At 32.6% G+C, this 71,555-nt stretch overlaps 6 protein-coding genes and 1 long non-coding RNA gene across 10 annotated transcripts; 4 read left to right on the top strand and 3 right to left on the bottom strand.

The window, feature by feature from the left end:
- Positions 1–8,737: 8,737 nt before the first annotated feature.
- LOC110729322 (uncharacterized protein At4g29660-like) lies at positions 8,738–11,584 on the bottom strand. Its single transcript, XM_021909053.1, has 3 exons — positions 11,365–11,584; positions 10,335–10,524; positions 8,738–9,126 (listed from the first exon to the last, which is right to left on the bottom strand). Exons 2-3 carry the CDS (start codon positions 10,515–10,517, stop codon positions 9,004–9,006), a joined length of 306 nt encoding a protein of 101 aa, XP_021764745.1. The 5' UTR covers positions 10,518–10,524; positions 11,365–11,584; the 3' UTR covers positions 8,738–9,003.
- Positions 11,585–12,051: 467 nt separating this feature from the next.
- On the top strand, positions 12,052–13,636 carry LOC110729323. Its single transcript, XR_002512879.1, has 2 exons — positions 12,052–13,273; positions 13,513–13,636. It is a non-coding gene; the product is annotated as an uncharacterized LOC110729323 (long non-coding RNA).
- A 1,159-nt stretch (positions 13,637–14,795) lies between these two features.
- Positions 14,796–30,847, top strand: LOC110729324 (pentatricopeptide repeat-containing protein At1g77360, mitochondrial-like). 4 transcript variants are annotated; one of them, XM_021909055.1, is made up of 9 exons: positions 14,796–15,123; positions 16,532–18,095; positions 20,069–20,213; positions 20,324–20,507; positions 20,645–20,720; positions 20,844–20,941; positions 24,559–24,627; positions 29,902–30,443; positions 30,594–30,847. In XM_021909055.1, the coding sequence occupies exon 2, from the start codon at positions 16,560–16,562 to the stop codon at positions 18,003–18,005; it is 1,446 nt and encodes a 481-aa protein (XP_021764747.1). In that variant the 5' UTR covers positions 14,796–15,123; positions 16,532–16,559; the 3' UTR covers positions 18,006–18,095; positions 20,069–20,213; positions 20,324–20,507; positions 20,645–20,720; positions 20,844–20,941; positions 24,559–24,627; positions 29,902–30,443; positions 30,594–30,847. The 4 variants fall into 4 exon arrangements, with proteins under 4 accessions (XP_021764747.1, XP_021764748.1, XP_021764746.1 ...); XM_021909056.1 differs by lacking the exon at positions 24,559–24,627 and having other exon boundaries at positions 29,902–30,209; positions 30,360–30,443; XM_021909054.1 differs by lacking the exon at positions 24,559–24,627.
- Positions 30,848–33,821: 2,974 nt separating this feature from the next.
- On the bottom strand, positions 33,822–39,207 carry LOC110729326 (probable purple acid phosphatase 20). The gene is made up of 5 exons (XM_021909058.1): positions 38,492–39,207; positions 36,647–36,938; positions 35,377–35,954; positions 34,807–34,895; positions 33,822–34,177 (listed from the first exon to the last, which is right to left on the bottom strand). The coding sequence occupies exons 1-5, from the start codon at positions 38,666–38,668 to the stop codon at positions 33,991–33,993; spliced, it is 1,323 nt and encodes a 440-aa protein (XP_021764750.1). The 5' UTR covers positions 38,669–39,207; the 3' UTR covers positions 33,822–33,990.
- A 584-nt stretch (positions 39,208–39,791) lies between these two features.
- Positions 39,792–44,406, bottom strand: LOC110729327 (probable purple acid phosphatase 20). The gene is made up of 5 exons (XM_021909059.1): positions 44,111–44,406; positions 42,035–42,326; positions 41,358–41,935; positions 40,976–41,064; positions 39,792–40,504 (listed from the first exon to the last, which is right to left on the bottom strand). Exons 1-5 carry the CDS (start codon positions 44,258–44,260, stop codon positions 40,321–40,323), a joined length of 1,293 nt encoding a protein of 430 aa, XP_021764751.1. The 5' UTR covers positions 44,261–44,406; the 3' UTR covers positions 39,792–40,320.
- A 2,540-nt stretch (positions 44,407–46,946) lies between these two features.
- LOC110729328 (purple acid phosphatase 22-like) lies at positions 46,947–52,595 on the top strand. Its single transcript, XM_021909061.1, has 5 exons — positions 46,947–47,284; positions 47,535–47,829; positions 50,702–51,267; positions 51,423–51,511; positions 51,691–52,595. The coding sequence occupies exons 1-5, from the start codon at positions 47,108–47,110 to the stop codon at positions 51,905–51,907; spliced, it is 1,344 nt and encodes a 447-aa protein (XP_021764753.1). The 5' UTR covers positions 46,947–47,107; the 3' UTR covers positions 51,908–52,595.
- Positions 52,596–61,525: 8,930 nt separating this feature from the next.
- On the top strand, positions 61,526–65,950 carry LOC110729329 (purple acid phosphatase 22-like). Its single transcript, XM_021909062.1, has 5 exons — positions 61,526–61,758; positions 63,801–64,092; positions 64,366–64,940; positions 65,075–65,157; positions 65,467–65,950. The coding sequence occupies exons 1-5, from the start codon at positions 61,627–61,629 to the stop codon at positions 65,705–65,707; spliced, it is 1,323 nt and encodes a 440-aa protein (XP_021764754.1). The 5' UTR covers positions 61,526–61,626; the 3' UTR covers positions 65,708–65,950.
- Positions 65,951–71,555: the final 5,605 nt, after the last annotated feature.

Genomic DNA, 71,555 nt, shown 5'->3' on the forward strand with positions numbered 1-71,555 from the left:
TTTCTTTAAATGTTTGAAATCATAATCATTTATTACGTGTCCTCAAAATCATTCATTTCGTGTCCAATTCATGAAAACGTCCAAACCAGTCTATTTTGGTCCATGATCTCAGTCCAATTATTGCTTAGTTGGATCTTGAAAAGAGCTTTCCAACGATATATTATAAGCCCAAATCTAACTTAAAACGAATAATTTATGGCTAAAATGCTAAACCGAGCCCGAACCAAGTCTTACCTACGACCCAATGATCATGTGAAGGGTCCATTTACCTTAATCTCATTCCTAAACCTGTTAGGATTTATTATGAGCTTCTAGAATCCTTTAGAAGGTTCTAACCTATCTTGTTTTCGAAAAATAAAGATTTAAGAATTTTGCATCGAATAAAACATCTGCTTGTCAATGATCCTAATCTCGGTCAAAATAGAATACGTACGGGTATTTGGTTAACCCAATCCGATTGGGAATTGAACTCCGTACGTACTCTATCTTTTAAAAACTATCGCTGAGCGACAGCACCATCGCGCCGCGACAAACCTGTCGCACCACGATGAGACCTGTTTTACTTTGATTTGAATTCTGACTGTTTTCTGATCGTTTCGACTCTCTTTTTTCCTATAAATAGAGGTCGTATCACCCCGTTTTCAATCACCAACAATCATCATCAATACCCTTTCTAATATTCTCTCTCTCTTAATTCTTCATATTCTTAGCCTAGCCTAAACATACCCCTAAACACATCCTTGATACTTTCCTCGATCAAATACCATACTTCCTTCATGAGATTCAAATACTCCTAGCCATCCTCAACGTTGCCTTCGACCTTGACGGGATAGGTTGATAGTTCTGAGGGTTTGGTCCCAAATCTCTATTTCAATTATTATTTGATTTATTTACTTTGTTGATTTAGTCTTTCTTAAAGTTACTAAAGTGTTTATTGCTTTAATAGCAAGAAAGTCGAGGCATCAAAGTGAGTAGATCTACTATCCTTAATTTTAGAGTAGAAATCATGTTTAGGATATTATTTTAATTTCTAGTATCATGTTAGGATGCCTTTATGATTTCTAAGCTAGTATCATGTTTAGGATGCTTTTTATGATTTCTAGTATCATGTTTAGGTTAATGCTTTGATTATGATTTTTATTAGTGACATGCTAGAATTTGTTATTTATCCGTTTAGTATCATGCCTAGGATCTTACTAATGATATTATATTGATGATATTACGATGATGATTGTTGTGTCAATAATATGTTGCTTGATTATTCATGATTGATTGTTATTGCTTGATCACGCCCCATTTTGCAGGTTTAAGGGGAATTTGTACTTGAAATCATGCCTAATAAGATAATTAATAACTTGATTTTAGGCTAATGTGATTTTAATTCAAGTGATAACCAATATTAAATTTGATTGTGTATTAATAATCAACCAACATAGATTAAACAGGTTTAAAGCTAACTTAATGTATGTATGTTGATCGAAAAGCGCACATAAATATTATAAGAATTAAGTAGAGGCTGATTTAGGGTGGGTTCAATCTCTTTTAGGTTGGATTCGTACCATCATCCCCGAATATCCAGTCATGGTTTCGAACCACTGTGGAGTTAGCGATCTCCATGATCGTGAATGGGGTGTAACCTTCGCACCTGTGAATGGTTTACAAGTTCCTAAAACTTGTTGGCGACTCTTCTATTTCTAGCTTCCTTCCCTTGGAGCGCCACCATGCCTAAAAGCATGAACACAGTGGGACTCAAAAGGTTGAGTTTGAAAATTCTCCACAGGTCTACATATTTTATTCCATGCTATTAGAGGGCTCCCATTCTTATCTTTTTGTTGTCTCCAAAAAAAGTTTCCATGCAGAGAGTCTAGATTTTTAGCGACCTCTGCAGGAAGGAGAGAGGAGGAGCAGAGATAAGAGGGGAGTGCTTCTAAATTGCATGCTTTGAATTAACGTGTGGTGGCCTGCTTTAGAAAGATAGCCTGCTTCCCATTGTTGTATTCTGCTTTTAGTAGTATCAATTATTTTTTTAAAATCCTTTTTTAAAAGGTAATAAGAGCTAAAAAAATACTCCTAAATATCTTCTAAAGTTCCAAGTGAGGAATTTGGGGTCATGTTAAATGCGCTGCGAGGCAATGGTATTTGTTATTCTTCATGTATTTGCTTTTGTATTTGTTTTAGATAGATACTTGGCATGTTCTATTCACGTGTTTCTTTTATTTGAAATTATCAGTTCTTATTAGATTTTTTTTTCTTGAATTTATTTTTATCGATTTATTACAATAGTGTATTCAATTTATCTGATTTTTTAATTATATGAACTTATCTTACGTTATTAAAACTTATTTAAACTTAATAAAGGTTAATAGGGACGGGTTTAATAAATACAAATTAGTTGATGTAAGGTCAAATCAGTTAAATTAAGATAAGATAAGTAAAAATTGAGCAAGTAGACATAACGCATCATAATTAGTTTCATGCAAATAAGTTAAAAGATAGATATCTTTAATTAGGGGTGTGTTTAGACGTTCAATTTAAACTGAACTTCAGAAAAAATGACCAAGTGTAAATATTAAGAGAGGCATTGGCGTTGATAGAACTCGAATAAGTAAAGGGCGGAAAAATGTAAAGTACTAGTAGTAAGTTTCATAATAATGATAATTAGTTTAGTGGCAAATTGTAAGGGAGTTAATTATAATCATCAGAATAATTTATGGATCTAATGTCTAATTGTCTATATATGTGTGTTACATCATTAAAACTACAATATTGATGGCTAATTTTACCTTTGTTTTTCAAAAATGGCCTTGCCTTTACGAGACATGAAATGACATGTTTGTTAATTATGATCCATACTACATTCCAAATACTGTGCAATAATCCCTATCTGCTACTCTTATTTTTTCAAAAAAAAAAAATGAAGGAAGAAAATATCACTGGAACACCCACACGCGCGACTACACGAGTATGGGTTGGAATATATAGTTTAGCTTTAAACTAAAGATGTACTAATAACCTTTAGCTCTTTTTTTTTTTTTTTTTTTTTAAAAGGTAAGAAAAATAAATATTAGAAAACTCTTCTCACAAGAGTAATTCGCAATGTATCAAACAAAAAAAATAGTAAATAAACTAGAGTTATTATAAACATCAATATTCATACTACTGGATACTAAAAGACCCACATTAGATATCCAATCCGCTACGCGATTTGCCTCTCGGTAGATGTGTTGGTGTGTTAGGTACTTCAATTCAAAATCGAGAAAGAGGAGAACGAGTGTCTTTGATAACATGTTCGATTTGCCAAGGGTCAACCCAGGCCAGCCATTTGCCTTTTATTAACTTGATGACTAAAAAATTATTATCACCTTCATTTTGAAAGTTTTGAATGACGCATTGAATAGCTAGCAATCTAGTATACTCCTATCTTGTAATTAGTTATATAGCTAAGCCTTGATTATATGAAGTACCCATTTATACGATGAATTCACTTAAAAACGGAGTACTGTAAAACGCTCCATGAAATATTATACGTAGTAGATAGAATGACAAAAATTCTTGTTTATTGGAGTAAATTTAATTTGATAAGGTCATATTAATGATATCACATAATTCCCAATGTCTGCATGGCTAATGATGAGAGAAATCCATTGTAGTAGTAGTGCAATTGATAGCCTATACACGTGAATTTAGGCTTCCAATTGAGTACATTTTTTGGAAGTTTAACTTTACGGAGCACCGTGTTTACATTTCTATTTGCCAAACCAGAAGTGCCCCATTTTATGACCTTTTTGTTCCCAATTTGATTTTCGGAGAAAATCATACAAAACCAAACACCCCCCCCCCCCCAAATAGTATTGGTACTCTATTCGTTCATGAAAGAAGGTTACGTCAGTCAATTTAAACATTTTTCTTTTATAGTTATAATATGTTTCAATTAATTTTTAGATTAAAATAATTATTTTGTTATACATTTCCCTCTTACATACATATTTTTCATACACATATCCCCATTATCAAAATATTTGCATATTCCCATTACGACTATTCAAATTTACAACAACATTTACCTACTCCCAATGCAAATATTCTTATTTTTAAAGTTTATTTAATGTCTTAATTAATTCTTGATATATGTGAAATCTAATCATTGTTTTCCACTATCTTATTTTCTTTATTACTAGTGTAAAATCACCAAACTTAACCTTCTTTAATTTTGGGAATGGAGGGAGCAGCTGGATGCTAAAAATTTAAGTGTGTTTTTATTCCTCTATGCGATGATGTTGAATTATAAAGGATTTTTTTTTTTATGGATATTAAGAAAAATACTTTTAGAGTAAAATCACCAAACGTAACATGGATGTTAAGAAAAATACTTTGGGAGTAATTATTAACTTGCTTACATTGAATCTATTGAGAAATTTAAGTATTGAATGAATTATAATACAAGATTGAGTGATGTCAATCCAAAAGTTATGCACGATTAAATGATTTAGTGCTTGCTTCAAAAATAAATAAATAAATAAATAAATAAACAAATAAATAAATGATTTAGTGCTTTATTTTTGTAATTAATTAATCATATGTGTAATTTAATTAGTTAATGGAAAATATGAATTTTTATCATTTAATAAGAAATAATTATTTTTTAGAATCCTAGTTGGCATGGAATGTATGTCTCATAAATTTGTTTTTATTTATTAATAAAATTTAGAGATTAATTGATTTGAAATATATAAAGTTTTACGTAAGCTTGTACTTATGTATTATTGACTTTGTTAAGGTTTAAACTCGTGTTGCTTGTGTTTCTTGACTAAGACTCAACTACTCAAGATTCTAAACTTTTCAACTATGATTGAAAATTATATCCCTCCGCATCAAAGGAGTAACTAAAGACGAAACATTCTCTTTTTGAATTTTTATTGAATAATAAGTAGGAGTATATTACAGTTGTTTTTATTAGAGGATCATCTCAACCAAAAACTTAAGGTGATAGTTGAAGTCCAATATCGTTTTATATACTCTATCACGCCCCCTTATATGAGAGTACGTCGGGCTTGAAATGTGGATGCAGCTTGGCCCCCCATACCGAGCGCGAAATAAATTCCACTTAAAATGAGAAGTGGTTGAGTGGATGAGATTTAAACCAGTGACTTTTTTTATCACGCTGGCTCTTGATACCATATTAGAGGACTATATCAACTAAAAGCTTAAATTAATGGTTAAGATCAGTTTCTATACTCTATTATATTTAATTATAAGGAAGCCTTAATTGGGAAATGCAACAAAAAATATTTAGTTGATGGATACAAAATTTTAATAAATTAAAATTAATTTCAATGAAATAAAAATAATGATGGGCATCTTTGAAGACACTTACTCCACCCGCCGCTTTTAATTTTTACATTTAGAATCTTTTTGTTGTGAGAGAAAAATGGTCTGAGCGTAAAAAAAAAAAAAAAAAAAAAAAAAAAAAAAAAAAAAAAAAAAAAAAAAAAAAAAAAAAAAAAAAAAAAAAAAAAAAAAAAAAAAAAAAAAAAAAAAAAAAAAAAAAAAAAAAAAAAAAAAGAGTGGCGGAGGAAGTAGCTTTTATTATTTTGTTGTTTTACTATTGTTGTACAATACACTACTACAAAAAATTTCCAATTATACTTACTCTAATCCTTTTTGTTCTTCTCATTTTCAATTAGAAAGGTTTAAAAAGTTATCTCCATTTAGAATACTTCCATGTATAATAAAATGCTTCCCTTCAATTTTCCCTTTCATATAGTTTTCCAATAATTAATAAACTTCCACATGCATGATTTCAATTTTAATCATTATTCTCTCTTCTCAAACACCAAATTAAATACCTTGTCCCCCCCCTTTTTTTTTATATATATATTTGGAAAAATTGAACTATTTAATTAAAACTATAATTTCTAGTAGTACTTTATTTGTTTATCACTCATCAACATTCACTTTTCTTAATAATTAAATACCTTGTCCCCCTTAGGCAACATATAACATTACTCTTATTTTAATATGGTTATTATCTCTACGTTTCTACTTTAAACTTCTTAAAATAACGTGTTAGTGTATATATAATTTATTTATATTGTTTAAAAACGTATAATTTATTTATTTTTTATTTTAATTGTTATACTCGTTCCATATATCAACTACAAGTGCGGTATAGATTAGTCTCATGCACTGCACAATTTAAATAAACTATTCAGAAAATACATAGTTAAAATTTCATTCTTTAAAGTGTTATAAGTTTATAACTTCATTCATTTTTTGCTGCTTTGGTTTATGCAACTACAACTGCGGTATAGATTAGTCTCATGTACTGTACAATTTAAATAAACTATTCAGAAAATACATAGTTAAAATTTCATTCTTTAAAGTGTTATAAGTTTATAACTTCATTCATTTTTTGCTGCTTTGGTTTATGCAACTACAACTGCGGTATATATTAGTCTCATGCACTGCACAATTTAAATAAACTATTTAGAAAATACATAGTTAAAATTTCATTCTTTAAAGTGTTATAAGTTTATAACTTCATTCACTTTTTGCTGCTATGGTTTATGCTTTTCAGATCGATACCTATTACGGAGTACCTTTGTGTTCGAACACTAAGTGTGATAAGATGAAAGGCGGAAAAGGCGAACGGCCTGAGGAAAACATCAGAATTGAAGTTTCCATGAGTTAATCAAATAGAATCACAAACAACATCATATCCCCCATGGATCACTAGCAGTATCACCGAGCTAAGCCGAGTTGAATTTAGCTTCTTCTCCATATTTCACAGCTAAGAAACTATTGGAATGGTTAGGAAGTACTTGTATCTTTCAAGACTTCTCTGGTGTTACAACTTACAATTACAACAATACCAACTTACTCTATGTTTTTGTTTGAACGTTTGTATAAAATAAAATGCAATGAAGTTTGTATAAAATTCTCTGTTTTTTTCCCCTTTTTCTATAAGTATTGCATGAATGGTCAGCTCCCATCATGCCCAAAGTTAGTTGCACAAAAACTACTACGTATTTCAATGTTCTGACTAATCTAAGACACTCCCAAGTGTATAAAAATAAGAGAGATTCCTAATTTAATGGTCTAAACCCAAGTCAATTACATATACTTTATAATGTTTAAAAAATTGGTATAAAAGCATTGCAATGTGGAAATCATATCAAATCTATATGTTGGCATGCATAGAGATTAGAGAGTAAAATCAAGTCTTCGGAACTACTTTTAGCAGATTATCTAAAAACCAAAAAAAACCGTGATAAGAAAATTCAATTAGGTTTAACAATGGCTACGTACCCAAATTCAATATTATATCCAAAATAAATTAAAATATGTATAGATATTCAATTATGTTTAATAAATTAAGATATCTTTCAAAAAAAAAAGGAAATTAACATAAAGATGAATATAACACAATATTTTACTTGATAGTATACGCCTCTTTATATTTGTAGGGGGAAAAAAATGAAGTTTGAATAATAGCAATCTTTTATTCTATTTAAAACTTTCCAAAAAAAATCTATTAAAAAAAATATCAGTCTTTTATTTTAAATCAATGATCATATATTTATCCACTTCATTAACTAAGTTTAAAAAAAAAGTGTATAAAATAACAGAACTTAAAAAAAAAAAAAAAAAAAAAAACCTGCATCTTTCTAAAAAAGACGAGGATCAAGGATAGATTTTCAAATCCTAGTAGAATTATAATTTCTCCATTATATATAAAAGGATAGATTTCCAAATCCTATTAGAATTATAATTTCTTCAAGGAAATTACACCATTATTATAAATAAAATTTCTCCTATCTTTCGAATTACAGTACATCAATTCAAACTCTTCTTTTTTCTATTAGTTTAGCACTTTAGCTTCTTCATAATTTCATCAAAACCTTCAAGAATTTTGTTTTTATTCTTGATCATGAAAAAAAGCAAAGAAACAGAGAGTAACAACATTGGAGAAAGTTAAATTCTGATGAATCAATCATGGAGAAACAAAGGGTTCAACATTTGATAAACAATTACACCTTCTATGACTCTGTGGAAACGGAAAATACCATAAAATCTACTCTTTTAGACCAAAATTGTGAGGTTAATGGTGAAAAATACGTCGATTTATCTTCGTTGAAGGAAAATACAAATTCAAGAGAAAAGCAAGAAAGATGGTTATCAAATTGATTTCATTGATTGGGATGATAAATATGAATTTAAGATGACTTTAAGAATATGGTCAAGTGAAAGTTGTGTGCTCATTCGAAATTACAAAAGCAAAGTTGTCAACCGGAGAGGACTTAAACTAGGATATAAAATTGGACTTCATTGGGATGGAATTGACGAGAAAATGTACTTTATTGTGTTGAAGAGAAAAATAAATGATAACCCTAATATATTAAAATTAGATCCTCCAAAGAAAAAAGAGGGGATGGAAGAAGAGTAATTGAATTAGACAAAATATTTTCATATTGCACACCTGAAGCAATGAAGCATTATTTGCAAGAAAGATACGAAAAGAATATATGTAGTTGTCAGTTTGTACTTAATTTTTCGGTTAATATTTCATTTTGATTTTGTTTAAGCAAGCATATCATGAGCGCACAGGAAAAAACGAGTGATCAATTATGCATTTGTATAATAGGCTTGAGATAACATATGATCGTTAAACATCATTTATCGTCACATCGTTATAAACTTTTTATGAGATGTTTGTTTTTATGTATGACTCCAAAAATTGAATACTCGTAATTAATTGATGCACATCAAATATATGAAATTCATTCCAAAAAGAGTGATCACACATTGTAGATATGGTACTTTGTACCTTTTTATGTACAACAATATAAATACGTCGAAGATGCTGTCACCCATCTAAGGCTACTTTGTAAAACACAAAGATAAAAGAAAACTGAGGAGGGTTGAGAAGGTAAAAGTTAAGCTCAGACATGCAATCTTGCTCCAAGAATATAGAGTTATGATATCTCAACTTTCGTTCTTATTTTACTTGGGTTTGTCACTGGGGTAGACTGGAACCTCCCCTCTGTATACCTTCCATGGACCACCATAAAACATAGGTTTCATCAGAGGTACTGTCTCTCCTGGATGGTCTTCCCAATATTTTTCCTGCTCGAAGTCAGCAATGAATGTAAAGAACCGAGAAAGCCTTGGGCCTGACTCCACTGCCTCATAGAGCACAGGCCAAGGGGCTAGTCACTTACTACTTATCAGATAAAAAGCTCAGCTGTAACTAGTAATGAGCATAACATAAAACTTTCAATAGCATAACATAAGCTATGCAGCACAGTAGCACACAATTTAATAAATCAGGTTTCCCCAAATGCCAAATTGCCAACCATATTTTCCAACCTTATAGCAAGAAACAAGTACACAACCGAAAAAGGTTTTCTGTTTTCATAGACAAAGTTCACACCAAATTCTAAAAAGGGTTAGATAATTGGATAAAAGGGGAGTAAACTTTACCGAAATGGTGATCAGAATTCAGGGCGGGGGAGCTCTTCAATGTCCATTAGTGAAATTCTAATACAAGGGGCGGACAGTAAAAAGACTTGTGTGATTACACTTCACTCTTCAATAATAACTAAATGTCACATGGCTAAAAACACTCTATTTTCCCCTAAATACCAAATTATTCCTTAGAAGATTTGCTAGCCTAGGCTGTTCACACTCAGCTGTACAAAGCTTTTAGGAATCTATCTTAAACATGGGCAATCTCTCAGTGTTAACTTACTTAGAATATGGAATAATGGATAAACTAACAGGAAAGTCCTTCATAATTATCTTAGATATATTGAGAGGAAAAAAAAAATCTGAGCATTTATTTGTGCACTGGAAAAGCTGTGTCTTATAGCCACAATGAAAACTACATTCCTTGCTCACAGTAAAATTGCACTACTTTCACTAGGAGCCAGATAAAAAGTCAAATCAATATTGCATTATCGACAAAAGATCATATAACAGCAAGTGATAGGAGCCCAAATCTGTTCGTGTCAAGAAGTTCAAAAGGACTGGAGAATTCCTTGAAATTGTGGGAGTAGGTGGCCTAAATGGCAATTCTTGATCTAAGTGGGACATAATTCACTTTTATCAAAAAAAATAATATATATTCACTTAAATTCTAAATCAGTCGTAAGGAAGCAAGCATAGAATAAAACCAAGATAATCCCATGAACGATTTCACCGCACATAATGATTGCCTTAAATTCTTATACATGAAAATATCCAGAAAATGTAGGACTATGTTTTTTTTTTTTTGGGGGGGTTGGAGGGGGGGGGGGGGGAGGGTGGTGTCCATAGAAGATCAAGTAACTTACTTTATAGAGTTGCTCCGTGATTGCTGCTCCAATAACTCCACTGTAGAAAGCAGCAACATAAAGAGTGACAAGAGGCGTAAATGATTTAGGCCGTCTGTAAGGTTCAATCATATCCCACAAAATTGTTCTTTCCCATTTGGTGTACACATAATCTGCATACTTCTTCCATAGATAGCTGGTCATATTGTCACTGAGCAAGAATGAGAGAAAAAATAAGAATACCATCAAAAATCTCAGCAAGTTATTCTACAACTAGTCTATAATAGTATGAGAAAGATAAGAAGGGAATGAAAAGGAAGAGAAAGTGAGAGAGAAGGGGGATATGACTTGGGGCAGAGGGAAGGGGAGGGATCCATATTCCTTCCCTTCAAATAAACCAAATATTATTTACATCTTTGGTAACGATCAAGTACCTTTAAGTCAGTGGCGGAGCCGGAATTTTCAACTTGGGGGGACAAAAAGCTTTAACTTGACAAAAAGCTTAAAAAAAAAACTCAAACACGCAGATTGGTTAATACCTAATATTAAAATTTGACTCATTTTCATAGAGTTTCGGTCTTTTAAACAAGAATTGTCGAAAATCGGGTTGTTTACTAGTTGCCTTGGATTTGTTTGAATTAGGTGAATCTTTTGACATTTCCTAATTAAATTGAAAAATATATATCAATTTCCACAATCCACAATTCCACATCATTACATAATAATGAAACCTAAAATTCTAAATTTCTAATTCAACTATACATTTCAATAAATTCACAAAAACAGGAGAAAATAATGCAATCAAAAGTTCACAAAATTAACTATACATTTCAATATTTCTATAAATTCACAAAAACAGAAGAAAAAAACAAGTAATAAACCAATTAACCAACAGATTTCAATAAGACAATAAACCAACACATTTCAAAATTTCAATAGTTAAATACTTCAAATATTCAATACCCAGAATAATTGAATAAAAGTATAAACTATAAAACAATTAAACAAGTAATAAACTAATAATTCAGAGATTATTTTCAGATTTAAATACCGTGAATTGGGTCTAGCGATTTAGCGAAGTGAGCGAAGTCGAATGGAGAGCAGCGAGTCCAGCGACGAGCCGACGAACGGACGAAGCAGTGAATCACGAAGCAGCGATGGCGGCGACTCGACGGACGGAGGGACGGAGTGCCGGGAGTGGAGCCGACGAGCGAGAGCGGCGGACTGGCAGAGGATTTTCGAACATCGAAGAGAGAGGAAAGAGGAAAGTTAAGGTTCACTTTTCCCTTTAATTATTCCTAATTTATATATTATTGTAGTCTCCCAATATACTCTAGCACACATGATGATGTAACTAACATCATCTTACATATAACCATTACACCAAATATAGCTTGACAAAAACCCATACACACCCTTAACACTAATATCAGATCAATAACCCACGATAAACATAATGATAAAAACGAAATTTATATGCTATTTATATCATTAGAACAACTATGGATGTCATAATTTCAGATCAGATGTGTATGTCGAGATTGATCTATATAACATCATAAATTATCTCAAATTAATTCACATAAACCACCGTTTTTTAATAGCAACTTATATATGCTAATTTACACAACGAATTTTCCAGCCAACAAATTATATAATTAAAAGTATTGAAAAAAAATTTACATCCTGTATGCTTAGATAACAGAGTATAAGAGACAAATTAAAGGAAATAATTTAGAGATACATGCAAATAGTTAAACAGATTAGAAAAAAAGAATCAGATAGTTAACTCAAGGATTCAATAAAACATCAAACTTGAGTAATTTGACTAAAAATCAAACGAAACTACAGTAGAAAAGGGGGAAAATTGATGAACCAGATTGAAATATAAGGCCCAAAATTAAAATCAAACAAAGAAAAAACTTCAGATTTTAACAAATTAACAAGTCCTTTAATATATTAAATTGAAACTAAAACCTAAACTACAATTTTGTTATTCAAAAGAGATATAATAACATACCAAATATTGAATATATCCTTCGTTGGCTTCTAAAACTTAATCCCGCCGCGTCATATATTATTAACGACGATTTTGTTTTTTTTTTTTTTTTATTTCTAGATTATTAACGACAGAAATTTAACATTATTTTATCATTGTGTAGACAATAGTCCAGAACTCACGAGAAACATTTTTAGTCCTCGTTATAAGTATGCTTTTAACAATGAATTTTTGATATGGTCGTTATTGAGTCGTTGTTAATTACTTAAATTTTAGTAGTGAAATATGATTAGGAGATATATTAGGATTAGGATTCTCAATATTCGTTCTATCTGATATGATTATTAATTTCCTATCTTATCTTTGTACGATTTTTCACCCTATAAATATAGGTACATATCAATAATAGTTAATGAATAATGACGAGAGATTCACTAGTAGAAAAAAGTAAGTGGGAAGCTCCAAATGGAAAACGGTTGTTAAAATTCGCTTCCAAAATTCCACAAAAACCCACCCAAAAAAAAAAAAAAACAAAACTGAAACATACAAATGAGGAGCGGTTTTGGGTTAAACCGCTCCCAAATATTGTAATTGAAAGCGGGTTGATGTTTAAACCACTCCCCATTCCTAAAAAATAATACGGGCCTTTCTCTCTCCTCCTCTTCACTCACACGTTCTCATCTCTCTCCTCTCATCTCCTTCTCACGCATCTCTCCTTTCTCTCTCCTCCTCTCCATTCTCATCTCCTTCTCACGCATCTCTCCATTATTCTCATCTCCTTCTCACCGAGCAACAACACCGACAGCAAACCCACCGAGCAGCCCCCACCACAGCAAACCATCGAGCATCACCGACTCACCGAGCAAGCACCACCGAGCAACAACGCAGCACCAACAACAACACCGACGAGGCGATACCCACCGAGAACCACCGGCGTTTTTCAGGTCTAATTTTAATTTAGGTAAGAATTTAGATCTAGTTTTTTTTTTTTCAAATTTCATCTTTTATATGCATTTAAGAACTGTTAGGTTATGTTAGATTGCTTTGAATTGGTTAGATTTATGGTTTATTTGCATTTTCTGAGTTGAAATTTGGTTAGGGTTTGTAAATTTATTGACGTGTTAATGAATTTGTTTCAATTTATTTGCATAATGAGTAAACTTTTTGATCTAATTTTTTTTTAATGGTTGTCCATTGCAGTGGCGGTGGCTAGAAATGCAGTGCTGTGGTGGCTTCAGTAGTTTTAATTTATTTATTTTTTTTAATTAAAATGTAATATTACAACTAATTATTAATGGAAATATACATTTTTATACATATGTTTCATTTTTGTGTATCGATTTCTGTGAATTTTTTTCTTCTTCTATATTTTAAAGCCATAATGGGGAGCAGGCATTAAACCGCTTCCCATTCTTTTCAAATGGGAAGCGGTTTGCCATTTTAAATGGGAAGTTTTGAACCGCTTGCCATTTACTGTTTTCTACTAGTAATTTGTTTGGGAATTAACCCTTTGAGCGTTGCTCGTTTGATTGTTAATAAAAAACATCACTTGTTGCGACTTGTGATCACTTCTAGTTGCGACTAGGAAGATACCCTCTATCTTGCGAAAATTAGAGTACTATCCTTTTTATTTTCGTGTAGTTTCTTTAGTTCTTGTTAAAATCTGAAGATCCAATGTTATTATAGCTTGCGAGCCTTGTGAGAGTCTTGAGAGATCCACATCACCAAATAAATCTTACATATAACTAATACAAGCTTTGGTGTGTGTAGGGTTGACAATTAGGTTGGGTTGGGTTGGATTCATGTTCGAGTCAGCTCTAATCGAGTTGATTATCCTCTATCCACCCTGACTTGTTTAAGTTTCTAGGTTTAATTTTTTAATCCTAACCTGATCAATTTAATTTCTTGTACGATCGGGTTCAAATTAACCCGTTTAATCAATATTTTAATTTTTTTTTTAATGAAAACTATGTATGGGTCAACTTGAACCCATTTGGCTTATTCTTTCGAATTGACTTGAACCCATAGAGCAGTATGGATTCGAAAAGAAACACATTAACTAAGTTGCTGCCACTGCGTGTATAAATATAGAGAGAGGAAGAAAGAATGAAAAAAATGGGTAGTTGGATTGTGATTAATTTTCTAAGAGTAGTTAGGATAAGATTATTTATATAAGGGTAATTGGATGGGGTGTATATGAGTCAAATGGTAATAATTTGGTTGCCCTTAATTCGAGTTATTAAATTTGGGTTTGGTTTAACTCAACCTTATTTAATATTTTAAGTTACATAGGTCATTTCCGAGTTGAAATTTTAAACCTTAACCTAACCCATTTAATTTTTTCAGGCCGAGTTCATGTCAACCCATGTCGAGTTGGAAAACTCAATCCAAATCCATTATTTTTAGGTCGTGTCAGTTTTTGTTAGGTGTAGGTATATGAAAACGGTATTTGAAAAAATGAAAGGAAACTCTTTCTTTGTAATAGAGATTTATTTCTAATTTCAATCTCTTGTAGGGTTCGTCACGAGGTCACACACTCACACCCCATCAAAAATCCATAATTGGATGACTCTATTGACCTGCCCTATTTATTAATAAGACGGATCTAACCCATTTATAACTAGGGCGGGTCGGGGCTTGTAATGGGGCTCCAAGGCTTCCAAGTCTCCAACCCATTGAATTGCTGTATCCCCCATTAAAAAAAAAAAAAAAAAAAAAAAACACTCCTATCTCTCTGTTCGTTCTCCATTGAAGCGCACTTGACGTTCTCCATTGAAATAGCTGTATCCCTCCATTGAAGCAGCTTCTGAGGTAAATTTTTGTTTCATTTTGTAATCATCATATCAATTTTTCAATCTAGGGTTTGATTTAATTTAATTGTCAGTGTACTAAGTTTAGTGTTCGAAAATCTGAACTATTTTGGTTGTAAATTTGTAAAAACTAAGATTATGAAAGATCATAACCAGCGATTATGTTGTTAGAAATAAAATTTATGAGCCTAATTGATAATGGAATCAAATATCCCTATTTATTTGATAACTGAATCAAATTTAGTTGCTAAAAGTATTGCAGAACCCTTTAATGTTAGAATTGAACTATGAAATTAGACCTCACTGCTCTATATTTCTTTCCATTCTTTATTTTTCGAAATTTAAATTTGGCAAATTCAATCTTTATTATTATTTTTTTAATCTGATTTTAGGAATTAGTTGGCACCTCTGAACTCCTTCTGGAATTTGCCATGGCTAAACTTGCAAATGATGAAATTGCTTGCTTGGGTTATTAAATTATTAGATGTTGAATTAGATTTCCAAATGTAGGTTTCATGGTTGAATTTGTTTATAATATTTTTGAACTTTAGCTTGTTATTTACTCTTCTTAACTGTTATTTAGGTATGTATTATAAAGTGGGTTAGCCAGTAGCATGTTATTATAGTGTCGATTAAAAAGGTCAATTAGATGATTGTGCACAAATTAATATGAAAAGATGATAGCATGATAAATCCAAAATGGAAAAGGTTTGAAAACAATTAAGAGAAAACATGATTTTCTCATAAAGTTGGAGGAAATTTAGTGAAGGGAATATGATGAACTACAACAGACCACCTGTGACCCTCCCTTACACGAGGTTGCGATGCTAGCACTAGCCGCAACCAGGGTACCAGGCAAACCAGGACATAGGAGGCTAAGCAAGCACTTGGTAGTTGGTTGAGCTTGAGCAGCTCTTTCGTCATATTTGGAAGAAGACGAGTAATAGTAATTAATTCCTTTTACTAGGTCGCATTTTAGGGGTTGGTGAACTTGATCAATTGAGGAAAAAAAGAGTAGAGACTAGAGAGGGGGTATCCAGAAATTTGTAAGCTTGGGCAGTTGAAGAGTGGTGGCCTAAAGTCATGTTTCAGACCCTTTTTGTATTTTCATTGATTAAAGATCCAATCTTTCCCTCTAATTTTGCAACTTATCACTTTCCATTACAAGGAACTCAAATACACTGCAGAATAATGTTTACCTGATTGAGAGGTATATGATTTATAAATAGCAAGTTCTAGCTTAGCTGATGTTAAATCTATACTAGTTAAAGAAGAGATAGCAGTTGAATCAATTGGTCGTGTAATGTTGATATATTAGCAATGCATTGTTTCTTATATATATATATATATAAATAGAATCTACCCTCAGATATTTAGCTTGTTCTTATGTAAATTTTTTAATGCTTAAGGTGATCGAGTTTGAAGTGATAAAAGGAGATGGTTAGGGCTCACTATCATTACAAGAATTTGTCTTCAGTCTGGAGTGTTGTTACTAGAATGTACACATCTGATGCAGCCGTCAAAGATTTATCTGATGCCCCATTTAAAAAAATATGTAGAATCATGATGTCATCTCCTAAAGTAGGACTGGATGTCAGGCTTGATCATAGCGGAGTTGAGGCTTCACCAGAGATGGTTGAGGATGTTCTGAAGAGATTTGGAAATGCAGGTATGATATCATATTGTTTTTTTGAATGGGCAGGAAAGCAACATTATTACACACATACTGTTGAAGCTTATCACATTATGATTGGGTCTTTGGCTAAAATAAGGCAGTTTGAGATTATGTGGGATCTTGTGAACACTATGAGGAAAAAGGGGATGCTAAGTGTTGAGACGTTTTGCATTATCATGAGAAAGTATGCTAGGATGCAGAAGGTGGATGAGGCACTCTATACATTCAATGTTATGGAAAAATATGGTATTACTCCAAACTTAGCTGCATTTAATGGGCTTCTAAGTGCTTTATGCAAGTCTAAGAATGTAAGGAAGGCCCAAGAGATCTTTGATAAAATGCATGAACAATTTGTTCCTGACTCGAAAACTTATAGCATACTGCTTTCTGGTTGGGGAAGAGAACCAAATCTCCCCAAGGCAAGGGAGACTTTCAGACAAATGATTAATGTAGGTTGCGATCCTGATATTGTGACATATGGTATAATGGTTGACGTCCTTTGTAAATCAGGGAGAACTGATGAAGCTGTAGAAACTCTTAGGAGCATGGATGCTAATGGTTGTAAGCCAACATCTTTTCTTTATAGTATTTTAATTCATACTTATGGTATAGAGAATCGAATTGAAGACGCCATAGATACATTTATGGATATGGCCGAAAATGGTGTGGAGGCTGATGTGGGAGTGTACAATGCCCTAATTAGTGCATTTTGTAAAGTAAATAAATTGAAAAATGTATTTCGGGTCTTAATAGAGATGAATGGTAAAGGGGTTGTACCTAATGCTAGGACTTGCAATATAATATTAAACAGTTTGATTGGTCAGGGGAAGACTAATGAGGCTTTCAAGGTGTTTAGAAAGATGATTAAGATGTGTGAGCCTGACACAGACACATATACAATGATGATAAAGATGTTTTTTGAGAGAGATCAGTTGGAGCAGGCTCTGAAGGTATGGAAGTACATGATGTCAAAAAGGTTTGTTCCAAGCATGCATACCTATTCAGTTCTTATTAATGGGTTGTGTGAAAAGGGCCAGGTCAGTGATGCATGTGTATATATGGAAGAGATGATTGAAAAGGGGATTCAACCTCCAGTTTTGACCTTTCGCAAGCTGAGGCTGTTGCTTATAAAAGAAAGGAGGCAAGATGTCCTGAAGTTTCTTCAGGAGAAGATGAATCTTTTGATCAAGGAACCTTTGTGTGATTGAAAGGCTATGAAGACCATGTTCATAAAGTAATATATAGACTGATTCAGAAGCAATGAATCACCCTTACTCTATTGCCCTTTGGAATTTCAGGTTAGTTGATTACAAGTCCCGGTCATTGCTTTCTTTCCTATGATTGCAACAATTTAAGAAAGTACAACATGTGTTATATTGAAGTCACTAGGTAAAGTAATAGTTTTGAAATTTTGATGTTCGGAATTTACTGCATATAAATCGTATTGCACATTGCTGTGGCATCTTTATATGACATTGGAATGAATGTAGAGCCAAAAGTGCTGACGTGTTCCTATTCCATCCTCTCCATCTACTTAAGTTGATTATTTGTAATTTTGCATACAGAAACATTGTTTTCTTACCAGAGATCCCCCATTAAAGTTAAAAATAAATAAACTAATTCTTAATCCTACAAAAAACAATTGCTGGTTGCTCATTTTGATTGGCTAATGGGTTGTTTTGTAGTTTAAAAAAATTCGTTGAGATTATTAAGATCTACCTTCACATTTGTGCTTTACCAAGGACATTGATGCTATGTTAAACTGTTACAGTCTGGTAATTCCATTGTTTTTAAAATTTTAATCATTAGTTAGCTGTTGATGAGATTGCAAACAGTGTGATGATACCTTGTATGGTCACTACACTAGAAGAAAAAACGTCATTTGAAGCACACTATTTGCAGCAAACCTCTGTATAGAACGCTGCAAAATATCATTAGTCAACGTGGGTCAAAGATTTTATGTATTAATAGCAGCGCTTTATAACTAAAAACGCTGCAAATAGTTTGGGAATTTTTTTTTTAGACTTATTTGAAGCGCTCTAAGTTAAAGCAAGATGCAAAAAAAAAAAAAAAAAAAAAAAAAAAAAAAAAAAAAAAAAAAGAAAAGAAAATTGCAATGTTCCTTGCTCTTGAATGCTGCAAAAAAAATGTATTAGCAACATTTTTAATTGTAGGCGCTGCAAATAATTTAGAAAATAAAAAAATACGAGTAACCAGCTAGCCATTCTTCTTTTACTCCATACTTCATTTTTTTTCATTAGATTGATAAAAACGAGAAACCTCTTTATGTTCTTCACCATCTCCTTCATTTTCTTTGGCGTCCACCTTCTCCGTCGACCTCTTCCTCCTGTACCAATTTTAGAAGATCAAGGGTTTTCTCTCTCCTCTTTCTCTTACTATGTGGCCGTCCACCTCCTCCAAGGTGAGATCGTTCTGGTTCTCCATTGAAGCGGCTTTTGAGCTTTCTTTGAAGATGACTCGTTGCTCTTCTCTCCATTTCCCTATGATATGCTTTCTTCTCTATGACTTTCTAGTTTCTATAGTCAATTAATTTGTGAATTGTGATTAACAAGAGTTAGATACTAGGCTTTATGTTTCAAATTTGATCTATCATAAAACGATTGATTATTGAAAAATTCATCTAGGGTTTGATGTATTCAGTTCTTGGTATTTCCTTATCACGCTGAATTATACTATGTGATTTCTTTTTTTATTGAAAAATTCATCTAGGGTTTGATTTATTCATTTTGGTTCAATTAATTAGATTTCTGGTTATTTTCCAACGAGAAATTCATGAATCTGAGTATTTTTTCAGTAATTGAACATCAATATTTTGGTTTTATTATATTTTTTAAAGGATATACAAGTTCAAACTCTTCTAGTGCTTGTTCTAGTAGACAGAAAATTTATGTAACGCTGTGAACACAACTGGTAGTGGCTTCCAACTTGAATTGATTTTACAAGGCTGATTGTTGTTTGTAGTGGTCTGAGCAACCCAACTGGTAGTTGATAGCTTACCTCTGGCAGACAAATAGCTGCTAAGTCATTGTTTCAAGTGACGATCAACATGTCAATTGCCAAATGAAAAACCTTCTGATGAACTTTGGGGAGGGAGGTTGCTTATATCTTAACATATAGGTTCATTAGTTTTAGTGTTATCACTATATCGTATGTCCTGAAATTATCGAATGTCATTTTTCCTAGGCTATTATTACCGTCCATGGTAAATTGGTAATCACAAGCCATTAACATTGCTGTTTTTGTACTGTAGAGATGAGCTGGGTTGTTTTGTTGCTGATAGACGGTGTCTTACTAGTCTTAAGATGGAAGGATGCTCTAATCTAGGATCGGTCATTATTTCTTCAAGTTGTCTTTCTGCACTCTGGCTTTCTGATCTTCATTCTCTATCTTAGACGGTAATTACTCCCTCCTTTTTATTATAACTCTCAAATATCTGAACTAATATTATTAAATCTTTTTGTCAACCCTTTTTTTTTTAGTGCTTACTTGGGTCTCATCACTGCAGAATATCAACTGCCCTAAATTGAGGAGATTTCTTTGAATTTTTCTCATCAAGATAATGATAGTTTTGATGTCACTACCCTGATGGACAACTTGGGAAAATTCTGCCCAAGGTTGCAGAACTTTCATGTTACATCGCCTAGATTATCTCATGCTACTGTTCTTGCTCTCTCAGCAGCTAGTTTGAGGTAGGTGCAAATATACAGATTTTTTTAATTCTTGTTAAAAAAAAAGGAATGGCTGTACACCTTTTGTTCTAGTATACAACTGAATATAATAATGAGGCTTGACGAATTCTATTGGTTGCCATTTTCCTTTTGTTCAGGGGACTGAGGATGCTCTCATTAGTGTCGGGCTATTGCTTACAGCTTTTCAAAGCTAGAGCTGCTTGACTTGAGTGGGTAATGCCTCATCTTCATATTTCATTGCTTAGTCAAATTTGTCATTCATCAGCAAGATTAGGCTTTGTTTCTAGTTTACTTGGTTTACCTCAGGAATCTTAGATTGTTTTGTTGTTGATGTAGGTCTAGCATCACTGATCGTGGCATTGGAATGATATGTGACGTGTTCTCCCGAACTTTATCAAGATTATTGCTAGTGCTTTGCCCTGATATCACTTCAAGTAAATTTCTATTCCTTGTTTAGACTTAATGCTACCTTGGTTTTTTTTTGTTGGTTTCAGTTACACATTATCTGTTTGATTCTGAAAGCACACTACTTTCTGCCTATAGTTGTAGGGATTGGAAGGGAGTCCCTACGACACCCACAATGTCACACACAAGACAATTAACCAACAATTCAATCCAATCAATCCAAATTCTCACACAACCAAAATAGCACAACCAAATCAGCAATAGAGCAGTAGCAAAACAACAACAATACCAACAATACTAGGAAGAAACGATAACAATCAACACACACAAGGATTATACATGGAAAACCCCTTCGATGTGAAGGATAAAAATCACGGGATTGTTTAAGGAGTCCACCTTAGCTTTCTTTATTGATAAATTGAGGGAAAAATTATCCCAAATTAGTTTACAAAGGATTCACAACCCACCAACAACAACAAACAATAAGAGATTGAAATTAGAGAGTCAAAAGAGTAGAATTCATCCAAAAAAAGCAGTTCTGTCCAGAGACGTTTCCGACCAAACCATAGCTCAAACTCCAAAATGAAGCCCTTGATGTCAGGAATAAGCTATCCAAATTTGAGCACGATCCAACGGTGGAATTTCCGGCAACGACCAAATTTGTAAGAGCTACCCAGAAAAATCCGAAATTGGAAGCTCTCTTGAAAACCCTCACTTAGTTCTCAATATGTGCATGTGTATGCTCAACCCTTAGCTGCTTAATTGGTGACTTGTTTACCACAAGATATCGCCTCAAAAGCTTCCAAATGAAGCCACAAAAATAAGCCTCAAAGAAGACTTATAAAACTTTAGTAAAATGACTTGAAATTGACCAAATTATTGGACCCAAAGTGAGACTCATTTTACTACCACATGGCCTGAACCCATAACTAATCTCCCCCTCTAGCCAACTGGGAAGACGAGTAGACGACTATGCTTCAATGATCACTTGAAGCTCAATCCCGCAAGCTTACCACAAACTTCAAGCTTGCTTCCGGGAACCATCTTTGTCAACATATTTGCACCATTCTTATCGGTGTGGACTTTTTCTGTTTCATCTTCTCCTCGATCACATTTCTCAACCAATGATATCGAACATAAATATGCTTGGTACGAGCGTGATACATAGAATTTTTGCTCCAATCCATAGTACTTTGATTATCGCAAAGTACCGCATACTCACTTTGCTTCAAACCCAACTCTTAAAGAAACCAAAGCATCTCTTTACTTGCTTCCACAAGTGCTATTTCTGCCTCTCGACAAGGCCACACACTTTTGTAACTTGTACCCTGTGGTAGACTTTCTGTTATCAAGATCACCAGCCATGTCTGCATCTGTATAGCCCTTAAGAATAGGTTTGCCACCCTCATAACACAAACAAAGTTTAAAGGTACCATGCAAATATCTAAAGGTCCATTTCACTGCAACCCAGTGAGCCTTACCCGGATTAGATAAGTGTTTACTCACCAAACCTACAGAATGTGCAATATGTGGCCTAGTACACACCATAGCATACGTTAAAGAACCAACAACAGAAGAATAAGGAATATAAGACATACTTGCTTTCTCCTTCACTGTTGTAGGACAAACTCTCTTACTTAGCTTAAAATGAGCCGCTAATGGTGTACTAACAGGCTTGGTATGCTTCATATGGAACCTTTCAAGCACCAGTTCAATATATTTTTCTTGTGATAGCCACAAATTTCCAACTTTCCTATCATGAGCAATCTCCATGCCTAAGATTTGCTTTGTAGGACCCAAATCTTTCATGTCAAATGACTTGGACAAGTCTTTCTTCAAGTTGCTAATCATCATTGAATCTTGTCCAACTATCAACCTATCATCCACATACAAAAGAAGGATAATGAAGTTATTACCAGGGAACTTTCTGAAATACACATAAGGAGTTGCAGAAGTCCGTTTATAACTATGGCTAGTCATAAACGAATCAAATTTCTTATACTACTGCCTTGGTGCCTGTTTAAGCCCATAGACAGTCTTCTTCAACTTGAAAACAAGTTTTTCTTTCCCTTTTTCTTCAAAGCCTTAGGTTTTTCTATGTAGATTTCTTCATGCAAGTCACTATGTAGAAAAGCAGTTTTTACATCAAGCTGCTCTAACTCAAGATCAAGACTTGCAGCTAACCCCAAAACAGTTCTCATAGAAGATCTCATCAATATCTATGCCCTTTTTGTGGTTGCATCCTTTGACCACCAATCTAGCTTTCCTCTTTACTATATTCTCACCATCTTTCTTGTTCTTGAAAACCTATCTATTCTTCAATACTTTCTTGCCCTTAGGAAGCTTTACCAACCCATAAGTTTGATTCTCCAACAAAGAATTCATCTCCTTTTTTCATAGCCTTAGCCAAAGATTCTTATCTTCACTAGACATCGCTTCTTGGAAACTCTCGGGCTCCCCCTCATCAGTAACTAGGATGATTGTTTTTTAAGAAGGTTTGTGATCTCTGATTGACCTTGGAACTTGTACATCATCCACTAGCGGGGTAGGTTGCTCCCCTTGCTCATGAACCTCTTCATCATTTGGTTCAGCATCATTAGGAGCATCATCAAATTCTGGTACATCACCACCAACATCAGGTTATACCTCCTCAAAACCATTATGTGTTGCATCAAGATCATCAACTCTTGGCGGGTTCAACAGAAATAAAGGTAGGAACAGAAGAAACATCAATAGCATCAACAAATGAATCTAAGTTAGTATGATTCCTTACACTCAGAAGTTCTGCACCTATCTCGTGCTCAAATAACACTACATCTCTGCTTCTCACTACCTTCTGTTTCTTGAACCCATACTCTTCATCACCATAGCCAACAAACACACATAGAGTAGTCTTGGAATCAAGCTTCGATCTCTGATCTTTCGGCACATACAGGGTATGCCTTGCATCCAAAGACTTCAAGATGTGAATATGTAGGACCACATCCTTTCCATGCTCTCTCAAGAATGTCAAGACCGAAAGGAATATAAGTAGAACGGTTGATCAAGTAAATTATAGTTTGCACTGCTTACTCTGACATGTTCAACATACACCTCACCTTTCCATAGTGGTTCTGTTCATCCTCTCTGCTACACCATTATGTTGTGGGGTGTGTGGAACTGTCTTCACATGTCGAATACCATGCTGAACTTATGTGAAGTATATTCACCACCATTGTCAGAATGAGTGCATTTTAACTTTCTTTCCGTCACCCGTTCCACCATATCATGAAATTTCTAAAATGTCTCTGAACACTTGGCTTCTTAGTTTTAAAAAGCGCGCCTAGGCGCTGTTGAGGCGCGAGGCGACGCGAGGCGCAGGCTAAAACGCCTCGGCCTTCCTAGGCGTAGCGCATTCCAGAAGGCGCCTCAACCAAGGCGCAGCGCCTAGCCGCCTTATGTTTATAAAGCGTGAGAAAAGGGGATTCAGATTAATTTTTGTGAATTTTTTTTTTTTTTTTCCCAAATTGAAGCTTACCCAGTCTTTATAGTGATAATTCGAGCAAAAGCCCCTTGTTAATTGAATAAAATTGCTACAATATGACCCCCTATTTAAAATCCCTAATTTTTTGAAAAACCTAATTTATGGGTTGCTTTGCAATTGAAGAATTGCCGCAGAACAATTCCCGGCGGTTTCTGGCAGCAGACTGGCGGCCGACGCCGGTGAACAACCCAGGTAAAGTTTTTTCTTCTATTCTCTTCTTCGACCTCTGCTCTTCTCCATTCTTTCTTTTTCTGCTTTTCTTATTATTCTCTCTCCTATGCCAACTCTATCCACCCACCTAAAGATTTTTTTTACTTTATTATATTTTCAGTTTTTTTTAATTGATAAAATGACAAAAGCCTGCTGCTGCCTGACCACCTTCCCCCTATTTTTTACCCAAAAAGAAAAATAGTTTTAATTATTTATTATGCTTAAATTTGAGTATTTTACCAAAACAATAACAAAAAAGCAGTAAAATTTCTTTAAAAAAGCACTAAATAAAATAAAATATAATAATTATCACTTTAATTTGATTTTAAAATAGAATTTTAATGCCAAAAAAAAAGTTAAATAAAAAAAAAAATTAAAATTAAAAAAATTTTGCGCCTCATATCCAAAAGGTGTGCGCTTTCGCTTTGCGCTTAGGCTCTAGGGACACTTTGCACCTTGCGCTTTTTAAAACTAAGCTTGGCTTTTGGTCTTCTGTAATAGACTAACATTAGGAAGGGCAATTTGGGAAGCCTAGTACTTTTAGGTTAGTAGTCCTTGGCCTTAGTATAAATAGGGGATAGTATATGCAATAGGACATTATGTGAATTGTGAGGAAAATATGTTGAGAGTAGTAACCTCAAGTTACTAGGAGAGTGATAACCTAAAGTTATCAAGAGAGTAATAGTCTTAAGCTATTAACTATCACTTTTGTACTCAAATTTCTGCCTTTATTAATCAAAGTCTCAAGCTTATTAAATCTGAAATACAAGTCAGAATGTCAGTTCATTACAATTGGTATCAGAGCGGTGGTAAAAAAAAAAAAAAAAAAAAGAACTGAGCAATGCAGTTTGTTGGAACAGATGGCGTATGAGTCATGAAGAAATGGATTCATGAAGAATTTAAACACAATTCCCTTAAAAGGGAGAGGTATTTCGGATCTTGAGGAGAAGAGAATCCGTACGACAGGAGCTTCAAATTTACGAATTCAATGGAAGAAACTCAGATGACCGGATCTTCCAAATGGAGGATTACTTTCATTTTTTCCATTTGAATGAAGAGGAGAAGCTCAAGGTTGCCACCATCGGGCTTTGCTGCGAAGCGCTGCAGTGGTTCGAATGTGAACACTGGTGGCTACCATTCTCTGAGTGGCAGGGATTGAAGATTCAGTTGGTCCGTCATTTCCATTTGGCGACGGCACTATCTGATTCCTGTTGTGGTCCCTGGTCTAGCAGCAAGGTAGTACATCAGAAGAGTCACGGGGTGCAAGACCCGGTGGGGTGTGAATCTGGCAGTGCGATGAGCACTTTCAAAGATGACTTACCTGAGGATTTAACACACATCCCAACTGGAGTTGTATGCGAGGTAGGCCGTGTTGATGGGAGATATGGTGGTTCATGGGATCTGGATGGCGAGTTGGATAGTGGAGGTTAGGGTTTTGCAACAGAATTCAAATATGGTGGTAGGCTTAGAGATTTCGGAGATGGGTTTACCGGTGGAGGTCGAGGTCAAATTGCCAGCGAGTTTGGTGGTGGATCTCGCGCACAAGCTGATGGGAATGCAGGTGGAATTAGCGATGCTAGGGGTTTTAGTGGTGAGGCTATCACTTTTGAAAGTGTTTTTACTGGTGGTTTCAGTGAGGAGGGCAACATTTACAAGGGTGACGGAAATTTCGAGAAAGGTGGTACCGGAGGAAGTGGATCTGGTGGTGGTTCGGGGTGTTGGTTAGCAGGAGAAAAAGATGGTGAAGGGAGCCGGAGCAGCAATAATAGATGCGGCGCGGGTGGAGGCAAGATTGCCAGTAAAATTGAGTCGTCACCGTCTATGGTTGCAAGAAGGGGCGGTGACTTCTCTAGTGGCTTTACCAGCGGTGGTATCTTGGTCGGAAGAGGACTACGCTCTTGTGTCGGTAGTGGGACTGATGGTGAAGAATGGTGGAACGGCTTATTGAGGTGGGCCGGTGGCAAAGGTGGCGGCAGCCGATGTGGGCTTGAGGGTTTTGAGGGTTTTGCGTGGCTACCATTCTCTGGTGGTTTCTTGAAGTATGCAGAAGGAGCAGCATTTGGCAGAAGTTTGACTAAAGTCTTTGGCTTGTGGAGGAAGCCAATTTTGAAAAGTGCTAGTAAGGTTATTGTAGTAATACACCCTGAAGATATTGCAAAGGCATTCAGCTAGGAGTCACGTGCTTCAAACAAAACAGATGGCCAACACACAAAGTATAGTGGGGTCTTGAGATTAAAGGGGCTTGCTCATTTAAAAGTCTTTTTCTTTGTTAAGAAAGAAAGGCAAACAAATGGGCTTAATGACTTTAGGCCTAGTTTTCTGTCTCCTACTGTCACCGCCCAACTCACTACTCCACTTTACATCAGCCCAAGTCAATCTCCTCCTTTGAGAGATCATTGCTTTTGCCGAAAATCGAGTGCTGATTATCATCCACCTTGAGGACAAGGTGGAAGTTAAGGGGGCCGGTAGTGTAATAGGCTAACATTAGGAAGGGCAATTTGGGAAGCCTAGTACTTTTAGGTTAGTAGTCCTTGGCCTTAGTGTAAATAGGGGATAGTATATGCAGTAGGACATTATGTGAATTGTGAGGAAAATATGTTGAGAGTAGTAACCTTAAGTTACTAGGAGAGTGATAACCTAAAGTTATCAAGAGAGTAGTAGCCTTAAGCTATTAACCTATCACTTTTGTACTCAAATTTCTACCATTATTAATCAAAGTTTCAAGTTTATTAAATCTGAAATACAAGTCAGAATATCAGTTCATTACATCTTCAACCTGTAAACCCAAGTTTTCCTAGTTGCATCATCAATGAAAGTGACCAAATATTTGTTGCCACCATTAGACTCCACTTTAATAAGACCACAAACATCATAGTGAACAAGCTCTAATTTGGCTTGCCACCTAGTACACTTCCTGTGGTGGTTTCCCGCCAAACAATGATCATAGGGGTCAAGAGCAACTGTAGTATCAACAGGAATAAGAGGAGTTTTACTTGCTAAACATTTCAAACCCTTGTCACTCATGTGTCTTAATCTTCGATGCCACAAATTAGGGAGTTCTTTTTATAAGTGCATTAAGCTCACCAAAACATACACTCAAATATGTTTTATACAAGGAGCAACACAACTCGCCTTGAGCAACTGTCATCGGGCCCTTTGGACAACTTCCACTTACCATCACCAAAAGTATGTCGGAAGCCTTCTAGATCAAGAACATTATTAGCAGACAACAAGTTAAGGCATTGATCACGAATATGGCGCACATTCTTCAATGTAAGCATGCACCCAACACTCGTCTTCACACGAATATCACCTAACCCAACAATGCAGCTCTGATTTCCCTTTTTCACACTACCAAAGTCACCAAGCTTGTAGTTCATGAAGTACTCTCTTCTGGGAACACAATAGTATGAAAACCCTGTATCTACAAGCCACTGAAGTGATGACACTCACTAGTTGCACAAATTAAAGTGACATCATCATTACTTTTAGAAGTTGTTGCTGTAGTGTTTTTATCATCTCCCTCTTTTTGTGAAAAATTCTTCTTTCTTTGTTCCTTTTTCAAACGGAAACAATACTTCTTGATATGACTAGGCTTTTTGCAGTAGTTGCATGTAGTCACATTTCTCCCATCATTGGATTTGGACCTATTTCATGAGTTATCATGGCCTTTGGGACCCCTACTCTTGCCTCTTCCTATGTTCTCAACAACAAGAGCTTGTGAATTATCAACTCCCATCTCCTTTCTTCTGATTTCTTCATTGAACATGCTCTCTTTGATCACATCTAAAGATATCGCACACTTGTTAATAAGAGTTACTAATAGTCACAACCAAAGTTTCCCAACTGTCCGGCAAAGAACTCAATATGAACCAAGCCTGCAATTCATCATCAAGAACAATCTTCATAGTAGTCAACTTGTTAATAATATCGTGGAAGTCATTAAGATGCTCAGTAAATGACTTTCCACCCTTCAATTTCAAATTAACAAGTTTCTTAATCAATAAAGCTTTGTTATGTGCGGTCTTCCTTTCATAAAGACCTTCTAGTTTCTTCCACAAATCATATGGGTTGGACTCTTGTGACACCTGATTGAATATGCTAATATCAATTCATTGTCTAGTAGTCCCTAAAGTCTTCCTTTTCAACTTTACCCTATCTTTATCATCCATCTTATCAGGCTTTGTAGGCTTTGTTGGTTTAACAGTGCTACCATTTGTCTTTGTGGTTGTTTCCACTGCTTCATGTAAGTCTTTACAATACAACATATTTTTCATCATAGGTTGCGAAATGTATGTATCATGCTCGCACCAAGCATATTGATGTTCGATATCATTGGTTGCGAAATGTGATCAAAGAGAAGAAAGTGAAACTTAAAAAAGTCTACACTGATAAGAATGGTGCAGAATGTTCACAAAGATGGTTCCCGAAAGCAAGCTTGAAGTTTTTAGTAAGCTTGCGGGATTGAGCTTCAAGTAATCATGAAGCATGGTCGTCTTCCCCGTGTTGGGCTGGAGGAGGAGATTTGTTATGGGTCCAGCCCAAGTGGTAGTAAAATGAGTTTTACTTTGGTCCATTTCAAGACATTTTACTAAGTTTTGTAAGTCCTCTTTGAGGCTTATTTTTGTGCCTTCACTTGGAAGCTTTTGAGGTGATATCTTGTGGTAAACAAGTCACCAAAGTAAGCTAATTTCAGCTGAGCATTCACACACACAGAATAGAGAGAGAGAGTGAGGGTTCTTTACAAGAGCTTCCATTTTCGAATTTTTCGGGCAACCTTTACAAAACTGGTCGTTGCCGGAAATTCCACCGTTGGATCATGCTCAAATTTTGTCAGCTTATTCTTGACATTAAGGGCCTCATTTTGGACAGTTGGATCGTCGGTTTTGAGCTGTGGTTTGATCAGAAACGTCTCTGACTGTTGTTTTGGGGTGAATTCTACTCTTTTCACTCTCTATTTTTAATCTTTTATTGTTTATTGTTGCTGGTGGGTTGTGAATCCTTTGTAAACTGATTTGGGATTCTTTTTCCCTCAATTTATCAATAAGAGAAGTTAGGGTGGACTCCTTAAATGGTCCCGTGGTTTTTATCCTTCATATCGAAGGGGTTTTTCACGTATAATTCATGTGTGTTGATTGCTATTGTTTCTTCCTAGTATTGCTGGTGTTATTGTCTGTTTGCTACTGCTTAATTGCTGATTTGGTTGTGTGAGAATTTTGGTTGATTAGATTGAATTCTTGGTTAATTGTCTTGTAGGTGTCATAGTGACCCCCTTCCGATCGCTACAACTTGGTATTTTGTTTGGGTTGCTCATCCCAAGTCCCACAGAAAGAAAGAAGGAATGACTTCCTTATAAGTGGAAGCACACTCCATTAGTATGAGGGCCTTTTGGGAAGGTGCCTAAAAACAAATCCGTGCGGATTAGGCCTAAAGCGGACAATATCATACTAATGTGGAGTGGAGTGTGCGTGCGGCCCAACAATGTGGGTGACCCTGGGCCGAACAACCAGGTGGTATTCTATTTGCCACAGCTCAATTACCTTTTCTGGAGCTAATGGACTGTGGTATGTCAATCTGTGATCCTGACTTGGATGATACGTTGATGAAAGCAATGATAATTAACCACAGAAAAGTAGCAAGTTGCATCATATATACCAGAAGCTTATCATCAAGCATAGTCGGATGAAGTTCCTGATTCATCTTTTTAATGCAAGGTCCTTCTCTAATGTCGATTGTTGCTGGCTAAAGTCGATGCTTCTAATGTCATTAGGCTTCGAAGTGCTGTTAATTTCATTCACGTAGGGTCAGCTGTCTCTCTTTATTTCACTCTCCTCTTGAATCTTTCTTCTGGTTCAGTTTCTTTTTCTTCAATTTTTCATATTTTCTGCTCGAATTTTCAATTTTTCAAAAATATATCATCTACAGATTTTAATTTGGTGGTGGAACAGGTAAAAAAAGGTGACGATTTATGTGGCTGCATTGTTGGTGACCAAGATGACAAAAATAGATAAAGATGGTGGTCGACTTCTCTTAGGCATCTCTTTGCTGGTAAGCGTGAAGGTGATGAAGTGGTGAAAGGGAATTACCATAGCGGTACAGCTGATCGGCACTCTTACTTTAAGGAAGGACCCTGGCATGTAAGTCAATTGATATTTGTATTTCATTTAATCTAAGTTATAATTTTAATAGTTCTCTGACTATATTTGTTGGTATTCTTTGTTTGTGTAAGAATTTAATTAGTAGTAGTACTCCACACGCTGCGCATGCATTATCTCCGGCCCTTGTAGTAAACTAGGCCTTTACTATTTTATGGAAATTGGCACCACCTTTGCTCCAGAAATCAATAACATAATACTAAAACAGACACCAGGAATAACACATGTCACTTTCTGGTGCTATTTTTTCCCTCCAAAACTTCCCCTCTTTTTAGGAAAAATCTTTTATTTTTAGAATATTTGCATAATACATACAAGTACTACTATAATAATATACTAGATGAACCCGGGTGATGCACGGTTTGTTTGTATTTTTTTTAAAAATAGATTTTATATTTATGTGATTAAATTTGTTATTTTATTAGTTGTACGTGGTATATCATTTAATATTTTTTGTTTTAAAATATTAGATAAAAATTTTATTATCAAAAGATAATATTTCGTATTTAATTAATTTTAAATTTAAAATCTCATTCGCCAATTTTGTTTGCCAATAGAATTATTTATTGGCTATCACTATAATTTATAATCATACATGGCACGTTAACTAATCTTACGTGGTATAATCCTATTGCAGCATTTTAAAAATATTAATATTACGTGACGCTCTAATAATTTTTTAAAATAAAAATCACTCTAAAATCTCGGGAAAAAACTCCCCGTTATATATATACTAGTTTTGTGTCTAGGCGATGCCCGAATTGTCCTAAACTTTTTAGCTTGAATGTTAAATACGATCATATAGCCACTTTTGATAATGTAAAATATTTAGACATATATCATATCGCTTATTTATATAATAGTGTACTTTTTGTAGTTTTATTTGTAAAAAGAAATCTATGTTATTATTAATTTGATATTTTTTTATTGCGCTTAAATTATTTCTAGTGAACTGAAAGTATTTTTACCAAATTAAAATTATTTTTTCTGATTAAAATTTATTTTTATTGATTTTCTACTTTTTATTTAAATATATTATAAATGGATCTCATTTTAAAGAACTTTTTTAAAACGAATTTTATGATGGAAATAGTAATGAGTTATAAGATATTTATTAAAAGCTATAATTAATTTTGTATATATATGAAATATTAGAAGTATATCGATAATAAAACACTATACAATATTTTTATCTTAAAAAAATCTATCCAAAATTGGTTTACTTAGCATCCTATGTGTCACAATAATACCTATTTGTCACCTATGTGGCTCGACAATTGGCGAGAAACTGGAATGTAAAATGTCGATGTCTCGTGGCCTGCCTGCGAGACCGGCTTTATATATTAGTGACTAGTTTTGTGCCCCGGGCGATGTCCAGGTTGTTTATTAAATTTTAGGATAAACCTTTTGGCTTGAATAATACAGTCATGTAATCACTTTTGATAATGCAGGATATATATTTAGACATGCGATATCATACTTAAATTATTTTTACTAAATTAAAAGTATTTTTACCGATGAAAACTTATTTTTACTAATTCTCTATTATTTTAAGTATATTATAAATAGATCTTATTTTAAAAAAACTTTTTAAAATGAATTTAATGATGGAAATAGAATTGGGTTATTAAATTTTTATTAAAAGTTATGATTAATTTTCTATATATGAAATATTAGTAGTGTATAGATAATAAAACTCTATACAATATTTTTATCTTCAAAAATCTGTCCAAAATTCGATTATTAGCATCATATGTGTCATAAATAATACCTATTTGTCGCCTACGTGGCACAACACTTGGCGAAAAACTGGAATGCCAAGTGTCCCTGTCTCGTGACCTATACCGACTTTATTTATTAGTGATATGATATGATATTAGATTATTCATAATCTTTAATACTTCGTATTATCTTTATAATAATTGTATTCCTTTTTTTTTTTTTTATTTTGTGTTCTATTTACTTTAAATAGTTACACTAGATTTTGAGACCTTTTAATTAAGGAAGAATAAGCTATGATTTAGAAGGTTATTGAAATATGGTGGAGTAGAGTATAAAATACTGGAGCCAAAAATACAATATTTTTAAATTACTATTATATAGTTATACAATAGTGGGGTTTAATGGAAAAAAAAACATTTCTATTCGTGGTGTTGATTTGAAATCTTATGAAATAATAATAATTAAGTTAGTTCTCTTTTAAATATTTCTGTAATACTTTTACCAACTTATAACTTTTTTTCTACTCAAAAAATCTATTAACTATTACTAAAACAAGTCATGCTTACATCGATAATTTTTGGACCTATGTCAAGCTATCATTAAAAAATTTCCCGCCAATACAATATATATGATGTGAGCTTTAATTTTTTTTATTTTTTTTTTAAAAAATAAAATAAAATTCTACTTAGCTTATTTTTTGGAAGTACAATGTATAGTATTCTTTTTTTGAACTAAATTAATTCATTAATAAAAATTCATACGACATTTACATTGATAGTTTTATTGGGAATAACTTGCATCATTAATGTAATATAATGTATACTATTTTTAAATTTTAACACAACTAATCAAAAATAATATATATTTTTTTTTATTTCTCAATTGTAGTTTTAAAATTTTTTGTCTTATTATTTCTTTTTTCTTATATGCATTACATTTGCTTATTCCACAAGAGTTTTCTCATTTTTATATTATATCACAAACTAATTATGGAAATAAAGATTATTATTGCCGTGCATTGCACGAGCACTAATCTAGTTAGCATATATATTACTCTGCAATTCTGCATTACAAAACAAAGATAAATTGTAGACTTGTATAGTTAATTAGTTATAATCCTTTCATACCATTTTAGTTGATTTGTTTAGCGTATATGAAAAATTAAGGAATGTCTGTCATGGGACATAGGGGTACTAGTCGTACTACGTTCTTACGCTTAACTAATTTAAGCGATGTTAGTGTCACTACCATTACACTTTATACGTTTATATCAAAATTGAAATTTTGCAAAAAATGAAATAAAATAAAATCTACAGTTTTCTTTCTAATTAGAAGTAATCACAAATACCTTTTTAACAAGTTAGCTTCATATATATATATATACACAAACAAATCAAATTAAATCAAATATGAAACATATTTAATATGTGCAACAATTTATCTATGATCTTATATACATCTAACCTAATTACTGTGGTTTACAATCTAGATCAGAAATAAGGCTGGTCAACCAAACTGAATCATCTGCTTTAGGCAGATTATCCTCATTTCTATGCCATGTCCACTGAGCATGGGTTGAGTTGACAACTTGTAATTGTCCATGCCCAAAACTTGCTTCTCTGTAAATGGAGATCTCTGGCTTTGGATCCATAAATCTGTGAATATTATGTAATTAAAATTAATTAACCATAAGCTTAACAAGGCAAACTCATATATACTCCATTTACACAAATTTACAAATAAATCTAGAGAAAAATCTTAAGTTTGTAATTGAGCTAGTTGTAAGAAGATGCACTCTTTTTTCTAAATGCATTCTTTAAGGGTGGTATCGAAGATCAAGACACAATACTTATTCACATTAAGTGTTTGCAAAAATCCACCTCATATATCAGTAGTGTTAGCACATCTACTCTGAAATAAAAATCCAAGAATATACTACCTCCGTTTTAAATTATTTGCAACGATTAGACATTTTCTATTCACACTTTATGTTAAATCATTGCAAATAATTTAAACGAAATTAGTATATATACATCAAGGCATAGCTTAGTGTGCATAGGTATCAATCAATTAACACCCGAAAAATGTACTTTTTAAAGTGTATCCAAGTAATCCTTCTTTACTCGCTGTGAGTGGATTCTTAAAAACACAAACTTTCGTAAATGAATCAGTCCTTCAAACATAACAAACTCTATTTTAAAAAAGTAATAAGATATCTCATGCATGGTAATGAGAAATATATACATATTCATATAAATTGAGATAAAGGTTAAGAGAAAATTACTTTCTGGCAAGTCCTTCTCGATTGCCTCCATCCCCTATAGTGATATGCATAGGGCCACACTTGTTAGCTTTTCCATCATAAACTCTAGTCTGTTTAACAATCAAAGTGAAGATGTAAACATCATTAGAAATAAATAACTTGTCTTGTCAATTTGTCATAGACATAATTGACATAACCAATCAATTTTACAACTATGTTCGTTCATGAATCATGATACATTGATCTCTTAAAATGAGATTAATATACTCCATAACACTTAGGGATCGAATTAATCTCTTCCATCTCTTTCAAATTCGATACCATCCTAAACGTTGCAAAATTAAGTTGTGACCTTTTATCATGTAGATAGATTAATACGAAGTATATGTTTTGGATGACTAGTTTTAAACTTGTTCTATGTCAAACTACCTGATATTAAGGCTTTGTCACTTCACCTTATTTTTACTAAACTGAAATCGTTTTTTGTTGAACTTAAATTATTTTTACGGAATTGAAATTATTTTTAATGAAGTGAAATTATTTTTACTGATCTGAACTTAATTTTACTGAATTGAAAAAAATTTCACTTACAAATCTTTCATAAGCATGCACATGCCCAGCAAAAACAATATCAACCCTTGCATCATAGAGTAATTGTTCCATGGCCTTTCTCATATCCACTGATTCATACTCTCCGACGTGAGCCATGTTGGAATTGTACCATGGCGCGTGCAAAACCACAACAACCCACGATGTCTTCTTTCTGTTGACTTTCTTCAAGTCACCCTCAAGCCATGTATATTGGCTCGAGCCTTGATCAAAGTCGGTATAGGACCCAAGCATGATGACATGAACCTCACTTGCCACATCAAAGGAATAATATAGGTTCGAGGGAGACTCACTCTCCTCGAAAGGCATGTGCCATCGAGCATTGTAGGAGGTGAAGGGAGTTGGATGGATTATCGGTATCTTTTCAACCTCGTGGTTGCCAATGGTCACCATCCAAGGCCTTTGGCTAGCCAAAGGTTCCACGAGGCGGCCAAATGAGTCCCAATAAGGTTGCCAAAAGTCTGCATAGGATAAGTCTCCCGGTAGTAAGAGCATATCGTACTCTACTTGTGATATGTGTTGGAGTGTTGATTCTGTCCACTTTGTCTGTCCTAAATCACCTGTATTATTTATATTGATGCATACATTATTTAACCACCATGATAAGTAGTGAAATAAATCTAACAATGGTAAAAAAAAAAAAAAAAAAAAAAAAAAAATATTTTGGGCTAGTCTAGCATGGCGTACAAAATTTACGAATTGGGATGGATTAAGAGTAAAGACAGTGAAAAGTGAGGTGGAAAACATAGAAAATTATCAATGTAGAGAGTTAATATGAAATTACTCGACATTAATGCGAAGTTAAGATCAGAAAAATCTAAGGGGTAAGAAAGAGAGAAATTAAATATCGTGCAATTTTTGCATTGTGGATGCTTTAAATGAGACTAATTGGCTCGCCAAGCTATTTGAGCTTGGCTATAGATTTAATGAATCAAGCAAAGTCATGCAAGTTCTTTATTACTCCAATACTTATAATGAAATTAATTTTATTGTTACAAGTCTTTGAAAATTTCAATTAGTTTTAGGATTGTACCATATAAGTATCTATAAATTAAAGTAGAATATTAAATTAAAACGAGTTTAACTTGAAGCTAAAAGAGGCCCAATACTCGTCTCGAGCTAGAATGCAAATGTTACAAGCCAAGCCTAGCAACTATAATCTCGAATTTGGCTCATCTTTTTTTAGGCCACACCCCACATTCATATTAAAGGTTATACACAAACGTAAGCATATAAAGGCGTAGAAATATACCTATAACAATAAATTTGAGGGGCAACTGAGGTGGTGTAGTCTTAAAATTGAACTCGCGAGACGAATGACCACTACAACGATAATAATAAACCGTATTAGGGTTGAGGGGGCCAATGACTACCTCGTGGATATGGCCAGACTTGTAGAGGAAATATCTATAACTTGTACAACTTCCAATGGCAGAACTATCATATTCTCCAGATGACATGCCATACTCTACTTTAGATGGAGCTGGTTTTTTAGTTATCCATGATATTCTCATATGGTCTCTTCCCACCGTGGAGATATGTACCTATAAATATAAAGTTACATCAATTAGCTTATACTTCGTATATTTGTTCTTCACCTTATAAAATATGTCCAGTAAATGATCGTTGTTTACACCAACTCTATTAGTATGTATTTTTTGAGAGGAACATAGCTCCGATGATCCCATCCTAAGACAAGCAAAGCAAAACAAGAAAGACTACAAAGACATAAATACAGTATAAGAATCAACCGACGCGAAATCAAAAGCATAGAAATATATACACCGCCACCACCATTGATAATTAACTAGCTAATGTCTTATTATTAAGGTCCTTCAATAAAACAATACACTTCTCCTGGAGTCTTTGGCCACACTCGCCACTCCATCTCAACAAAGTATCACGCCGCCACTCGTGGTGTCTTCGTCTCACCATTTATCAATATTTATTGAGATATTGGTTAAGGATTTAAATTCAAGTTAGCCAAGCCTTGCCAGAATGAACTATATTTGATCGTTATATTATTTCTCTATTTCCACGAGGAATATACAAGTATATATGAAAATAACTATATACGTAGAGAAATTATTTGAATTTAGCTTAAACCGACCTTTTTTAAAAATTTATTTATTATCTGAACATTACTCATACATTTGATTTTAAATACGTGAATTTAAGATGAGAAATTGAATATGCACATATTTAACAAGTCAATTCAACTGAATTGGATAATTATCATCCTACTACTAATAATTCACAACTATACATGAGTACATGACATGAATAACTCATTTGTTTAAATTAAAGTACAAAATACACCGTCAAAACCCACCTGGTCGTTGACTTGTACATGTAGTGTGTAGGGTTGACCTGTAAGTTTCATGATCCCTTCCAAATGTACATGTGCAATAAAGAATTTAAGACTCGAAAATAATATGCCAAATGTAACGAATTAATACGATGACCACGTCTTAGATTATCCAATCGTAAACAACAGAGACAGCATGTACTTGGGCGAATTTCATGCATTCAAACATCATCTTCAATGAATATATTTGATGTTAGTTCTGTAATTAATTAATAAGGTGAGAAAATCTACAAGCAAAAAATTAATGAGAATTACTATTTAATTTCCCATGTAAGAATGGCCTTAGAAGACTTTCCAATAATGTATGTAATGCCAAATTCCCTCAAAAAATAGCATGTAAAGCCAAATTTATTTGGATTTTCCAAACTGTTACTCCGTACTTATTAATTAATAACAAAAATAGTGCTCTTTAAATTGTTAGTACACACTTATATATACGAATGGTTTAATTTTAATTGGGGTGAATTCGGGCTATTTAAGTTCAGTTTTTGGGAAGGATTGAATTTCTATCAGTGACTTAGGGATGAGTTTAGTAAGGTTAAGGATTGTTTGCTCTAAATTTAAGCATCATTATATTGCGAAGGAAATTTCCAAGACTCCAAGTATTAATTAGATACATTAACATGTACCATAACCAATTTAACACCCAATCACCCCAACCATCAACAAAACTAAAAATTCGAAACCAAGATGGAAAAAAAATTAGAAGAATGGAATTAAGTTAATTACCTGCTGAGGAGTTGTGGAACTATGAGAATCCGTTGTAATTGAGCGTGTTTCTTGTGGTGGTGGACGGATGTTTGACGCCACATCACTGTTAAAGGCAGCCCAAATGATGGCTGAGATTGCCATTAAAAGGCTCGCATTTGCCATTGACATGGAAGATATCATCTTGTTACCACGCATCTTGTATATGAAATGAAATATATTTTGTTTGATATTTGATAAGAAGGCGTATAAATAAGATCATCAAAAGGAATAAAAATGCGTAGTAAGTTAACAAAGGTTATGGTGCAAATGTCAGAAATGTGGTATATATATTTGTTACGTCCAAAATCATCTACTCGTATGAAGTAGTGCTACAACTTTAATGCAATGCTTTCACAACTTTAATTCATACGTAGCTAAACTACGTTATTTTTATAGGTGGGGTCCACTTCTTATGTTTCGTGAGAGGAAGAAAGTGTTCAATACGTAGAAATGCAAGATAAATGACTTTAGGCATTTTTAAGGAAATCTAGCATGTTTTTAATTGTTTTTTAGACTATGGAATGTGTGTAATTTCCACATATAAATGGTAAAGTCGGGTTGAATGAATCTATTTCTCCTATTCGATGTTTAGGAGTTTTCATTTGTTGGTGAAATACTTTTTTCTCTAAAACAATTATGTGCATTTGTATTCGTTATGTTATAAAGCATAAAAAGAAGCTATTTTTGAAATTACAACGTAATTAAGATACATGATCCGCTTAAACATCTAGTTTAATCTTATGCTAAGTGTTTATGTTGTTGAGCTTACTACTATTTCTAAGGTATGTACATTCATACACAGATACACTTGCAATGGCACGAGGGGTAGGTGTGCAAACATATACATATGGACCGAGCTTGATCCCATCCTTAGTAGTACAAATTTAAATTTCTACCTAATTATTTATCATTTCCATCAACATTCATCAATTTCTTTAATTATAATCCCTTTGCTTGTAAAAGTTTTTACCAGGCCATTTGAATCTCACATAGATTTAGCTCACCTTGAAGAAAAAATAATTTAGATAATTACTTTGTGTATAGATGATTCACACCAAAGAAAACTAAGGAAAATGAAGAAGAGATAAAGAGAGATGGGTAATAGCATTATATTAGTACAAAATACTACATTCACACACCAAAGACGTTTGAATATTAAATAAATACGAAGTATAAATAATACTTGATATATTTGTATAAATTATAGAAAGAAGGAAGAAAAAGTAAAAAAGAAAGAAAGTTTGTAAAACGTGGCAAGGGCTTAACGCTTTCATGCTGAGTATAAAAGTAGTAGTTTAATTTTATATGGAGTACTAAGGGTACAAGGAAGTGAAAGCATTTTCTATTTTTTTTTTTTCCCAATTTGATTGAACGAATTGGCCAATTGATAGTTATTTGTTTTATATATTTATATTTACGAGTATTTATTTACATAGAAAATGTAAACAAAACAGAAGTCTTATCTTAAGAAAAATTTCTTAATTAGTGCATGATCGACCATTATTCGAACATAGTTTTATTACTTGTAAACTTGAAATTTCTTCTCTATTGAGTAATCCCCCATGCATGCAAGTGTCATATCCCTTGCTATTAGTTCGTTATCTCCTTAATTTCGTGCTCTTTTGAGCAAAAAGTAGTAAACAAATATTTAATTGCAATTACTCTTTCAATTAAGGAAAAAGTGAAGCGATAAATCCCAAGTTTAATTATGGTGTCATCCTCCTATATTTACGCTAACAAATTAAATACGGAGTAATACAAATAAATGTGTAGCATTTTTTCAATGTGTCTAAAGCCTAACCTAATTACTAAAGTTTACAATCTGGATCAGAAATAAGGCTAGTCAACCAAACTGAATCGGATGTTATAGGCTGATCATCTTCATTCCTATGCCATGTCCATTGAGCATGGGTTGAGTTGACAACTTGTAATTGTCCATGCCCAAAACTTGCTTCTCTAAAAAGGGAGATGTCTGGCTTTGAAACGGTATACCTGTGGAAAAGTTAAATGCCATCACCAAAAAGCAAAAGGAAATGGCAAAATACTAGATCTATCATAAATATAACTATATACACATATATTTGATAGTGTACATATATAGCGTGCATGACTGCATAAGTTACTTGGACCATTAAGTTGTGCCGCCTTAACTGCCTTTTATAGGCGACCCAAGTGTACAATAGACATTGCACTCTTTTATCCAGAGTAGCATGCTTGAACAAAACACCATGCATATGTCTTAGATAATTAGTTCATCAAAAGGGTTCATAATATAGTTTCTAGCTTGTCGTTTGATAAGGACAAAGTTAAAGATATTCTTGGCTAACCGTGATTTGATTCCAAAACATGAATTTTGTTATAGATGATTGACTTTCTATCTTCTTCAAGAATATATAAGTAGTTATTTAAATAGGTAATGAGAAGAGCATATAAGCATAAATTAAGATATAATTAGGAAATTACTTTGTGGCAAGGCCTTCACGATTGCCTCCATCCCCTATAGTGATGTACACAGGACCACACTTGTTTGCTGTTCCGTTGTAAACACGAGCCTGTTCAGCCATTAAAATTGAAGTGAAAACATCATTAAAGATGAACAAAGAACATATTAATCCAATATTGTATGGAGTATGATAGCTAATTAGTAAGTCATTAAACATGTTAATTTTCAATTATTTCAAACTCAACAAGACCTAAACATGGCCAAATAATCAAGTTTAAAACTTTGTAGGTCGATAAAACTAAGATTGTTGGACGAGTATAATACTAGTTCTATGTCAAATAATGTCGTGTTTATAAATAAAACATACAAGTATAATGGAAAATAAGAGAAAAATTGACTTACAAAGCGCTCATAAGCGTGTACATGGCCAGCAAAAGCAACATCAACCCTTGCATCGTAAAGTAATTGCTCCATGGCCTGTTTCATTGCTACTGATTCATACTCACCCGAGTGAGCCTCATTGGTATTGTACCAGGGTGCATGAAATAGCACCACAACCCACGGTGTCTTCTTCCTGTCGATCTTCTTCAAGTCACCCTCAAGCCATGTATATTGGCTCGAGCCTTGATCAAATTCGGTATAGGACCCAAGCATGATGACATGAACCTCACTAGCAACATCAAAGGAATAGTATAGATTGGAAGTAGATCCACTCTCCTCGAAAGGCATGTGCCATCGAGCATTGTAGGCAGTAAAGGGAGTTTTATGGACTACCGGCATCTTTTCAACCTCGTGGTTTCCTTGGGTCACCATCCAAGGCCTTTGGCTAGCCAAGGGTTCCACTAAGCGGCCAAATGAGTCCCAATAAGGTTGCCAAAAGTCTGCATAAGATAAGTCTCCTGGTAGTAAGAGCATGTCATACTTCGCTTGTGATATGTGTTGGAGTGTTGATTCTGTCCACCCCGTTTGCCCAAAATCACCTATATACGTCAATTGTTACAAATATTGATTAGATTTCATTGTTTTTGGGTAAAGAAGAAAAATACTTGTACATAAATAATGTGATAAGAATAATGTACCTACAACAACAAAATTGATGGGCAATTGAGCAGGGGCAGTCTTAAAACTGAACTCGCGAGAAGCTTCTTCACTACAACGGTAGTAGTAGACCGTATTAGGCTCCAGAGGGCCAACGACGGCCTCGTGGATTTGGCTGGACTTGTACAAAAGATACTTGTAGGTTGAAGCACTCCCATCAACAGAATTATTATATGCACCAGATGAGAGACCATAGTCTACTTTAGATGGCGCTGTATCACGAGTGATCCATGTTATTCTCATTTGGTCTGTTCCCACCTTGGAGATATGCACCTATACAATTAACAAGCAACAACAATAATACAACATATACCAATTAGGGTTCCATTAGATCCAAGATTTTTTTTTTTTTTTTGAAAGAAATCCAAGATTTTTTTTTTTTTTTTGGTATAATAATGTATATTTACAACAAATTCAGAAATTTCTGATGCCACAAAACAATTACAAAAATACCGATGGTACAAATTAAGGATAATAGCTAGAGGGTTTTTTTTTTTTTTTTATTATTATTTTTTTATTTTTAGGCATGCACAAAACTCGCAAGGTACTTTTTAATTGAAAACTCGATTTCACGTTTCTTCAATAATTAACTTTTACTAATGAACCATTAAATTAAAGGTAAAATTCCGGTCTTAACAAACATTTCTAGCATACTTCGTATATAATGCATATATATAGGGGTGTAATTTAATGCGAGATACGCTTAGGATTAAAGGTTTATGACATTTTTAGTAATCTTTGATTTCTTGTCACTAATTGTTAGTCAAATTTTCAAAATGTGATCATATATACATTATTAGCATTTAGCAATATCATAAGTATCAATTAATTAAGTTGATTAAATTATAGTCTAATGAGATAAAATCCCTATATATAATTGAATTGTGTGGATTTGACACACATAAATTGTCAAGTTAAACATATACTGTATGCATATTTTACACTATTCACAATAGCACTTTTTTTAATGCATTTGAGTGAACCTAGACACCAACAATAATTGTAAATTTAAACCATGAAATCCAACTGGTTGTAGACTAAGTTTGCGGTGAGTTGTGACCTGTAACTTTCGTGTGACACTAAAAAATGTGCAATAAAGGATCTAGCAGACTATGCCAGCAGAAGAGTGTAATAATTCAAGGACACGTATTCGTTAGTTTATCCAATCTCAAACAACAGAGAGTAGTGCATGTATTTGCCTCAAATTTTGCGTTTCACATTAACCTTGATTCCAGGTTTTATACTGCTAATTATGCTCAAAATAGATTTCTTCATATATACTCCCATTTAGACTTTGATTCCAGGATTTACTTGTACGCCTTTGTGCACAGCTTTTATTACCATAACCACGCCCTACAGATTATATTTAAGCTCGTGATTTATGTATACGGGCCAATGGGGTATTATTTTGAAATGTTCGGAAAATTCTATAACATAATTTAAAATAAAATAAAATTTTATGAATTAGAAATTAGACTTTTGATAGTATTTTAATATAATGGAGCGGTAGAATGAGAATAGATAGGAGATTGTTTTGAGTATTTTGACCAATAATTACATAAAGCTGAATATATCACATATAAATTATTTTCTCAAAAAAGTACAATTATTTTTGTTGTTACACACTCCAAAATATCTCAGAATTTTGTTTTATATATTGGCGTATATCCCAACTTATTTGATTACTTGACCATTTTTATCAACCAAACAATAACTTTACAGGCTTTTACAGAAAAAGGTATGGGAAATTCAGTTTACCACTTAATTCTGTGTTCATAATTACATTATTATACATGTTTTCATCTTTATGTAGATTGTAAAAGTACACACTTAACAATTTGATGTTGCCTAGCTTAATTGATGTAACATAAACTTTAAATTAATTTAATTCTCCACAATTAAACATCATTAAGTAAGGAAATTCAAACTTTTATTTTATAACCCCATTTGCTAATACACACCATAAATATTCAACACAAAATTTAATTATATGAATGTATTCGTCAAAACATGCAAGACGGAGGAAAAAAGAATAGGGGCCGGGGTGCGGTGTATACCTGCTGAGGAGTGGTGGAGCCATAAGAATTGTCCGACGGTATCAACAGTGCTTCTCGTGGTGGTGGACGGGTGTACGCTGTCACTTCACCGGAAAATGCACCCCAAATGACGGCTAAGAATTGTACTAATAATACATTAGCATTTGCCATTAATTAAGATTTTTATTACAGAAATTATCTTAATTATAATCTCTTAACAATAATGTAAGAATATGAAATAAAAAGGGAATGTGATTTGATTGATTTATGATGAAAAATAGTATGTATTTATAGACGAAGTATGTGAGAGGAGATGTATGTGTAGTGTGGCTTTGGTAATGTAGGGTGCAATAAATATTTGTTACGTCGACAACCGTTTAATTGTAAGTGCTACAATCTTGCCATGCTCTCGCAACTTCCTGCCGTAGCCAAACTCTATGTGCGCGGGCTCCACTTCTTGTTGTGTTTCATACGCGGAGGAAAGTGTCTCTTACAGTCTTACATACGTACCTAGATATTTTATGAATATTCAAATTGAAGTTGCGTTATATTTATCTGATTTTTATATGCAGAAAAAATTAGTTATTTGAATGCAGACAATTCAAACACCTTTGCAGAACTAGAAAATAATTGTATGTTTGCTAAATGTAGAATATCATTTTTGAAGCTCTCTAATTTATATATAGCATGTAGGTAAAACAAATAAAACAAAAGGTTGAATATTATGTAGAATTCAACAAAAATAGATTTTATTTTTATTTTTTATTTTTTTTATATGAAGACAAAAAAAAAATGTGTAAAAACAATCATACTTGGTGAATAACTAGTTTAAGTCCCGTACAATGCATGCTTGTTATTAAATTTTATAAAGAGTTATTGTATTGAATTTTATAAAAAATTATACTCAAAATTCTAATGCAAAAATAAATATAACTTTAATTTTATACCAAGCTATACCAATGTCAAGATTGGTGACACTTAAACTTGATTTTTTTTTTTTTTTTTTTTTTTATAAAAAAAAAAAAGGGGTCTATGAGTTTTTATTTTAAAAAATAAAATTCTAAGGATAATACCCGCTCGTGCTACGTTATTATTGATATGACTTTTAAGAGTAGAAAATAAAGTGTATATATGTGTGTTAACAAAATGATATTATTTTTAATTTAAATAAACAAAATTGCAAAAGGCCGACCATTATTATTTAAATGCAATAAACTTGAAGAATTTCAGTCTTTGGATCAGTATCCTCGTTTCCGACAAGGTAGGTGGCATCATCTCAGCCTAATTATTGATTAATTTCCATTTAAGTTGACTTTATTCAGACTAATTATTGATAATTGTTATGACAATGTGAGAATATCCTAACTTTATCCTTATATTCCATTTGAAATTATTTTGTGCAAGCAATCAAAGAAAATTATATCAAGAGTATACATGGACAAGGCTAAATTTATGCAAGTATATGCGAATGGCACATTCAGTTTTTCACTATTATGTTGACTTTATTATAATGACGTAAAAAAGTACTAATGAAATACATACAATAACACACAAATTCCATATTTGCTCTACCACGAAGTATTACAAAAAATTGTTATTACTACGGAGTACTTTGTACTTTAAATGGAACATTTGCTTAAACAAAATAGCAAAATAAAACAAAATAAATCTCGCTTTCAAGAACATTGCTATTTAAACTTATGCATGTCGGCATGCTCTAGCTAGGATATTTTATTTGCGTTGATTATCTTTTTACATCCTTGATGCAAAGAGGTTATCAATAATATGTAGTTTACTTTCAATATAGATTCATGTGGTAGAGATACAATGCTCTTGGTGAAGTCATGAGATAATCAATCAAGCTATTTCTACCACAATCGTGTACTAATTAATTACTATATATTTTTGAAGGGAAATTAATTACTATATATAATACATAATAACATACTAGAATTAGCTATGAACCTTAGTTTATTTGAAAGTTCTTATATAAATTTAGGTGCAAGTTGCAAAGTGCATTCATTGTTATATTTTTTGCTCATTTTATTATTAAATGAGCAATAATCATCAAAATGAGATTTGCCAATGACGAGATTTTTAAAATTACTCCCTTAGTTTGTTTTTTCCCTTTTTTTTTGTATTTTTTTTGTAAGTTTTTTTTTTCTTTTATTATTGAAATAAATGCCATCATATATTTTAGTCTAATTCATTCATATTTTGTTCTTTATTATTGAAAACATATTTTATCATTGGATTTTCTCTCATTATCTCTTACTATATCCATTTTATTTCTTATACTCACGTATCTTTTTATTTTACATTTCTACTACATACGTATAATTTCACCCTAAAAAAAAGGGAAAAAATTATTGTATCACTAAAGCTCTTGTTGCATATATATATATATATTTTTTTAAAAAAAGGAAAAAGTGTTAAAGATGAGGTAGTTTTACGCTCCTCTTTCATAATTTCTGTCTTTTCAAAATAATTTTTTTTTTGAAAGAATGTCTTTTCAAAATAATTAAGTGAAGTATATTATTGTTTTATGTAATAATTGCTACATTTTAGTACTGAAATTAATTAGTGTGATAAATTCATCATGTGCTACGGTCCTTATGGATTACTTGTATTTGATCATACAAGCTAGCTTACGCTATTTTTAATTTTGGGACAATGCATGCATGTATCTTCCTTTTCATAATTTAATTAAGCAATTAAAGCTTAGAAAGCTTATGCTACTTGAAGAATAAATTGAAAACTTGTACATGAAAATGTCGAAGCTAGATGCTTAGATACCTCGATCTATACATAGTTATGAATAAGATGGTCCATTTCAACTGTCTTTGAATTATATTTTCTGTTAAATATGTTGATCAATAACATGTCATTTTCATATATTGATTAGACTTGCTTCACGTCATTAGAATCCCACCACAATACAACTCAACAACATAAATATATGTACATTTTACACATACCCTCAAATCAACCAACATAAACCCATTTTTGCCTCAAAGAATGGCGACACCAAAGACTTGGTGCACAAATTTACTCCTTTCCCTCCTCCTCAACTCCTTTCTTTTCCTCTCCTTCACCCCTCGACCACTTGCGGCATCTTCCGCCAAATTTGTCCGGCCACCAGCTCGGAACATTATCCTTACTCCCCACAAGCGCTCCACTTCAGATCCCCAACAGGTTCATCATTTATCTCTTTCGAATTCATATATAATAGTTGTTATAACAAACCCGACCATATTTGGGATGGGTTTAGGCAAACCCGTATAGTCAATTGAAAGTTGAGACAATCTTAAGTCTTTCGACAACTTTTATTGTACCCTATATTCCTAAAGTTATAATGGTCTAGGCTAACATTTTAACTGTCACCCATTACCAACTTTATAATATAATTTATCACAAACTAATAGAATTTCAATATGTGTGTTAGGTGCATATATCTCTGGTAGGAAAAGATCGAATGATGGTGTCATGGATAACGGAAGGCAAAGGAATGGCACCATCAATAGTAGAATATGGAACAAAGTCGGGAGAATATGAGTCGTATGCAAAAGGAGATCACAAGACGTACCATTATTTTTTGTATAGTTCGGGAAGAATACACAATGTTGTGATAGGACCATTGAAGCCTAACACAACTTATTATTATCGATGTAGCAAAAAACAGCCCGAGTTTTCCTTCAAAACTCCTCCATCCTCTTTTCCCATCGAGTTTGTCGTTGTTGGTAAGTTATTTATTTTCTTTTGTTGCATTTTTTTTTTTTCTTCTCCAATTCTTTTTGTGCTAATTTTTAAAATTTGGTTACGTGGGATATATGTGTGCCATTCAATTTTTTCCAATGTGTGGCTTACATGTAGTGCAAAATAATGGTTATTATTCCTTTTCAAAAAAAATTTATTTTATTCTATGATTATGTAGCTCATTATTAAGACGTAATGCTCAATTATTCATGCTTTTTTATACGAGTAAAAATTATTCATACATCTTTTATACGAAGTATAAGTCATTAAAATAAGGAAAAATTGGCCACAATGACACCACCTATTGACGAGGTGCGTAGAATAGCACCACCTATTCGTTAAATACTATATAGCACAATCTATTGTCTTGGGTGCATAAAATGACATTATTGACACCGGAGGTCGGAGATTTCACCGGAAAAGTAAAAATTTATTTAATTTTTTTATTTCACTTTTTTTTATATAAAATTAATTTATACCCCACGTGACTTTTGGTATTCTTTCTTTGATTCACTATACTCCACTTGAACTTTTCCACCTTCCACAATGAAAAAAGGTAGTCACGTGAGGTTGTAAAAAAAATTAATAAAGGAATTAACATAAAGAGAGAAATAAAAATAAAAATAAAAAAACAAATTTTTAGTTTTCCGTTGGAATCTCCGGCCTCCGGTGTCAATAATGTCATTTTATGCACCCAAGACAATAGGTTGCGCTATATAATATTTAACGAATAGGTGGTGCTATTCTACGCACCTTGTCAATAGGTGGTGTCATTGTGGCCAATTTTCCCTTAAAATTAAAAGGTCCTTTCCAAAAAAAAATAAGAAAAAAAACAAAACAAAAAGAAAGACATATCATAAAACCCTCTTTTTTTTTAAACCAAGTTCGAATTTAACTACAGATTATATATCTGTAATATAAAAGAAGTAATTTTTTTAATTTGTATTTTTTTAGCGACATTTAGTTAAACATTTTATCTTAATCGGTGCCAGATTTTGCTTTTGTAATTAATTTTTTTTTATTATTTACTATTACAATATGATTATACAATAATTAAAAAAAAAATTGTGTTTAATTATTATATTGTTTAAAGATGAACATATGCTAAGGTATTGAAGATGGTAACATAGATTTGATTAATTATATTATGAAAGCTGATATACATACAACCATTGTATGTTGTCCCTACATATAATACCATTAGAAATTTGACACATCATCAAAAGAGGGGAGAAAATTAGAAGTTAAAAATAAATTGAATTTAATAAAACTTGGGTCCATTATTCTAATCAATAAAAATATGACATATTAAAATTGTATGTAGGGAACACAAACAACAATTGTATGTGTAGCTTTTGCCAAACTCAATGATCCAAAAACATTATGCTTGATAGGTAAATTAAATTACATTTAATGATGCATACTCTTAAAAGTGTGATTGTATAAAATTAAATTATTCTCTTATGAGTGTGAGATTTCAATCAAGAAGACTTATCACCATCTTTCTACGTACCTTCACTCATAATAAGCTAGTTATAAATGACTTTTAATCATAACCATTTTAAGTGTAGCCACTAATTAGAATAAATATAATAGAGAATCAGGAAAAATAATTTTAGTTTAGTAAAAATAATTTCAGTTTAGTAAAATTAATTTCAATTCAGCAAAAATATTTCAGTTCAGTAAAATTTATTTCAGTTTAACAAAAATAAGGTGATGTGAATAGAGCCTTACACTCGAGATGGACACCCTGTATACCTGTGGCTATATAAAAAAATGAAAGTGAAAGTGAGTATTTTTTTTTATTTTTTTTATATTTTTATTTTTTTTATTTTTAATGGTAAGAAAAATGAAAGTGAGTATGTAGAAGACGTTGTCTATTAGTAGTACTTGGGTTTCACTTTACGGCATAACTTCCTATCCCAGTTAACAAATTGGGCTTGGCGTTTTGTTTTCTAATGTTTGGCAATATGAACAATATTTTGCTTAAAGTGGGTTTCTGTTTGGCCTTTCTTTCTGGTTGTCAAAGTACCACTGGATCCACCATTTTCCATTTTAAACTTTAAGCATAAATCTTGTTGTCGTCAACCCCCCAAAAATAGAAGTTTATACAACAGAATTTTATCTAAACGGCACGCTATAATTTTAGTCAAAAAATATGTGCTATCTAAACTCCTAATCTTCTGGTTTACTACATACGTAACGTATGTACATTTTTTAGATGCATGCCTTTATGTGAAATTTAGTAAAGTTTGATACTCCATGTTAGATGGTTTGTTAGTTATGGTAAAGTGATGCTTTCATATCATCTCATTTATCATGATCCAATTCAACCTTTTGAAATCATGGTTTTACAAGCTATTGATATCTAGAGTAATATGAAACAGACACTATAACTTTTTGCGAACTCAACATTAGTTATTTAATATGCTAATGTTACATACTTCGTATAACATTTCTATAGAGACGAAATATTAATAAGGTATGGATCAACTCAGACTCTTTAAGAAAGATATGAGAAAAAAAACAAGAAGATATACAGTTCTATTTTCTTCTAGTACTCCACATATTACATTAACATCTTTTTTTTTTTTTTTCATTTGTGCTTATTTTTATTTCTTTTAAGGAAAAACTAAATTGGAAGATTCCTAACTCCTAAGTTTAATATTAGCAAACAAGAAGACTTATAATAAATACTTAACATCTATAAGCAATACACATGTACTTATCAAATTTGAATGTGCTAATTATTTAATCCTCATTTTACATTTGTTACTTTGATGTTCTCATCCTATATACAGGGGATCTAGACTTTATTCTAACTTCTTGTATACCATTCCTTAAAAAAAAATACAGGAGATCTCGGTCAGACTGAGTGGACAAAATCAACATTGGAACATATTGGCCAAAATGACTACGATGTATTTTTACTACCGGGTGACCTCTCTTATGCCGATACCCAACAACCACTTTGGGACACCTTCGGACGTTTAATTGAGCCTTACGCGAGCCAACGACCTATGATGGTAACCGAGGGAAACCATGAGGTTGAGTTCATACCCTTTGTGGCCGACTCCTTTAGGGCATACAACGCAAGATGGTGTATGCCCTACGAGGAGAGTGGATCCTCCTCAAACCTTTACTACTCGTTTGATGTAACCGGAGCTCACATCATAATGCTTGGGTCATACACGGACTATGATGCTAACTCAGCCCAATACGCGTGGCTACAAATCGACTTGGCTAAAATTGATAGGGCTAAGACACCATGGGTCATAGTGTTGCTTCATGCACCATGGTACAACTCAAATACTGCTCATAAAGGCGAAGGAGAGGAGATGAGGCAAGCTATGGAAGAATTGTTGTATAAAACTAGAGTTGATGTGGTCTTTTCGGGTCATGTCCATGCCTATGAACGTTTTGTAAGTCATCACTTCATATATCTTTAATTTCTTCATTAATTTAAGTTTAAACACTCAAATAATCATACCTAAAATAAACTTCTTTTGATAGATTTGTGTATTTATTTGAACACGTTTTGATTAATAATTTGATTAAATTTTATTGATTTGTGTAGACAAGGGTTTATAACAACCAGGCTGATCCGTGTGGTCCTATTTATATTACAATCGGTGACGGAGGAAATAGAGAAGGCCTTGCTTTAATGTAAGTATATTCTCATGCAACTTCACTTTTGTTCCTAACTATAGTTAATACGTCAGTATGTATTGTAATGTTTGTCAGATCAATGTATAACTTTGATCATTAATTTATCTTATTATCTAATATTTAAGTGCATAACTCAACTTAAATTTGATTCATGCTATTTACAATTTTATATGTAGGTTTGAGGATCCTGCGCCATCAATCTCAAAGTATAGAGAAGCAAGCTTTGGACATGGACGGTTAAGATTGTTGGATGGTAATAAAGCTCATTGGTCATGGCATCGGAACAAAGAATCGAATGCCTCAACCATTGCAGATGAAGTATGGCTTCAAAGCTTAAGCTCCTCCACCTCTTGCTGGCCTAATGACTCAATGACTAAATACGATGAATTTTAAAATTGTTTGGAATTTTTTTTATATAACATATAGAGATATGAATATTTAGTTTTCATCTCATTTCATTTTGAAGTGTTACGTAAATGCGCAAAGGTTCTCTTTTTTTTTTTAGCCTCAGAAGAAGACTATGAAGGATTTGCAATTAGCAGTTGGTGATTTAATTTGATGGAATTTTTTCTTTTCATATTGTGTAGATATGATTTGAAAATTGAAACTATTAACCTCGTCATGTAATCAATATTTTAGATACTTAAATTTATGGACTCAAAACTATGTATAACTCTATGGGCCTTTTAGAGTTTTAGTAAGCCAAGGAATAGGAAATATGGCTTTATTAGTTACTAATACAAAGTATATATTAATGTGATGGATCTAGTCCAGAATGATTATCCTTCCACAGTCCTCTGGATCCAAAAGTCTTACCTACACGCTGGTGCAGGTAGGATAGCTGCACCACGTCCTATAATATGAACATGTAGTAAAAAAAAAAAATATGAACATGAAAAAAAAATGAACATTTAGTATTAAAAAAATGAACACGTTAAAAAAAAAAAAAAAAACATTTAATATTACAAAGTGAACATGTTAAGAAAAATGATTATTTAGTATATTAAAAGTGAACATGATTCTCATATAATCATAAAATTGATAGACCACGACCTTACAAATGAACATTTAGTAAAAAAAAAATTTTAACACTTCAAAATAAAATGATCATTTAGTAATAAAAAAATGAACACGTCAAAAAATGAACATTTAGTAATAAAAAATGACATGTCAAAAAAAAAAAAAAAAAAAAAGAACATTTAGTATAGTACAAATGAACATTTATCATACAATCATAGAATAGCTAAACCATACCTAATAAAATGAACATTTTATAAAAATATGTGAATACATTATATAAAATGAACATTTAGTACCAAAAAATAAACACGTAAACAAATGAACACGTTTAAAATATTATGAACGTTTAGTACATTAAAAATGAACATGATTTTCATATATTCATATAGGTTCAAATTCATTTTTTTTTGAATTGAAAAAAGTCCTAAAGGACACTAAATTTCATTAATAATTGAAACCATACGTCATCTACAATTGACAATTAACGATAATAAAAACGAATTTAAATAAATCAAACAAGAATTAATCTGGGAAGGGCTAAGAATCCAAATACATAAATATAACAATTCGGCATATTCTCGATTCGTTGTCTCATACAACTTTTTGAGTGGATCCGTCGTCGCTTCGCAATTTTGTGAGAAAGAAAATTCTTGTGCTGATTTCGTAACCTGAATCCGAGCCATAATCAATCGTAGCCCCGCACAACTAAAGACCAAATTAAACACGAATAAAATCTTGTCTTTCGAAGGAGATCAAAAAAACCTTGTCTTTCGAAGGAGATAGATCCTTTCTTTCGAGGGAGACATTATTATAACCTAAGAAACAAAAAGTTTAAAAGAAATAAAGATTGGGGCTTTCCACTGGTGAAATCCGATGGAAGCCCCTTCAAAATCAACAATGGAGGCTAGAGTTTAGGAGAGAGAAGAGAGAGAGGACGCTAGGTTTTTTTTTTTTTTTTTCAAAAAAAAGCCAACTAGTTTTAATAGGTTCAAATTCATTGTATATAATAATTAACAAAAAATAAAGATAAAATATATCGTTAAATTATGTTCATTTTTTTATATACTAATGTTCATTTTTAGTGTACTAAATGTTCATTGTTTACAAAGTGTTCAATTTTAAAGTACTGCACGTTCATATTTTTTTTATTTACAGAACAAAAATTCGATTGTAATTATTTTAACACTAAAAATTTGAATATCCACCTTAACTATCTAATGTTGGTTCATTATAGAGACAATAATTATCGATCTATAACATAATAGATTAAGAATCACAAATGCAAATTAAAGTTGATAAAAATCAACAATTTTACAACATTCACATATTTATAATTTTTTATGAAAAAAAAAAATTACCTCAAGTTTCATGATTGTGACGATGATGATGATGATGATGGAAAATGCTACAATGGTGACGAATTGGAGAATATCCGAATTAGAAGGACAAAGAAGTATAATGATTGAAGCGAAGGAAAGTGAGGTAAGAAAGAAAATTAACTTATAAAAAAGGGTAAAAAAAAATTAAAAAAAAATGAGGAGAGAGAAAATTTCAGATTGAGAAGAAAACAGAGGAGAAAGAAGATTAATAGAGGTAAGAAAGAAGAAGAGAGAGAGTTAAAATATAAAGAAGGGAAAAAAAAACGTATATTCATTTTTAAATTACTATATGTTCATATATGGGTGCAATGGTGCTGCTAGCTTAGCTATACACTACACAAGTGTGTAGCTAAGAATTTGCGTCCAGCCTTCTATTCGGCCCACTTGAGTTTGATGACATAAGTGAATTGTGAGTTTTAAAATTTATCGATTCAAGACATACCCACACTTACATTTGTTAAGAGAGATCAATTGAACAACAAATGAATTAATGATACATTTAAGAGAAATCTATATTATTGTTTTCCATTATGTCATTTACAAAAGAGAAATACATTTTCTTAAAAAAAATATATAAAATGGCATTAGGGTTTGTTCCTAATTGTTTTTAATATTTAGGTTTCAGTATTTTTTTTTTTTTGTTACTAGTTTTAATTAATAATAAACAAAAAAAACAAGAACAAGAAATAAGAAATAAGAAAAAGCAGTTATCACTTATTAATTGTCAATTTTTAAAAAAGTTATTATTCAACAACTCAAACTAATCTTGGATTCTTAACATGACGTATACTAATATACGAGTAGGACTTAAAAAACAAAAACCAAAAAATAAAAAAAATAAAAAATATGAAAACTACATTGATGCCAAATGAACCCTTAAAACTTACGCGTATTTAAAACTAGTCCTAAGTCATCTTGTTAATTAAAAAGCTGGCATTGACTTCATTTTATCATGACATGATGGAGATATTATAGTATTTGGGCTCATAAGACTAGTGTTGGATATAATTATTAATTAAGGAGCTGGGGGACCCAAAAGTATAAGCCTTTTTTTTTTTTTTAAAAAAAAAAAAAAAAAAACGAAGTTTAAGGCACGATTGTTTTATCCATTCTTTATGAAGTGAAATTATTTCTCTTCCCTCTCGTCCTCTTTTCCCCTAGGGTTTAATATTTTTTGGCCGTTAGGCCGAAAATAGTATAATTTTTTCAGAAACTAGACTATTTCCGACCCATTCTCCTTATTTTGTTTTAATTCTCCTTGTTGTTTTCAATAAAGCTACACGAGTAGTGTAGATGTACCAGTTCCCCTATGGTGGAGTTGTTGGTTGTTGGTGTAGTTGTTGGTCGTTAGGGTGGTTGTTTGTTCTTCCTAGGGAATTCTTGTGGGCCGGGTTAGGGTTTATCAAAAAATCTATCTTCTTTTGCCCTACAATTGTTTCGTTGGTAAAGAACCGTGTGGGATTACAAAGGTTGTAAAGTTTTCAAATGCGTTTGAATGAATCAAATGAAATTCATCCTCTTGGCTACAAAAAATCGTTAGATTGTCTCTCCAAAAAGACTGCATATTCTAGCGATGTGTACGAGGGATGTACCACAGTGCGTGCAAGCAGGGGCGGCGGAAGGGCGATACAAGTTGAGCGACTGCGCAGGGCCCTCTAAATATTGGGGCCCCAAAATCAGATAAATAGTTTTTATGAGTATACCATTAAATAGAAATCTCCTTGGTTTGCTGGTTAGGAGCAATCAGTTTGAAAATGGAAATCAGTAATTCGACTCCCCTACACTAAACTTTTTAAATAAATACCCTTTGCCACCACCTGAGCCCATCAACCCATGTGTTATATTTTTTATTTATTTATTTTTTGTGCAGAAAACTAAGTCCTTAATTTTTTTACTCATTTTTGGATTGAAAACTACGATACTTTTTTTTTTCCTTTCTCTTTCTATACTTATCTTTTTATTATCTTTAATTTCTTACATAAAGTTACACTTAATTTTCTATTTCTCAAATTCACCAGTACAATCAACGATTAGTTGAATTTATTTATTTATTTAATTTTTTTTGAACTTTCTATCGCATCTTGTCTATGAATTAAATTACCAGATCAGTTTTTAGATACAACTTGCTTTAAATTTTTTTATGATAATGTCTTTTGCTATATACTTGAATTATTGAGACAATTGATCGGCCTTGAAATTACTCGTGAAAATGTTATGGTTTTATTTCTTGTAATTTTATATTTAATGTCACAATTGAATTTAATATTTACAAAGAATTATTTAAATGAAGCCTCCTTTTAAATTATGAAAAAGGGGGAGCCCAAGTTTAAAAATCGCATAGGGCCCCGAAATTCTTTGCCTCGCCCCTGCGTGCAAGTTCTATTAAATGATCGTAGCTTCAATGAAAATAACTTTTTTTTATTTGTTTTTATGTATTTGATAAATTTAGATTTCATTTGTGAATGTCGTATGTCTATTTATTAATGAATTGTTTATTTCAAAAAAAAAAAAAATGAAGTAAGTAAAATTATTTTGCTCAACATTATTAATTTTTATTGAAAATGAATATTTTATTTTTTAAAACTTAAATAACTTTCTATTGAAATTAAATTATTTTTATTGATTAAAAATTATTTTTATATTATTATATGCGTTCTTTTGTTTTTATTAATTTTAGAGATTATCATATTTATTACTATGTACAACTTATTTTATTAAACTTAAATTATTTTTACTAAAATAAACTTAGTAGAACTTAAATTAATACTTGTCAAAAAAAAAAAAAAAAACTTAATATTTATCAGAATTTTTTTAAGTGAACTTAAATTATTTTTTATTTGTTTAAGTCGAAGAGAATGAAGTCTAAACAGTCTATAAATCTTTGGAACTTTTGAGCTAATGTGTATAATAATCAGGACATGTTGAAGCTTATTGTTTCGATAAGTACGGCTTCCGAGTGATGGAGAAACAATCATGTAATAATATATACGAAATTCAATTTTCTTCCTTTTTTTTTTTGTTTTTTTATTTTTTTTATTTTTTTTATTTTTTATTTTTTTTTTTGAATAATCAATTTTCTTCATATATAATTAATTGAAGTAGTTGGCAATCACACACTCGACCAAGCATATGTGATATTGTTGTTTTCTTCATCATGTGCTTAATTTTTTTATTTGTTTTTGGACATAAAGCACCTTAATAATGTACTTAAAAATATATGCAAATTGATTATTTCTTATAATTCTTGTCAGGAATCGCACATGAATCTCAGTACATGCTCTGCATAACTTGTAAATTGTAATGCATAGTTTTGCCAATATTGAATATGAAATTGAGAAGGACAGAAGAATACATAAATGAAATGATCAGATTTGATCTATAAATGTGTATATTATAAGAATGATACTGCCAAGATTGTATTTGTTATTTTTATTTCGTTATAATTAGGCCCTGCACCAAAATGACTAATTCTTGAGGGTCAGAAATATAGCACATGTAATCATGTATAGTACCCAAAAGTAAAAATAAAATTATTTTGTTAATATATGGAGTAACATTGTCTTGTATCTTTCATTTTGATGCAATATACGAAGTACTAGGTATACATAACCTTTATGAACTGATGCATTTCTTGATTCGTTTGGTCTTAGGTTTAAACAAGCTTCACTCATTTGTTTTCGCCTAAGGGTTCTAAATCTGATTTCAAGGCTTCACTCACCTTAATCTCGTGATTTAGGGTTTTTTTTTAGGATAGTTTGAATTAGTTTCACTCACTAATTAATCTAACCTCTCTTAAATCAGGTTTCACTCGCCTAATATAAGGGTTTTTATGTTTAACTTCACTCGTCAAACACAAAGAAAACTTGGAAAGAAACGTTCCAAATTAACAAGCAATAAAGTTTTAATAAACAAAACAAACTTGTATAATTCAAAGTTTACAACCTTTATTAGTCTACTCAAAACTAATCCTAAACCTAATCAAATTAGAAGACTAATCCTAATTGAATTAGAATCCCATTTGACCTAGAAAACCTAAGAAAACCGAAACTTGATCCCCAAGTTCCTAATTCGGATATGACTAAACTAACTAAGTTTAATTCAATTTAGATTAGGTTATTCAATCCTCCTAAAACTCCTAGACACGCCTAAAAACCAAAGTCAAGTCCTAATCCACTTAGGAACTTACTTTGCTAAAAACAAGTCCTAATTCAAATAGGAACTCTCTTTTGCTAAAGACAAGTCCTAATTCAAAAAGGAACTCACTAGACCAAAACAATTCCTAATCAAAATAGAAATCCTAACGCTTAAAACAAGAAAAACCCTTTCAAGTGAAAGGTAAAAACTTGTAAGCCAAAATCTAATCTAAGAAACATTAAAGAAACGGACCAAGAAAGGAAACCTTGAATGCTCCCGCATCATCAACTGGTTTATTATGAAGTAGTAGACAATTAAAAATTTAGAAAGAAAGGTTTTGATCATATCTTGCCTCGTTTAAAAAAATTGGAGTAAAATTAGATTAATCTTCTACAATTTTTAACCTCGCGCATCGGTGGATCTTGGGCCAATATAACGAATGGAAGGGGTTAAGATTTGAACCTCAAACATGCATCTAATTTAAAATAAGTACTCAACCACTAAAGCGTAATGCTTGATGTTTATTTTTGGTGATCTAGGTTTTAGTACTAAATATTCAAAAGAAAAAATAAAATTGTATTATTTGGGCTTGTGCCAATTCTTCCTTGCTGGAAATTTGGAATATCCATCCCTAATTAATCATTCTAGTGCAAGATCAATAGCAGAAACTTTGATGAACACAATTTTATTCTCTCACCCAAATAATGATGCAAACTAAACCATGCATAAACCTAAGGGTTCTTATAAAAATGGAAACCAAAAACAATATTTCTAGATTTTAGTCATTAGCTTTTAAAATAATCATAATTTTTTACGCTTGCCATAATATACTATGATCTTACATATCTTCAATTATCTATTACAAAAAAAATACTCCGTATTATTCGTGAAAGTTATCCAACAATATGTTACACAACATTTTTACATAAATATTTTGAGTATATACAATAAAACTATTATAAGTTTCCAACAATATGTTCTCTTTAATCAATTAATCAATCAATCAATCAAAACCTTAATCCCATAAGTGAGGTCGGCTACATGAACCAAATTTGATTGTTACGTGTAGTCATCGACATAAATTTTCGCCATACATCCCTAACAATCCAATACTTCATCCTTCATACACAACACTTTTTTTATATCTAACAAAAATGTTTTTTTTTTTTAAAAAAATAATAAAGTCATTGTCTATATCAGAATAGTAGCACAAAAAAAATTAATTATTACAATTATTAAAGAATGGAATAAGTATCATTTAAATACATATCATTGTAAAGAAAGAAATTTCAAAGAGACATTAAATATTGATTCTATATTATTCGGAAATTACATTATTCTTATATAAGCTTGCATATAGAGACATTATATATATTGGCCAAGAGACAATTCTTGTCCTGAATACACCGGCCAAATTGTCTAATTCTCTAAGCATCTTAATTTTATTTTCAAAATAATTACTCGTTGTAGATTTGGATAGATTTAAATTAAATGGTACTAGAATAGTAGTACAGTCATGATTGAGGGAGACAAGAATATATTTCAATGGAAAATGTAAGCGAAACGTGCAACTCAGATTAATATTTCAGGTGCTCAGTCTATATTTATGAATAAATAATAAATTAATAAAAGTATATAAATATGAACAGGAAATGACAATTTGGAGTTGGTAAGCATTATGCATGCCTAGTTTCATATGATAGGTATCTATACAATAATGTAATTTATCTATTTCCAGTAGATTTTGATGCATAAATTTGACTTTTTACATTACGGAGTATTCTTTACTCCATATGTACTAACTTTGACAACTGCATTTGTTCATCAAAATGTAAAAATAAATTTCATCGTTGTAATATCTGTATATTTAATATCAATAATTTAAAATAAAATTTATGTTTTCATAATTTTTTTATTGAAGTATTAAAGTAGTGATGCATTAGTAAACATTTTCAGTAATAAAAAGGATGTCTCTAATAGTCTAATTAGAAGCATATAATAATCATATACTGTATATTGAGACAATGGAAAATATATATATATAAGAATATGGATGGGAAGAACAATGTGGATGGAATGGAGTAAGAATATGTGAATAGCTAAAAAGTTTTATTGTATTTCGTCAAAGAGCTTGATTGATTAAAATTGTAACAATTACGAAGTATTACAAAAGTAGTTGTTTTTGTACATGTTGCATAACACTAAAAGGTAAAATATTAAGTTAAATCATAACATTGATTAAGCTGATAAATACGTGATTTTATCATATTAGAAATATACACTTTAATAATCCTAATTATGGGCGATTTATTTCTAATAATCCCAACTGTGGTTTATTTTTTAATAATCCCAACTATGCTATGCGTTTGCCTCTAATGGTCCTAATGACAGGTAACCTACTGAAAGAGGTTTTTTTTTTTTTTTTTTTTTTGAGTTTAATAGCCACGTGTCAACACATGATTGGTCCAAAATTATTAAAAATAAAACCTAAAAAAAAAACCCCAAACATTCTCAGCCACCTTTCCACACCGCGAAACCCAAACCCCACCCCTAAACTCGCCGGAAATTGGTCGGCCGCCCCCCTAACCACCGAAACTGGCAGGCTGGCCCTCTACAACCCCAACTGACCTAGCCCCGACCCCCAAAACCACCTACCTAGCCATCTCGATCCCAAAAACACCAAGTCCAACGAAACCACCCCCACCACGAAACCCTACCCCATTCATAAACTCGCCGGAAATTGGTCGGCCACCCCCTTAACAATCGAAATTGGTCGGTCGGTCCTCTACAACCCTGACTGACCGAGCCCCGACCCCCGTAACCACATACCCAGCCACCCCGATCCCAAAAACCACCACAAGTCCAACGAAACTAGGCTAGGTTTTTGGGATCGGGGTGGCTGGGTAGGTGGTTTAATTTTGGGGATCGGGGCTAGGTTAATTGGGGTTGTAGAAGGCCGGCCGGCTGGTTTCGTTGGTTAGGGGAGGTGGTCGGCCGGTTTCCAGCGAGGTTACGGGAAGAATTAGGGTTTCACGGTGGGGGAAGGTGGTAGTGGCTGGGAATTTTTAGGGTTTTTTTTTTTGTTCTTTTTTTTTTTAATGTTTTTATATTTTTTTTTAAATTTTGGACCAATCGGAATTTTGGACCAATCACGTGTTGACACGTGTCATGGTTACCTGTTATAACAAGTCGTTAACTTGGTGTTGACCGGTTGGGACCATTGGAGGGAAACGCATAACATACTTGGGATTATTAAAAATAAATCTTATTTGGGATTATTAGAAGTAAATCGTCCATAATTGAGATTATTAAAATATATTTTTCCTATCATATTTTCCGTAATATAATTAATACTTACAAATTAAAAATATTTATATGTAACCTTTAGGGATGCACAACTAGCAGATAACATTATCCATTTTTAATTGAATAACAATTATAAATACTAAATAATGCATACATTTAATATCTGAAAGACCTGGTACTAGTGCCATTATACTTTTCAGCTATATAAACATCAATTTCAATACTTAGCTAACCATTTTAGGAAAACACGAACAAAACAATAAGAAAATTAAAATGAGGAAAGCTACATTTCTTCTTATGATCTTCCTCCCTCAGTTGCTCTTCCAACTGCAAGCCCTTGCCTCTGATAATGGATGTGTTGCAACAACCTCAACTTCAAGCTCCTGCAACTCTCAACCTCAACAGGTTTCTCTCTCGCTCTCGCTCTCTCCTCTTTTTGTATTCTATATATACTCCCTCTGTCTTTAAGGTTCGATCTTCGTGTTTGGACATGATCTTACAAAAAAAGTCAAATCAAGTTGAACTTTCAAAAACGGAGAGAGTAATGTATACATTGATTTATCTAGCTAGCTTACTGAAACAAATTAAGTAGGATTTGACAAGCATTATAAAGTATATGCCTTTCTTTTTCTAGATGAACTTACACACTAGATTAATACGAAGTATAAACATGCATATTGCTTCTATTATTATTTAATGATCTTGTATATATATATGATTAATTTAATATTATTCACCATTGTTAGATAATTAATCATGATTTTCACTTTTTTGAATTGGTAACTATACTGAGATGCGTAGTTATGTGTTTATTAGTGTTAACCATGATCACGCATACTAATTAAGATGGTTGCAAAAAGATTAGTAGAATGAATAGTGGCCTTTTGTTTTTTTTTTTTTTTTTTTTTTTTTTTTAAAAAAAAATAAAAAAAATTATGTGCAGTGGAACTATATTATAAACATTAATTAACATTATTTATACTAATGTCATAGATGGGCAGCTCCTTTATATAATAACTGATAAAATTATTTATTTGTCCCTGCCTCTATGATACTTGAAAGATTGTTAATTTTCAGTTGATTCTTGATCCAAAGCATAACAGCCACATGTAGTATCATTACAACAACAAATTAATAAATAAAAGTTTCAAAATTTGTTGAATAATCATTTTGATTTGTTCAACACTAATATAGAGAGGCAATTAGCCAACTTAAAATTTAAAAATAAATGTTATATATACTTGGTAGTACTATTTAATTTGTTCGAACAAGCAATTAAGAAAATGTCCAATCGACTTTGATCATAACTAGCTCGATCTATTTTGTTTCGAAATAAGCTAGATCTTATTACACAATATGTCAAAGTAAAGATGTTATTGTAAAATTTGCAACCTTACCCTTATTATAACAAGAATATAAATAATACATGTATTGCTTAGAACATTATCGTTTTTTTTTTTATGAACTATAAATTACAAATAAGGAAGAGATATTCGAATGAACCTATAACATATATATCGCACATGTCTTTAGTCTTTGTCACTAGGCCAATATCTTATTGATGTAATGATTTATCAATGTAATTGATGTAATGATTGTTCATTAGAGTAATTATAGCTAGCTCAACGGCAACAGTCAAAGAAGTGATGAAGTTTTTGCCTACCTTACCTTGAAAGTGGACAAATTGAAAAAGTAAACTACAAGAATGATGGACAAAGCAATTGAAAAGCCAATTTGACCGTAATTAGTGGAGTTAGATTATATTATCAAAAACTAATTGTTTAATAAATGAAAGTGGACAATATATATAAACGAGCATTATGAATGAGTCTAATAAGCCAAAGGAATCTGTCGTAATAAAGGTCATAGAATTGCCAGTTGGTCATGCATTGCTGTATGAAGAGCCAACTATAAATGTCCAATCTCTCACAATCTCATTTTCACAACCTATTACATGTATAGATTGGTTTCACATGCACATACACCTAATGAATTGATAGGTTGAACCTACTTGGGATAAATTAGAATTTGATTTAAATAATAATAATAATTGATTGAAATCATATCTATTTTAATGTACTTTTTTATTGGAAAAAAATTAAATTCATGCTGAATAATTGGTTTAATAACTAAAATATAGAATTAAAAAAAAAAAAGTTTAACTGCCTTGGAAACTTTGGATTAGTTTTTACAATCGGTTTTATAAGCCTAGTGACATAGAATAAGGGTCTATATACAATAGGTCGCAATTTCAAATCTCCCCCTTTCCTAATTTGTTATTTGTAATTCTTTTATATTATGACTTATTCACACCCTAAAAAAATTATCCCCGTAAACATCAATGTGTATATGGAAGCAAATACATAATATATTAAATAATTAAAGCACTAGAATGCTATAATTTTGATGATAAGCCTAAAAGCTGGTGCATATGTATGAATATGTAGGTACATATCTCATTGGCAGGAAATGGGTATATGAGAATATCATGGATTACAACTTACAAAATGGCAACATCTGTGGTGGAATTTGGTACCAAGTCTGGAAGCTACAACGAATATATACTTGGTGACAACTTTAGCTACCATTATTATTCTTATGTCTCCGGCAAAATTCACTACGTTACTATTGGACCTTTGACGCCTAGCACCACCTATTACTACCGTGTTGGTGGTACCGGACCCGAATACTCCTTCCGTACTGCCCCCGCTGCCTTCCCCGCTGAATTTGTCCTCGTCGGTAAGTTTAAATTAAATAATTAATTGAGTACTATTTCATTGGTCATTGACACAAGCATAGGTGAGGCGAATTTATTATAACTTATTATAAGGTCAAAATGACTTTAATTTAAAGGAGTGACTTCTTACGTTAGTTGTAAGTAACGTTGTACAATAATTTACAAATAAGACGTTAACAATGTTACTATATGAATAATCATTGTTCACATACAAATAAAATTTATAAGAACTGGCTAAACAACTTATGTACTTGTGTTTTATTTTCTTGAAATAGGTGGAGTTGGACAAACACAATGGACCAAGGCAACACTAGACCGCATTAGCCAAAGATGCTATGATGCATTGGTAGTAGCCGGAGGCCTCTCATACGCTGACGGTCACCAGTCACTTTGGGACTCCTTTGGTCGATTAATCGAACCATACGCTAGCCAAAAGCCATGGATGGTCACATCTAGCAAATACGAAATTGAGGGTGTTTGCACTATCTCCAAAGGTCCTCAACCCTTTAAGGCCTTTAATGCAAGGTGGCTCATGCCTTACCATGAGAGTGGCTCATCCTCTAACCTTTACTACTCCTTTGATGTCGCCGGAGCTCACTTCATCATGCTTGGTTCGTATGCTGACTTTGATGCTAGCTCGGCTCAATACGAGTGGCTTAAGGCCGACTTGATTAACGTAGATAGGGCTAAGACTCCTTGGGTCATCGTTGTTGTTAACACACCATGGTACACTTCTAACGTCGCTTACAAGGGTGAAGGCGAGTCCATGAGGAAAGCCATGGAAAATCTTCTCTACTCTTTTAGAGTTGATGTGGTTTTTGCCTCTCGTGTCAATGCTTATGAACGTTTTGTAAGTAACCCTAATCTACATTATTCTTTATCTACTTTTTTTTACACTAACTCTATATTCAACTAATCATATATATTCAATTAATCAGATATATATGCTATGATAATAAACATGGTTGCATGTTTTGACAACAGGCTAGAATGTATGACAACAAGCCCGATCCTTGTGCGCCTGTCTACATCACCCTTGGAGATGCAGGCTTCAAACCAAACTTCGAGTATGTACAAGTGTACAACTTTCGTAATTCATTTAGTATTGACTTATTATTATGATGATCTAGGGGCATATTACATGTATATATGATATATATCATTGGCGTAGTTAGACATTGTTACTGAGAAGAGTTAAGAAGATAAGATCATCCAAATTCAAATAACAACTAAAATAAGTTCAAATAAAGTAGTTAAGATAACTTTAGATAAGATAAGATTATAGATTCAAATATGTTATAATCAGGCGAATAGAACACACCCTTAAATGTTTAATTTATTGCTAAGTTTCTAATCCAACACTACACACATTGTAGGTTTGAGCAATCCGCTCCATCGACCTCATTGCATAGAGAGCTAACATTCGGACACGGACGATTGAGAATATACGACAGCAAGAAGGCTCACTTCGCATGGTACCGAACCGAAGATGACTCTGATTATGGCAACCCTAGTGATGAAGTTTGGCTTAAAAGTCTAATGTCATCAGAAAATTGCGTGGAGAATTGTGCATGCAAAAAGTTCTCATGCGTCAAAACTCACCAAGATGAACTTTGATTGAGTTTTGTTCTGAAGTGAAATGTTTGATAAAATTGTTGTCTTTGGAATGCTTTGTGTAATAGTTTTTTGATTGATTTCATCACCCTTTTATTTTAGTTTTGTCAATGGCATCTTTTGTAATGGATTTGGAGATTTTTGGACTTTGTGTCCCTCAATCTGTTAACAAAGACATGAAGAATGCAATGTAACAAGATTGGCTTTTTGTTAACAAATATGGTTGTGCTTTCATTTCATATATGAGCTCATCGTGTTACATGAAGAAATAATATAATCTTTTATACTATGTATATATCACTTTTGTGTATCATTTTTGTTATTCAATTAGCTAGATTTGTTCAATTTATAAAGAATTGATATAATATACAAATTACAAAATATTTTTCATTCATCTAAAATTGTTGTAAAACTATCAAAAGGTTATCACTAGATCAATTAAATTCTATAACATTTAAAAGATTATAATTTGTGTTATTTTTGTTCGTTACTTGCAAATATAATAACCATACACTTGAAAATAATTATAAAAAAAATAAATAAATAAATAAAAATTAAATGTTTACTGCTTAGTATTGTACAAGCTAAGTATAATTCAAAAGGTCGTACACAAAATCTGCACCTCAAATTATTTACTGTAAGAAAGTTTTTCTAAAAAAAAAAAATATTCAAGAAAAAATATACTCTTTACTACGTGTATGTACTACATTTGGGCCCCAAACTAATTAGCCAATGCTTGTTATTCATGCTGGGTTCCACAGCCCATATGACTCAACATGGCCCGTGCTCAACAACTTTAATACGGTCTCATTTTCAGCGGAGATTTATTCTTGACGCCCAACTTGGTTGATGGCAAGTTGGCCACAGTGTCTCAACTTGGCTCATATTCTCGTGTTACTCCATACTTGTACAGTTGTAATTTCTCCAGTTTTTTTTTATTGCACTATAAAGGTTGGGCACAAGTTTTTAATGGTATATAAAAACTAAAAAATCAAGTGCTGAAAAGTAAGGGTATATTTAGTATTTGTAGTGTGAATACAAATATTTCTTTTTCTAAAGTAGAAATGTTGCAATATTTGTGATACTTCCTTAAAAGGCAAATGGTGTAATATTTAAAAAAAATAGAGGAAGTATATGTTTGAATAATGCTATGTTCAGTTCATCTTATTTACTTGTTTTAAATTATATCAGAAAAAATAAGTTCACTAGATCAAATAAGAAAAAGGAAATTTTGATTCTAATAATCTAACATTTGCCGATTTATTATTAATAATTCGACCTTTTGATAATTGCACAATAATTCAAGCTTCTTTATACCCCATTCTATTCTATTAGACCAAACCGATCACCAACCTATAACCCCAAGTCACTTTGCCACATATCGCGTTTTGATTCGTCCAAATAATTTTTTTTATTTATTTTTTTAAAAATTCATTTTTTTTTTTGTACTTTATTTAAAAAAAAAAAAAAAAGAAAATCGTTATTTTCCCTTAGCTTCCTTGACAAATTTGGGTGAAAGTGATAATAGAATGGCTTGATCATTATTTATACAAAATCTAAGATCATAAAATAGGAAACAATCTTCCTAAAAGATATATCACCATAACTATAAATCCTAAATATATATTCACTAAATAATATCTTTAACATAAATAAACCTAAATATATTATTCTCCTAATAAGTTCTATACGGAAAATATATCACACATATATTTTCCGATAATATTGATTTACTCATATCTCTAACATTCCTCCATTAAATCCGCCCACCCTCCCCTTCCCCTCCCTTTCCGGTCACCCTCCCATTCCTTCCAAAACCCACCTGAAAACCCCTGAAATCAGCAGTCCCCACACAAAAACCTCCATCCCGCAACCTAACACTCCACAAAACCCCCACCCCAGAACTGGTACACCCCGAAATCCCCCACCCATACCCCAAAACTTCTTGCCCTAACACTAACACCGCCCGAAACCCCCTCCCCTAGCACGACATCGCTTGAAACCCCCTCCCCTAACACCGGCACACCCCAAAACCCCCTCCCATAACAACTATATACAGTGGCGGAGCCAGAATTTTCATACCGGGGGGACAAATGAACATCGTATAACTTTTACAAAAATGTAGCAAAAAAAATTCTTGACATATAGATAGTTAAATAGTATCCAATATGTTTGCTCATACAATCCAAAAAAATGAAAAAAAAAAAAATCGAACACTTGTGTATGAGGAGAGTCATAGGTTTGTGGTTGGCAAGGTTTTTTGAGAAATAAAATAAATTCTTCTCACAATATTTCTTTGATTTGTGGAATAATCTATTAATTATGTTCACTCTTTTTTTTCTCGGATCATGGGGAAGAAGTTAAACATCATATATATCAATTCTTACTCCTCTAGTGATACTTATTTGTACTTGAACCACTATTTCCATATCACTTTTTTGAGTTGTGGGAAATTAAATGAAGAAAATCATTTTCTTAGGATACCATTCTTTTAGGGATTTGTTAAACGTCGCCCGCAAATCTCCACATAAAGCCCACAAATATTTTTACTTTGACTCTTTTGCCCTTTTTCTAATTTTTACCGAAACCGTAATTCACTCTAACGAAGAATGTGGAGCTGGAGTGGATCGCCGAGGGACACTGAAGAGCCGTCATCGTCGCCGGAAAGCGAGATAATCCGGGGGAAAAATTACGAAAAGTAGGGGTGGCGTCTGGTCAGGACGCCACCACCATGGCTGTGGCGTCCTGACCAGACGCCGCCACCATGGTTGTGGCGTCCTGGCCAGACGCCGCCACCATGGCTGTGGCGTCCTGGCCAGACGCCGCCACCATGGCTGTGGCGTCCTGGCCAGACGCCACCCCTACTTTTTGTAATTTTTTTTTTTTTTTTGTAATTTGTTATTTTTTTTTTCTTTTTTTTTTGTAATTTTATTTAAACTTTTTGTAATTTTTTTTAAATTTTATTTAAAGTTTTTGTTTTTTTTTTAATTAAACATTAACACAAAAAATTCTGATTTTAAAAAAATATATATATATTAGAAATAAAAACATTAACACATAAAACAAAAATATTAAACATTAACAAAAGAATTCTGATTTTCCAAAAAAAAAAATATTAGACAAAAAAAAAGAAAAAAGTGGTAGGGCGCCTGGCCAGGACGCCCAGCCCCTGGTGGTGGCGTCTGCTCTGGCCGCCGGGACCAGGGGCTGGCGTGTGACCTGGACGCCCAGCCACGGCGGTGGCGCCTCTGGAAAACGCCACAACCGTGGCTAGGCGTCCAGGTCAGACGCCAGCCCCCTGGTTCCGGCGGCCGGAGCAGACGCCACCACCAGGGGCTGGGCGTCCTGGCCAGGCGCCCCACCTCTTCTGTTTTTTTTTTTTAAATTTTTTTTTTTTTAAAAAAACCCTGCCACCGTGAGCCGTCCTTCCCTCCGCCGCTGTGGCCTCCAAGTCCTTGCCTTGCCGCCTCAACATTGCCGTATTTTCGGGTGATTAGAGTGTGGGTATGGGTTAGATTTTTTTATTTTAGGTTTAGGGCAATAAGGTAAATTCAATATAGATTTGTGGGCTTTATGTGGAGATTTGCGGGCGATGTTTAGCAATCCACTTCTTTTAAACAGGAATTGTCAAAGATCGGGTAGTTTTCCCGTTGTCTTGGAATCGTTTGAATTAAGTGAACATTTGACATGTCGTAATTAAATTGAAAAATATAAACCAATATAATAATCAATTATCATATCATACAATTGAAAATATAAACAATAATATTTCTTTCAAAAAAAAAAAGAAGAAGAAATTGTAAACAATTTAACACAAATTAAAAAGTTAACAACTGAACAACCCTAACTTTTTGATAAAGTAATGAACTCTATGATTCAATCTAAAATAGGTGTGTGTGATTTCAATTTTAACAAAATAACTTAAGTAATCCAAACTAATTCATACATACATATAAAAAATCAACGATCAAACAATTGCAAACTGGGATTTAAACAATAACAAAAATAAAATAAAATAAAAAAAAACCGTATTTTTTTATATGGCTTGTACCTCTCTTCCTCCACCCCTGACGGTATACCACGAAACCCCCACCCCTAATATTGGATGCGCCTGGGTTGACGGGGTTTGGTTCTGGGTTTGCGGGGTTCGATGGTTGCGGTTGGGGGTAAGGGAAAAAGAGAGCCACGACCACTGCAGTTTGGGTGGTTGACAAGGAGGTCGGGCAGGAAGGAAGGGGAAAAGGGGAAGGGCAGAGTGCCGAAGGGGTGGGGAGAGTGGCGGGGAGAAGGAGGAGAGAGAAAGTTTTTTTTTTAAAATTTTTTTCCTATTATTATTATTTTTTTGTTAAATTGAAAAGAAAAAAAAAAACAAATTTACCTGAAGAATAGGTAACCCCGGTCATTTTAGCCTAATAGAATAAACTGGGGCATAAAGTTTGAATTATTGTGCAATTATCAAAAGGTGGGATTAATAAAATTAAACCAGGCAAAGGTTGGATTATTTGAATCAAATTTTCCTAACAAAAAATAAGTATTGATCATATTTTATCGTTTTATGTGCCGATTTTTTAACGATAAATATATTTAATTTTGTAATTAAAAAAAATTATGAAAATTCCCATTAATACGATTTTAACAAAATTAAACTTGATATAATTTTTTTCCTTAAAAATTAGTGTATATATAAGGCCAAAGTGAGTCGAATCAGACAATCAAATCAAATCAGATAAAAAAAAAAAAAACTTTAATTATATAACAAACTAACAAGACTACAAGAGATTTACCATACCTTCTTTGTGCCTAATTATTTGTCTTATTTGGAAAACGGGAGATTTAAATAAATATGAAATTTAATATATTAAGTATACTCCAAAACATAGACATGTGAGCTCTTGTTAATTTTGTCTCGATTAAATATATACGAATAATTTTTATATCTTTTGCAATATCCTACGTAAGTTGAAGTATTTTAATTATAGTATTATTATTGCATTGGGAACTATGCAAATTTCAAATAGGATTGTCAATACTGTAATTAGAAACTAGGGGAGTAAAGATACTCTTAGGCATTGAAAAGGATTTTCCTAGGAGGCTAGTGGTCAACTATGAGTACATTAAGAGGCCGTTTGGTTTGCACGGGGTAATTCAGAATGGAATGAATAAAGGGAAAGAAAGAGTATGGAATGGAAAACCCTTAAATTTGGTATGTTGTTTGTTTTGAAAAACAATGAGAAATAAGCCACCAGTCCCACCACCACACAACCAACCATTTATTTCAAAACCCACCTTTTTCAGCCACCACCCAGCCAACCACCACTCATCGCACCTCCCCCACCACTCGCCGCCGTTCGCAGCACTACCCTCAACCTTCGCTACCCCTCCCCTCCCCCGTAAAACTTCCCCAGCCCCACAAAACCCTAAAAACTCCTCTCATTCCTCCATCGATTGTTATTGTACGGGACATCTAAAAACTTTTTTTTTTTCCTTATTTTCTCTTTAATAAGTGTACTAAAGAAATTAAAATTTTGTGAGTTTGTATTGTGTATGGTACAACAAGTTCTATCATGGATGTTTTGAAACAAAAATTAACATATATTGTACACTACATTATTGTCTTCTTTCCTAAGCAAGAGGTCTAGTTATTATTTAGCTTGAATTAAACTTTGGATTCAACTATAATTACTATGTTGATAAATTTTGATATGTTTAAACTAAGCCGGCGTTAACAACTTAACATGCAAGCTCAACATACAAAGTTTTATGCTATAAACAATGGGGGTTGAGATACTGGAGTGCAACTAGGCGTATAGCTGCTATTTGTTTATGATGCGTATAGGAGGACTAATTGGTA

Source organism: Chenopodium quinoa, unplaced genomic scaffold (assembly GCF_001683475.1).
Source record: "Chenopodium quinoa cultivar QQ74 unplaced genomic scaffold, ASM168347v1, whole genome shotgun sequence".
Classification (NCBI taxonomy): domain Eukaryota; kingdom Viridiplantae; phylum Streptophyta; class Magnoliopsida; order Caryophyllales; family Amaranthaceae; genus Chenopodium; species Chenopodium quinoa.

What these genes read in the sequence shown, in the direction of transcription:
- LOC110729322 (XM_021909053.1), bottom strand. Translation starts at nt 10,517, where the DNA reads ATGACCAGCTATCTATGGAAGAAGTATGCAGATTATGTGTACACCAAA. An exon ending in TCACGGAGCAACTCTATAAA is followed by an intron (nt 9,127 to 10,334) that starts GTAAGTTACTTG and finishes GACTTCGAGCAG; the next exon opens with GAAAAATATTGGGAAGACCA.
- LOC110729324 (XM_021909055.1), top strand. Translation starts at nt 16,560, where the DNA reads ATGGTTAGGGCTCACTATCATTACAAGAATTTGTCTTCAGTCTGGAGT.
- LOC110729326 (XM_021909058.1), bottom strand. Translation starts at nt 38,668, where the DNA reads ATGCGTGGTAACAAGATGATATCTTCCATGTCAATGGCAAATGCGAGC. An exon ending in CCTCAAATTTATTGTTATAG is followed by an intron (nt 35,955 to 36,646) that starts GTATATTTCTAC and finishes TAAATAATACAG; the next exon opens with GTGATTTAGGACAGACAAAG. An exon ending in TGCATGCTTATGAAAGATTT is followed by an intron (nt 34,896 to 35,376) that starts GTAAGTGAAATT and finishes ATTGTTAAACAG; the next exon opens with ACTAGAGTTTATGATGGAAA.
- LOC110729327 (XM_021909059.1), bottom strand. Translation starts at nt 44,260, where the DNA reads ATGGCAAATGCTAATGTATTATTAGTACAATTCTTAGCCGTCATTTGG. An exon ending in GCTCCACCACTCCTCAGCAG is followed by an intron (nt 42,327 to 44,110) that starts GTATACACCGCA and finishes TTAATTGTATAG; the next exon opens with GTGCATATCTCCAAGGTGGG. An exon ending in CGTGAAGGCCTTGCCACAAA is followed by an intron (nt 40,505 to 40,975) that starts GTAATTTCCTAA and finishes ACTTTTCCACAG; the next exon opens with GTATACCGTTTCAAAGCCAG.
- LOC110729328 (XM_021909061.1), top strand. Translation starts at nt 47,108, where the DNA reads ATGGCGACACCAAAGACTTGGTGCACAAATTTACTCCTTTCCCTCCTC. An exon ending in CCACTTCAGATCCCCAACAG is followed by an intron (nt 47,285 to 47,534) that starts GTTCATCATTTA and finishes TATGTGTGTTAG; the next exon opens with GTGCATATATCTCTGGTAGG. An exon ending in AGAGAAGGCCTTGCTTTAAT is followed by an intron (nt 51,512 to 51,690) that starts GTAAGTATATTC and finishes TTTTATATGTAG; the next exon opens with GTTTGAGGATCCTGCGCCAT.
- LOC110729329 (XM_021909062.1), top strand. Translation starts at nt 61,627, where the DNA reads ATGAGGAAAGCTACATTTCTTCTTATGATCTTCCTCCCTCAGTTGCTC. An exon ending in CGCTGAATTTGTCCTCGTCG is followed by an intron (nt 64,093 to 64,365) that starts GTAAGTTTAAAT and finishes TTCTTGAAATAG; the next exon opens with GTGGAGTTGGACAAACACAA. An exon ending in GGCTTCAAACCAAACTTCGA is followed by an intron (nt 65,158 to 65,466) that starts GTATGTACAAGT and finishes CACACATTGTAG; the next exon opens with GTTTGAGCAATCCGCTCCAT.